Source organism: Streptopelia decaocto (assembly GCF_964273445.1).
Source record: "Streptopelia decaocto genome assembly, chromosome: 1".
NCBI lineage: Eukaryota > Metazoa > Chordata > Aves > Columbiformes > Columbidae > Streptopelia > Streptopelia decaocto.
Window position 1 is genome coordinate 103,723,561 of NC_138663.1, and position 61,258 is coordinate 103,784,818.

Genomic DNA, 61,258 nt, shown 5'->3' on the forward strand with positions numbered 1-61,258 from the left:
AGGACTGAGCTGTTCCCACACCCAGTGTCCCTTTCCCGTAGATAAGGGGAAACACCAGAGCTGTGGAGCAGTGAGAGGCTTGTGCTTAACCAGCACACATAAGAGAACCCATGCAAAACTGAAAGGCATCTATTATAAATACAATGTTAGTAGCACATATAGAAATGTTTTTTTCAATATGCATTCATCCTCTTTTTCTTCTATAAATGTTATTCTTAATAAAGATAATAAAACCACAGAGCCATATATCTCTGCAAAGCAGATAAACATACTTAAAAATGAAGGAGTTACATATGACTGCCTTACGTCATGCAGCAAGGGTGCTCAGAATGAGCTTGTATCAGAGGTAATGTAATGTTCAATCTTAGGGAGTTATTAACTGGTGATGATTAGTTAATAAACATTAATTCTGTCATTCCACTGAGACAGCAGTCTAAACTGCAATGGCCTTATCAACTATGAAAAATGCAAAAGGTCATGTGCGCTTTTATCAACTGAGTCAAAGCAACAATTATATTCTGGCAAAGAAATTCTCACATGACACTTGTATTAAAAAAACTGGCACTATTATCTTGGTAACAAATAATTGACTCTTATCTTGATTAACTGAATTGTTTATAAGCTCCAGGACACATCTCTGTGACCACCAAAATCCTGGCACAGCAGTCAGAAAGAAGTAAGATTTTGTTTTGGATAGATAAAGCAGCATCAGATGTTTGGCTTTAAAAGTAAAATCAAGTAGTCTACACCCTCATGTTAAGTCTACAAGACCTGGCAACACTATCTGCAGAAGGGAAGCAGCTGGAGAAGGCAACATTCTTTTCCTTGGTGATGAGGCTTCCTTAAAACTCATTTTTAGTGATGTCCAACAAATCAAAGAAGAATAGGAGTTCTGAAGTTTCACCTGCTTACATGGCACCCTCATGAGAAATACCTTTAATTATGTCCATAGTGGTGGCAACAGCAGCTCTAGTTCTTTGCTTGGGTCCTGTGAAAATGTGTGGGGCACAGGTTTCCAGCCCTATCTCACACTGGTATTTGAAGGAGGCAGGGGCGGTTGCAGCAGCAGCCCCTACAGATCATCCACCATTCACTAGCACAATAAACAGCATTTAACTGCTGCTCCTTTCTCATATAAAATGTGCTGGGATTAATTGGTTTGAGGAGCACTTTGAAGCAAAGTCTGTCATACCACCAACAGCTTGCCTAATGTGGAAACAGACCTGTGGAAAGGTATGTCTTGGGTATAAGAAATTAGAGCCTTCCCGTCCTCTTTGTTCTGGTGTAGCATGGGGTAAAACAGGCAACTCAAGACCTAATAACATTAGGAAGCAGCTTCATTTGATCAAAAGCAGATGTATAAAATGCAGACATCTGCATCTAAGATACTTCCTGAGGTCAACAAGCCTGATACAGCTTCAGCTAAAGTGGAAATCTAAATTAAAAATAAAATCCTTATCTTCTCCAGTGACAGCTAAGACATTTAAAATCAGGTGAAATAATTCCATGCTTTGCGTTCCCAAAAAACCTGTCATACAGCATCAACCCCAGAGTTCCCCAATTTGACATTCATCTGTGATTTTGAAACTTTAGTTACAGAGTTTTCTACCCTTTCTGGAAATACATACTTGCTCCATCTGCCAGTGGGAACCATAAATCTCCTACTCTACTTACTATTTTGGCATATTTGCAGTACTTCACACAGTGTATTTAGACAAACAGCAGGAGGAAAACACTTCTGCATGCACATAAGTGGAAACCTCGGCTATGAACAGTATTTATGCTGTATTACTCTGCAAGTTCCTGATTTTGCACATCTTGAACTCAGCTGCACCTTCTGTCTTTCAGCACTAAGTCCATTGTTTCTTCATGACTGCTTTCTGTCACAAATACAAGATTAGTGGATGAAAAGAATTCAGCAAATACCACCCTTGAATTATAGCAATCTGCCTTACAAAATTGCACTTGCAAAATTAATGCAAGCCAGCTAGCATGAAAACAGTCATGTGGATTGAAAAACTCCATGAAAATAACCAAAGGGAAATGACAAATAGCTAAGTACAGAGATCAGGGGAGACAGCTAATGGAAGATATAGGGATCAGTGTAAATCTGGTTTTATTTAAAGTATGTATTTAGGATCAGGAAAAGTAAAGGGATATCACATAAACGTCATTTTTAGATGTTACTAAACCGGGAGGAATGTCAACCACCAGTCAGAAGGGAGAAATCATGCAAAGAGTCTTTGATCAAAAGCAGAGGGTGAGAGCTTGATGAAACCATGTCTGGGGGAAATATTTATCTGGAGGAAAGGAAGTAACCTGAAAAACTAATGCATGCAATAAGAAGCAGGAGATGCAGCAACAGTGGCACTGAATGGCAAAAACGGGTAATAGGAGTAGCAAAGTAGAGAGACCTTCATAATGACGGTGTTGTACCCAACATGACCCAAGATGCAATTTGGAGTTTCATGTTCAGAGAGGTGCCCTACTGCAAATGCCACAAATACACACACGCCCCATGCACTGACTGGGACACTGCTGGGGCACCAAGGCGCTGGGAAAGGCCAACAGGCCAAGATTTAGTTTATTTCAGGTTCCTTTCCCTCCACATCCATCAGCACCAACAGTATTATGCATGTTCTGTTTCTGGATAGGGCAGAAGACATGAGGATTCACAGCCCTGTGGTAAGCATATGGCTTCCATTGCCACAGACTCTACTCACGTCTGGGCCTCAGCTTTCTAGTGTTGCAAATCAGAAAAAAAAAAACAAAAACAAAAACAAAACAAAAACAAACAAACAAAAAAAAAAACACAAAAAGTTCTAAAAATATTTGGGGAGAAAAAGTGGACTGTACTGGCAGAAAGAGCTTGGTCCTAAAACTGTTAAGGCTTTGTATATGTAGCACAGGAAGAAATACTAATACAAGTATTTGAAGTATTTGCTAGCAGGAGATGCACCATTGCAGTGTTGTTGAGTCTCACGGTATTTACTATGAATTAATGTCCCAGGTTCTGAAGTAGTTATGCAGCAAGCTCTGATTATTATTTCTTTTTAAGGTAAACTTTAACATTTTTTTTTAATCTGCCTGAAGACCTGGTTCCAAATTTCAGTTGATAATGCTGTTATATAAGCTTTTGAAATAGCCATAGGTACTGGGACTAACAAAACAAGATCACAAAAGAAAAGGTATTTGCATTGTAAGGGTGTTTGGAAGATGCCAAATAAGGTTATGCCCCATTAGGGTCGTCTGATCAAGGACCTTGTCAGTGCCAAAGGGGATAACATATAAAGGGGAAACCAGTAACACAGAGACATAACCCTGGTAGACAAGGAATGACGGAGGCACTACCAAAGACCAGAACTCTCCAGTCACTAATTGATGGGCCATTAAGAAATTACACATCTAGCTTTGGCAAAGGCCAGCCTGGGCTTTGTTACTGATAAGAAGGTGAAATCAAGAGGAACATAAGGATTTGGGATATTCCAAGGGCATCAGTGGGACTATGCCCAACTTAGGGAATGTTTAGGGAAGGGGACTGGGGAGGAAGAGGGAGGGACTAGGCAGAAAAGTTTATAAAAGAGGCCAGTTGCTTTTAATATCCTTTAACAGAAATACAAAAAAAAAAAAAAAAACAACAAAAAAAACCCACACTAGAATTATAGAATATTAGAAATTCCTTGGCACATAAAACATGCAAACAGAAGTGGTATTTCCCGTAACACTTGGGTTCATCAGCCTAATGAAACAAAATACTTCTTAATCTCTGACCTTCTGTTATAGGACACTGGTCATGTAGACACTGATGGGTCTACCATGGCCTTTCAAGACTTGTTCTTGTCAAGAGCCATTATGGTTGATGACTGAAATCATCAGCCAGAGAACACCCCTAAAGCATTACTTCACCCATGTTCCATGCTAGGATCTTAAGTGCATCATGGCTGTGCTTTAAGGGAAGCATGGGACACTCTTCTATTAATTCATTAATTTATCGCTTCCTGTATCTGGCATCCAGGCTCTCTGCCCTGTGTAGGCACTCTGGAGTTGAATCAACAGCTGAGAAGACATATGTCAGTGAACGTGAGCTGAACACACCCTGTGAGAAAGGACAATACGGGAATAGTGGCGAGCTGCGGCGAAGTGTTTCAATGACTTGCAGAGAGACAGAAATTTAGGAACAAGCAACAGTTACGTCTCCACAGTAGGGGAAAGAGAATATTTCCCTGCAGTGACAAGGCTGGGAAAGAAGTCCTGGAGTAAATTCATCACTATTTTCATTAGTGAGAAACTGCTACATATAGCAATTGGGGATCTATGAAATAACTGAATATATACAACAATTATTTCTTGGGAATTTATTAGAAGTGGAGACAGAAGAAATTAGAGGCTAAAGCAATTCAGACAGACATCTGGGATTTGCACTGCTCTAAGCTTTGAGTATGAAACGAGCTCTGTTTGTTGGTTTACTATGATGATGTGGCAGAGAACAATATGCTATCAGGAACATCACATGCTAGGCATTCCATACTTACATATAAATGCCCACAGAAGAAAAAGAACTCAAATATTTTGCCTTGAATTGTTTTGGGGATCATTTTAAATAAATATGTGTGAAAATTATACAATGCTAGAGAAAAAGGGAAAAGGAATTATTAAATCAATAGGTTCAGCATCTATCCAACTGGTCAGCATCTTTTTTTCAAGTAGCAACAAGCATTATGTACTTCAGGGGAAAGTAAGAAATCCTCCATTAAACAAATTAAGTATCTTTCTGTTTTCTGACAGAGACTGTCTCAATCCCAGAGGGTGTGGTTTAATAACATTCTGATTTTTTAATATTTTTAAATCAATTACCACCACAACCCTACATGTTCTTATTAACCCTGTTATTCTGTCAAATGGTTTATGATCTTGTTATATTCTCAGCATCAACAACCTCCTATGGCACAAGTTCCAAAACCTAAATGCATTTTTGGTCAAAAAAGCATTAGCTTTCATCAGTCTCCAATCTGGAAACTTCACATCTGCACTGAATGCCCCCTTCTTGTCTCTTAATGCCATACTCTATTTTTGTAAAACAAAATAATTCTCACTATTAACTCACTTCTTATAGTTCTGTATATATTTTGTTAATCCTTTCTATATAAAAAAATTCCCAGAGTACATTTAATCTTTCACTAATGCTATTCTGTTAAATTGGAATGAGACATTCAGTGTGACATCTGAGAGTTACCAGTGGTACTAAGCAACAACCCAAAGCTCTACCTGCACAATGCCCTTTACAAAAAATAATGTGACAATATATTTTAAAAGCAAAATAAATTAATTCATAATATAAACACAGTGTGGTTTTGTGTCCCAAGCTACTTCCCTAAATATAGATCATCCAGGGGGATGCCCAACAGCTGGATTTTCTCTTCTGTTGGAAGAGAGGTTTTGGCAAGCACTCAATCATCTGTCCGTTCAGCATTCTGGATGTAGCTATAGACCTTGATCCTGTAATTTGTCCTTTCAGTTACCATTTGTCTATCCCCGTGACTAATGAGGTGATCGTTAAATATTCACTGCATCTTTCCTAAAAGACTTTTAGCTATCTAGAATTTTAAGCCGTGCTAGTTGTTTTTGCTTCTTTAAAGGGAGGAGAGGTCATAAAAAAACCTTGGTTATATTTTTGAACACTGTACTTGAAGCTCAGTGCTTATGATCATTAATACTACCAACACGCTGATTCACAAGATAACAGCTACAGACTGCAGGACTTATCGTTTGGTACAATGATCATGCAGTTAAAACAGCCCAGGCTCCAAGCTCTACACAAGCATTCTTCCGTTTTTATGATTTCCCTTTCCTTACTCCATTCTACATTTGTTGCTTAAAACATATGAATGAACCAAAATCTTTAGATTCTCTTTTGTGGTCATTACAATGGTCTCTTTACCTTTTCTACCATGAACCCTGCTTTAGCACTAAAAATGCTTTTTCAGTCTACATCCATTTAATAAAAGGACCACAGGGCTGACCTGTTTTTCTTAGCGCCATCTCCTTGTGTTTTGTGACCTGTCCAGTCTCTGTAATACCTCTTCTCTCTACTGAAATTATTTTTTTGGAAAGGCTGCCATCAAATGTGTGTTTCTAAGCATGAAGCCAGCAACAGAAAAACTTTCTTGCAGAAAAAGTACAGACTCAGATCAGCAGTATTTCTTGGACGACTGTTCATTCCTAAAATCCTGGTCCTTTCTGAATGTTTTCGTGTCCCCGCTGCTGAACTTTTTGTGTTTAAAGGAAATTACCTTTATTTTCTACCAGTAACACAGAAGAAATCTAATGCTTTCTCTAGCCAGCTTTCTAATTTCTAAAGGCATCTTTTTTTGCAAGAGATTCAGTCACAGAATGTGACTTGCATATGTGTTAAAGAACCTTGTAACTCCAACCACCCTACCTATACAATAAAGAAGAGGCACTTCTCAGTGGGATGAAGGCTGCACAGTATCTTGGAGATTCTTATTCCTCTTCATTGAGAAACGCTATGAAGAGTATAGGCATTGCTTAATAGAGGTAGTAAGGAACTAAAGTTGCATTCAGGCCTATCTTTTATTTAATTACATTTTCAGAGAGACTTCCAAACTCTTTCATTTAGAAGTAGTCCAGCATCCACTCCTATACTGCATCTCTTACAGAGCATTTATGGCTTCTGCTGACTTGATAGCATGACCTTACTTCAAATTTATATTTGTTATAGCACCAGATACAAATATCTCCAATTATTGAGCAGGGATAGGTATATTTAATTCTCTATAGTATTTCTAAATATGCTCCAGATGAGTTCATTGAATTGCATGAGCCCTGTGCTGTGAAGAAGTGCTCTATAATTTTGAGTTTCTGTTTTTAGTTATAGCACTTACATGTGGCTGAGTTGGTATGAAACAACTGGACTTTAGGGTAAAGATGCATGTTGGGACAGCAGCCACTAGTAATAGAAAGAGTTCTACAGAACAGATAGAAAAATACAACAACACTTTGTGAAAGATGGCCCAGGAGACCCCTCATTCATAAGATGAATCACTCTGATGGGATTAGTAGCACTTCCCTTCTATCATCCATAACACTCTTGACATCCAGTGGAAAAAAAATGCCTGGGCATCTTTTTTTTTTTTTCTTTTCTTCTTTTTTTCCTGGGTATATTTTTACTATGCTTCATACACTGCTTGGAGAGAGAGAAATTTTCTGTGCCAAGCTACAGTTAGCAACGGAAAAATTGGATCCCTTATGATCCACAGTCCCCAGTACACTGGTTCATATAAGCCTATCAGAAACAAATCAGAAAAGCCAAAAAAAGCTAAAAGTTCCTGAAACTGTTGATGCTTTTTCTTCTCTTCATTTGTCTGTCTTCAATTACAGATGGAACTCATTACCACCCACTTCCTCAGTTAGGAAATGGTTCCTCTGTACACTTTGTACTGCTCCTTAGATGCTCTGGGTGCATTTATCCAGACAGTTACGAGTGAATTTGGTCCCCACTGTAAGTGAGTCAAAGGTAAGCCAACCATGGAGCAAATGTCTTATGGATAAAGTCATGGATACCTGCAAATAAACCCAGTGAAAAATAGCTTACCTGAGCCTGAGGAAGCACCAAGCTGCATAGTGCATCTCCCCTGCCCCAAACTCAATCTGGCTCCCATGGACAGAGAAGCCCACATTTGTCCACAAACACTGTGCAGATGTGCCCCTCTATATAATTGACCTTTAAGTAGAGACTAGCTAGAAAAGAAGGTTGCAATGTCCTGTTACTTACATGTATGCAGTTTATTTCTTTCAACACTGCATTTTTTACATACAGCTTGATGTTAGTGTCCTAAAAACTACATGTCAAGCCTACACTTCTGCATAAAAGTTTTTGCTGCCTAACTTTCTGCAAAAGCCATGAAGAAATAGAAGCACCTGGACAGTTAGTTTATCTGGTCTGAAGAACATGCGTAAAATAGAGGGACTCCTCTTCCCATCAGTTACACATGATCTTCTGATGTTATTTCTGTAGAACCCCACAGGCTTTACAGGAAAAGTACAAAACTGACTGAAAAATGCTACAGCCTGGATATATCATTTACCTGTCTAATATCTCTTATACATCCTCATCGTACCATAGGCAGAACAGTAAGATACAGGCAGTTATTCAGTGCACTAAAAGTTATCTCAAAAGGTTTCATCTTGGTGCAGTGGAAAGGAGGCAAGCAAAAGGATTCCCTAGAGAGTGTAATGCAATGAGTATATTTCCTTACTCACGCTGTTTATTTTGCACTGATCCTCCTTCTAATCTTGCAGACTGTCTCCTCTAGAGACATTCCTTGAATGGGCACCTGGACCAAACTCCCCTTGGGTTGGGGACTGCCAAATAGTTGTATACTTTTGACAGAGACACTTGCATGTTTTTGGATTGCTACAGAGCTGGCTGTCATGTTAAAAGGAAGGAATGGATGTAGAGGCCAAGGTCAGGGTTGAAGCTGGGAACAGGAGAGTGGACTGGCCAGTTCCCTGCATGGGCACCTGGAAGCTGCCCTGCAAGATGTGCTGTTTGCTTTTCCTTCCCAGTCTGCCCAGATGAAAACATCCTACTGGTTCACAGCAAAGACAAAAACTCAGTTTTCCTTGGCAAGACACACTCCTGTAGATCATAGAGGCCTTCTCTCTTACCTAAACCATGTATCTAAAGAAATTGACTCTCATTTCCGTCTGCTTCTAGACCCTAAAAACACATTGCATTCTAATACCAAAAAAATAAGCAGCTTGACTCATACACTTTTAAAACCTCTTACCCCAAAGACAGGAAAGATAGAATTCTTTGTTTTAATCATTCATTAATAGGAAATATAACATTAAAAAACCCACCCACTTTTCATTGTGCTTTCATTCTTTTGACACAAGGCATACTTTGCCACAGAAAATTACTAGGATAGGAAATTATATAGGCAGGTGAACTTAATTTTTTTTCCATTATTTAGCTTTTCCATTTCATATTATACTAGTACTCCATAATTTTTTTTCCCACATAAGTTCCTATTTGACCAGATACTTGGGAAAAAATGTGGGTTTTGTTTTTATTCTTTTTAATGAGAAGCAAATAAGGTCATTTGTACATAATTCTCATTACTGTGAGCTGCGAGTATGTGTTAAGAAAGAAAATGCCTCCTGAGGCTCAGTGAAAAATAATTCATACTTCTGAAATATATTTATACTTCTTAAATACACTGCAGATCTTCTAATCTGGACACTAATATGAATCTTTACATTGTCTATAAACAGCCTTTATACTTTTTAAGGAAAGCAAACCCCTGTAGAGAAACATGAAGGAAGGTTTGACACCATGTGGCTGTGCCATCATCCAGAGGAACATTGACAGGTAGGAGAAATGGGCTGACAGGAACCTCATGAAGTTCAGCAAGGGGAAGTATAAAGTCCTACAACTGGGGAGGAACAACGCCAGGTACCAATATGTGCTGGGGACCCGACCTGCTGAAAAGCACCTTGGCACAAAAAGACCTGGGGTCATTGTGGACAGCAAGCAGGCGATGAGCCGGCAATATACCCCTCTGGCAATGAAGCCAGCGATATCCTGTGCTGTGTTAAAAGGAATGTTGTCCACAGGTTGAGAGAGGTGATCCTTCCCCTCTATGCAGCACTGGTGAGACACATCTGGAGCACTGTCTCCACTTCTGGCACTCCCCAGTACAAGAGAGACACAGACATACTGGAGTGACTCCAGCAAAAATGACAGGGATGATTAAGGGATTGGAGTGTCAGACATAGGAGAAGAGCCTAGAGAACTGGAATCATTTAACCTGGAGAAGCAAAGCCTCAGGAGGAACCACATCAATGTGTGAAAATGCCTGATGAAGAAAAGAGTCAAACTCTTTTCACCAGTACCCAGTGATGGGACAAGAGGCAACTCACACAAATTGAAAACCAAGAAATTTTTTTTAAACGTAAAAAAAAAAATACCCCAAGTTTTACTGTGAGGGTGATAGTGCACTGGAGCAGATCTCTGTTGCTGGAGCCATTCAAAACTCAGCTGGCCACAACCCTAGCAGCCTTCTCTGTATAACCCTGCTTTGAGCAGAGGCTTTGGTCTAAAACACCTCCAGTGGTGCCTTCCAACCTTAACTTTTCTGTCATTCATGGTCTCTGTACGGGGTAGAATACTGCCCTAATATTTATGCCAAAATTAGAAAGTGAAACACATCTGGATTTTGATTAGCGTAAAAACTATAGTCAACAGTTTTATCTTTACAAGCTGCAGGAGTAGCTTCCTTACCAGAGGGAAAAATATGCATGTCATATTGAAGGGATTAAGGGCAACATGTCTTAAAACAGATGAATTGCAATGCATCTCTTTATGCAGCCATAGCCACTAGACCTGAACCTTTGTTGTTGTGATACCAGCAGGAGGTCACCTTCCTCTGGGCTTCCTAATGGTCTGTGCCATCATTTCTCACATGTGGAATAGGATTGAAAGGCTGTCATTTGGCCCCTTTTGCTTGGATTTAAGTGACAGCATGAAGGATAATGTCATAAAGGATAACATCTTTTCTCAGTCTGCTTGCTGCATTCCCCTGGTACCCTGCAACCAGTGGTGTGCTCCTCCATGCCAGAGAAACACAACTGCATCAGGACAGGAAGAGCAGGCAAACATCTAGCTGTGTGGACCTGCTCTGGCACTCAGTCCTTACAACACAGATATCCCAGGATCAAAACTTCTAGGGTGGAGAGTGAGTTTTACATGAACAAGGGCAGCATAAAGCCTTTTTCATGCCACCTATCTTGACTTGGTTGTTCCTACTACTCTTCCTCCAAATTGTTACACCCATCCAATAACAACAGGACTCTTTCTCATCAAGACTTGACCCCTCAACAGGATGAGTTATTTCAAAGAAATACTGTTGTCCTTTTAAAAATAGTATTTCTTAACGATTTGCATTCAGACATTAACTAACTCTTCTCAGACAAGCACTCAGAGTGGATTCAAACTATTTATGCAAGTCAGAGTTGTACAGACAAGACCCATGCAAAGAAACATTGGTGATATTCTTTCCCTTAACACCATGTATACATAAGACTGTTTTTCATTCTGAGTGGAGAAGCATGTCATATGATTTATAGAGTGCCATAGGAAGGAATGATTGTGATACAACGAGGCATTGCAAGAAACATATCTTGTTAATTAGAAATGGCAAGATGGAACATTTTCCACATAACTGCAACCCTCAAAATTTACTTATAAAATCCAGAGAATCTTTAATCTTAAAGTATAAGGAAGCTGAGAAAAAAAGTTATGTTTAAATATGTCTACAGATGTATGATAAATGAAGCTCTACAGCACACAAATCACTTGCATATACCTGCCAGGTGTCTCAGTGTTCTGAAGAATTTACCTTTGCCCCCAGCATCTCTCCTGAAGCGATGGATGGGATTATGCCATTCTTGCAGGGTTCTGGCATTGCTTTGTTTTCATTTCATGATAGTGAGGGCTTACCATTTTCTCTGATCTGCTCAAATAAATGCATATTTGCAGGCCACAGGCTAGTTTCTCTGAATAAAAGATTTCTGCATGAAGACCTGTCTGTCTGATCCAGTAAACAGGAAAAAGCTAATAGATGACATACAAAAAAAAACTCAGGACCATAGGAGTGAAGCAAAGCCACAGAACATTTTGCACTGTAAGAAAGACCCACAGCAAAATACTAAAATACAAAGTACAGTGTGGTGACATCAATAGGAAATGCATAGTGTTAAAGTCATGATAAATATCCTATGCTCCTTCATCAAGAGACACCATGTTAGAGGAAACACAGATGGAGAAAAATAAATACTAGAATTGTATTTTATGGGACAAACTTATATATTTGTGTGTTTCACCTGATTTGAAGGTAAGTTAGGTAAATAATCACTTCATATCTATTATTTCTTGATTTTTCTGCATTGAACTGGTGCATGGAAAAATACCGCTCAAATGTTAATCAGTGTTAACAGATCAAGAAAGCACGGCAATTCACTGCTGGTGGAGATTTAATCAGCTCAAATCTAAAGATTATCAGTAAAGCATGGCATGTTGAGAATTCATCTGGAATGTAAACATGCTACATTTGTGAGGGCAGAGCACAGTACTTTGGCTGACTTCAACAGCTGGTTGCAACATACCAGAGAGATGGGTTAACAAAGACATGCAATATTTTTAGGATGCAAAATCTTCATCAGCTCACATCAGAAGGCAAATGGAGCCTCTTAAATATCAAGTACTTCTTTCTGTCGAGGTTCCCTTACCTGTAAGTAGCTTGGCTTCAGTTTAGTGGTGTGTCCCTAGAAATTTTCATAAACCATAAAATCTGAAATAGTTAACTTGAAGAACAAGGCATATAGATTAATGTAACAACTGCTAGCTACATTCAAAATAATCATAAACCCAAATACTTTACACTAAAAATGAAAATACATGCTGTAATAGAGTAAGCAGTGGTATAATGGAATTTTTTTTTCCACTGGAGCAAACAGCTGAAGTCAATTTATGTGGTTTCTATACCTGATGTGAATAACTACACTTTTTCATGCTGTTCTCTTCATCCCTCTCCTTTCTTCATCTCCTTTTTGTCTAGCCTTTCCACGTTTTCTGCCTTCTCCATTCTTACACCTTTGAACTTCCCTTTTTTGTTCCTGTTGTTTTCTTGTGTTTTTTTGTTTCTTAGACAAGAGAAAGAGCAAAAGAAATAAGCTAGGACTTTAAACCTGCACACCACAGGTTTTGTTATAATAGCATCATGAAAACACCACATTTCACTAAGACTGTCCTCAATAAAGCAAGCAGGAGAAGCACCACAGCACAAGCCATTGTCAATTTTTCCTGCAATTAAATATTGAGGAAAGCTCTGCCAAGACATCTGCAGAAGAGTGTGCAGGTCTGGCTGTTCCTACAAGCACATGATGCTCACTTTGAGGTTTTCAAAGAACTGCAAATTAAATCTGGGTGAACCAGCTGCTGAACTCCCTGGTTTTCTGTGCTGTAATTGCTGAGGCGAGACGGAATATCTTCCACTGACCAAGCATCTCTGTGCCTCAGCTGGCAGGTGTGCATAGGCTCATGCATTTATCCACTTACTTTTGCTCACCTCAGATGAGCCCCAACATCCGAAGTTACAAAATGGTGCTGTGCTATCTCCCCTGTGGTTTAGCTTAAATAGATGGATAGATAGATAGATAGATAGATAGATAGATAGATAGATAGATAGATAAAGTTTGACCAAAACTTAGGTCAGTTACAGATCTGGGATAATAAAGCCGAGAATTGAAAAAGGTCAGAAGTATAATTACATGGCAGAGGAGAGAATTAGAGTCAAATATAAAGCAGCATATGCGGGCAACTAGAATAAACAGCAAATTAAACCAAATACACACCAGAAGGCTGTGCTGCCATCCAGTGAGACCTGGGCAGGCTGGAGAGTCGGGCAGGGAAAAATTTAATGAAATATAACAAGGGAAAGTGTAGAGTATTGCATCTGGGCAGGAACAACCCCAGGTTACAGTATAGCCTGGTGAATGACCTATTAGAGAGCAGTGTAGGGGAAAGGGACCTGAGGGCCGTGGTGGACACCAGGATGACCATGAGCCAGCACTCTGCCCTTGTGGCCAGGAAGGCCAATGGCATCCTGGGGTGTATTACAAGGGTGGTGGTTAGTAGGTCCAGAGAGGTTCTCCTCCCCCTCTACTCTGCCCTGGTGAGACCACATCTGGAATATTGTGTCCAGTTTTGGGCCTCTCAGTTCCAGAAGGACAGGGAACTGCTGAAGAGAGTCCAGCGCAGGGCAACAAAGATGATTAAGGGAGTGGAGCATCTTCCTTATGAGGAAAGGCTGAGGGAGCTGGGTCTCTTTAGTTTGGAGGAGACTGAGGGGTGACCTCATTAATGTTTACAGATATATGAAGGGTGAGTGTCATGAGGATGGAGCCAGGCTCTTCTCAGTGACAATCAATGGTAGGACAAGGGGTAATGGGTTCAAACTGGAACACAAGAGGTTCCACTTAAATTTTAGAAGAAACTTCTCAGTGAGGGTGACAGAGCACTGGAACAGGCTGCCCAGGGAGGTTGTGGAGTCTCCTTCTCTGGAGACATTCAAAACCCGTTGGATACATTCCTGTGTAACCTCATCCAGGTGTTCCTGCTCCGGTGGGGGGATTGGACTAGACGATCTTTTGAGGTCCCTTCTAATCCCTAACATTCTGTGATTCTGTGAAATACAATCTCCGATGCAGGGACTGATGCAGACAGCAATTATCAAAAACAGCCCATCCTAAGCATTTATAAACCACAAGTCAGGCCTCTAGAAATCAAGCTGCTCTAATAAGTATTTTCAGATATTGCCTACTATGTCTGTTTATTTTTCCAAGAAGTGTCCTATCTTCAGTATGTATGTAAACAGTTCTAATTCAATAGTTACTACAAAAGGGAAGCTGCAAATAACCATCCTCTGTTCTCTGTATGAGGGAAGCTCAATCAATATATCATATCAAAAACCGCAGCATCCCCTCCCGTCACCTCTAGTCTCATCTGCACTCTCTCTTTCTTGGGCCTTCTTGTGCCTCCTCCCAGGTCATCTCCTTCATCTCCTCAGCCTGTCTACACACTTTCATTACCCCATCTCTCTCCCACTGCATCCCACCCATCCAGGCTCGTCAATCAGCATGCAGAAGTTTTTGGGTTTTTTTTAAATAAATTACAAGTGTCTTTTAATGACCAGATTAAGAAAATGACAACCATTCTGCTCCACTCCACTGAAAGTGATGAGAATCTATAGCTGTTTTGAATGAGGAAATAAAATCCTAGGAGATGGAAGGCAGGATATGGAAATGACGTGTAAATCAGGGACACATCTCAGTATCAGAAGACTAAACTCACAGCTACATGTTGCAGAGAAGAATAATTATATGCTCGCTTATGCCATGGGTGAATTTGGTCAAGAACATACATATATATATATATATATATGATGATAAAGAAAAGCTTTTTCAAAATATTAAAGAGCAGGTTTTCGAGGATGTCTGCACAAATTGTCACCACCACAACAAAACCATCTGTATCATTCTGCAGCCCTGGACTTCTTTACAACCTACACTGAGGCAATATTTTATACAATTATGACTTTGTTTCAACATTTGCGTAAAAAGCTTGCTGAAAATCAAATTTTAAGGACAGTTAACTCATCTTCAGAATCATACCCACACTAATATTGTCACTCAACTCATGTATGATGTAATGGTTAAACCCCTCCATCTTTCATCAAAGAGCTTCAATATGAATTATTTCTGTCATTTTTCTGGAATATATAAAAAGTGACTACAACATATACTCAATTACAGAGGTATTTTTAACATATATAGCCCTCTAAAGGCAGATTTTTGTGCTTTGTGATGTTTTAGTACACCATGCATCAAGTGGAATGCAATCTTTGCAGGATATGTATTACTTTACATACAATCTGGTAATTTCCATCTAATTCTTCTGTTGTTCTCAATCCACTCTTGAATTTCTGGAACTGTATAGCAAGACCTAACAATGTTTCAAAACAAAAATCTGTGGTTATCATTTCCCAGTTAAAACAACAATTTTTTAATATGAATTTCAATCTGTAATATTGCATCTTTATTCAGTACCATGCTAGTAATCTAACTGCAGCATTTGTCCATGGATTTTCCACCTCTTCATTCACTAAACTTTGAATGCCTTGTCTTCTCCCCTCTGTAAAACTTGTTTGCCTTTAAATTTACTGAGACAATTAGATAATATACACTTTCTGATATGTTTTGATGGTTTAATCATCAGCCATCAACTAAAGCCTGATTTTAGTATTTCCCCTACAGCATGAGAAGAAATAGTCTTTTAAAAGGAAGGGTCAGTTTACTACTACCACACCTAGTTTTATATCACTGAAACTTGACAGTGCAAAAAAGCAGTGCTACACCATTACAAAACTGATATTGTATCAGGCCCTTGAATGGAGACCTGCAAGAGAAAAGTTGTGTGGATAAATCTGTGCCAAGAATTTTGGTACAAATTATGTTTCATCCTTTCATTCTATTATATTATTAAAAGGTCTAGAAAAGCTAAGGCTGCTTTAGACTTTGTTACAACAGCTTTACACAGCTTTTTATTTAAAAGACCTAGCTTCATTTTTTTCTAAGCCTAACTACCAATGTAGAGGTACTGTGCATAAATTCAAAAGACCAGCCAGATGTCTGAGCTATGAGAACAGGTAGTACAGTTACCCTTGGATCACCTCTTTAAGGTGAGTTTCAGAAACCTGCCACTGGCAGAGGGGCTGCTCATCCAAGTACAAATGCTACCGGAAGCCCAGAAACAGAAAAGTCTTATGCCTTTGTACAGGTGACTCTGGATGTCTTGCTGAAGTTAAACATGGCTGAGACAAAACGGTGGAGAAGTAAACCCAGTAAGAGGCATTACCTCTGCTTTATAAAAACCCTCAAAACTTTTTTTCCGAGAAGAAAGACATCAAGCGCCCATTGCTCCTCCACAATTATTAACTCCAGAGCAGGGTTATTGCTGGCTGTGCTCAGGCAATTTAAAATGCAACACACAACTAGAACAATTTACAATGCATTGATCACTACTTACTCTTGTTAGCAAAGGACATGGGAAGCATCTACCAATTTAAGACAAGTGCCATATAAAGTTCATCAGTTAAAGCCAATTCTTCATCCTGAAACAGTATTTTGTTTTAATTGTAACATTTACTTCAATGAACAAGAGTTTAACCTCCAAAGGGAGATTACCATTCATGAAATAGTTGAAGAAAGTTTTACATACAAATTCTGTTTCATTATAGCCCAAACAGACACACATATAGGATAACAGTGTCCCAGCAACTCAGAGTGCTCTGCCCACAACATTCGTAGGTTTAACCAGATCATCATTTTCTGTCCAGGAGATTCTGCCAGACTAAAAAGGGGGAGAAAGAGGAATAAAAACCACTTTAATAGCAGCTATTAATAAAGAATGAAGAGTGTTTTTGCCAGTAGAACATATTTGTTTGGGACAGTGTCAAGAAAAAATGAAACCCTAAGTCTTTTAACATAATTTGAAACCAGATTCTCCTCAGAGGAATAGAAAGAAGGAAAGAAAAAAGGGGGAGAAAAAAAAAAAAAGAAAAGAAAAGCTGTTGTCCTGAGGGTAGGGAGGAAGGCTCACTGCAATATTTCTAACCAAAGTTTGCTGCCCCCATGCCCCTTCTCCTACGAACACATGTAGCTGCATTGAAACAGCACAAGGCTCAAGGTACAAAAGAAGTGAGACTACTTTATTAGATTTATCTTCATGTAGGAGAATCCAGTAAATGTGTCTACACAAATACTCCTTTGACAGTATTTCCTTTTAGAAAGTGTGGCTGGGAGGTGGAAGCAAACAGTATGAGCCAGAAGGATTAGAGAGACTGGTGGGAAAACAGCAGGAAGGCCCCACCACCTGAAGATGGGGTAGGAGGAGGAGAAAGAGGTGAAAATGAACCTCAACTAAAAAAAGATGTACTAGAATAAAAGTTTTCAATGGAACGTTTTAACAAAATGGCTAATTAAAAACAGAAAAGAAAAATCCACTGGGAAGACCGAGTTGAGTCAGCGATTGAATCAAGGCAATGAGTTTGGCGAGCACCTGGAAGAGGTGGTTTTCTATCAGCCAAGCATCTCAGTTCCCATGCTTCCTTTAAGGAACAAGGAAGAGCAGTGCAAACAGCCAGCAGCTAGCTAGAAAGGTGCATCTCAGCTGCCTCCAGAAGTGTTTTTTTTTTTCCCTCTCTAAATGTCTGGTGGGTGTAGTTGCATTATTTGCTTTCTCTAGTGGCAATCCTGGCATATGAAGGCCCCATCTCTTTCTCATCTCCTCCCTTCTCAGTTCCTTATTCCTAACCATGCATCACAATTCCCATCCCTCCCCACTAAAACACACTTCTTTTTTAGTACATAGCAATGAGTTTATGGCACAGGCCACAAACAGTTATGTTAGCACAACTGAGAGGGTTGCAGGAATAGGAAAGAGCAGCCAGGAGATGAGAAAGGGCGAGAACTTCTTGTCTCCAAAGAAAACACACAGCAGAGCACCCTCCTGAGAGCTCAGCTGGCTTCAGCCAGGCTCTTGGCTCTCCAGAACTACTCCCCAGGCCTTGGCCCAGCACATCTGCTCTCTCTCCACATCAGCTGCATTTGCCATAGTAATGTGAATTTCACAATATTAGCTGTTTTCAGGTAGCCTGTCTGCTCTGGAATCAAGAAAAATTCGCTCACATTAAAAAAATAAACCAAAATAGCATTTGATGTTTGAAAGAAAAGTTTGATAATGTGAATGCTGATGACTCAACATATACAGAATGAAAAAAAAAAAAAGGCTGCATGAAATTAGTAATTTGTTAAGGGCTTGATTTCATGTCTGTGTGGCCTGACTCGTGAGCATAAGGCTCAACACCTGCAACACTCCCATCTGCATTTGACTAGGCAGGACACAGATTTGCTTTTCCTCACTTTGTCCATGTTTTTCCCAAAAGAAACCATCTTCCCAAGTCTGTATAATGTGAATGCAACTGAAAACAAGGTGCTTTTCTCTCTATACACACACACATGCCCACAATAAAGCAGATTACTACAAAATTAAGAGGGAGGGCATTGGCTTTATCCACTTTATCCTCTTCTGAGTTTGAGAAAACTGTTTTTCCTTGCCATACTCTGCCACCAGTGTTACGGCAGAGGCAGTTTCACGAGACATGGTGAACCACCATAAGAGCTTGGTCTTGCCAGCTGCACACTCCCTGTTGCTTCGGTTGTGCCAGCTTTGAAGTTTTTCATCAGAGTTCTCCATGAGCCAGTGTAAGATGCAATGCACAAAAACAACCTGGCGAAAAATGAAGACACTTCTGTTTTAGTGAGTCAAATCAGTTCAGCGGAAGGTTGAGCCACCAACCAACAGCCTCTGCCAAGCAGAAAACAATCTGAGTGACCTTGCACAGATCATTTTCTCCTTTACCTCAGCTTCCTTTTTGTAAATGAGGCTCATGCAGAAAAAGGCTTGCTGTTAGAAATGCTGTTTTTCTTCTGAATGTTCATGAACTTCATTCAGTTGTTTTGGCCAAACTTGTTTCTGTTTTCCCAACTTTTGAGTTTCCTGTAGTTAACAAGAAGCCAGTTACTTGGTAACTGGAGGCTAACCAGAAAGAGATAAGCAGTCTCTTCCTAGCAGCGTGCCCACTGTTTGTGACCAGCAGTGAGCTACTCCAGCATGTGAGGCTCTAGCTTGTATCACACAGCCATGTGCTTTGGAGGCATACCAGCCTCTGCACAGCTGGCTGCAATTCTTCCAACACAGAGCTACTTCTCTGCTGCCTAAACCTGCAAAAGGTTTGAGCACAACACTGATTCCGGAGACAGGAGGCTGAGAACAAACTCAACATTCCTAGCCATCTGAAATTCAACACTTTGATCTGGACTTTGAATGCAAGTAGATCTTGCTTACATGCAGCCAAGGTCTCTGGCAGATGTTGCTGCCAGCACCAGCACTTTTACAAAGACAAATTTAAACCAGAATTCAGATCTTCCCTTGGAGATGGTATAGGTACAGGAGAAGTGTGGTAATCCAGCTACTGGCCTTGCACTTGGCACCTTTCTTGAGGTCCCCTGGCTTAAATTGGAAGCTTTGATACACTAAGAAATTCCCCATTTTAAATCACTGTTTCCTGAAAAAAATATGAAACCTTTCAGATTCTCTGAAGTATTATCAAAATCCTTGGAGCTACAACCAAGGCTATTCTCTTCCTCCACCAATGCTATATGCGTTCTCCGGAAGCACTTGCAACAGGAAGTGCTTAGATCAATCAGTAACAAAGGCTACTCTCTCCATAGACTCTTGTTTTCATCCCCTAAGTGAAAAATTTCCTTTTAAGTGAAATCTGTAAACTTCAGATACAGAGGTATCAGACAGCTAGTATTTTTGTTCTGTAAAAATTGCAATTTGAACACTCAATAAGTTATTCATATAAGAAGAGATAGCAAAAGTCCACTACAGTTTCTGCTAGTTAAGAATAAAACCAAACAACCCTTTCTAAATTTTTTTTCTTGCTATGATCTCTGAATCTTGAGATTCAACATTTAGCCTTACTGCAGCTGTTCACATAAATCAGACATATCTGAATAACAAAGGTTCTCTCAGATACAAAGAATTTATGGCCAGATACATTAGTGATTGGCCCCTTGCTCAGTATATCTGCTCATATTTTCATTATTCTGAGCCATCGAGGCTCAGATTTGACTCAGAATAGGTTGGTATTATCTTATGCACTAACTCCATGTATTTCAGCATTTTGGTTGGAACATCTGCAACACAGAATATGCTGAGAGTCCTTTCAGAGAATGAATTTACAAATGCAAACATTTTGGTTTGACAAAGCCATTATGCAGCTTAGTCTCAACTCACAAACACAATTAAAGTTCAAACAAACCGGCTAGTGGGATGTTGCACTTTCTTTCAAACCTCATCAACAACAATGTGCTGTCCTGTGTAGATTTCATTCGTGCGAGATTCAGCACATTTTCTTGTCTCAGCTTTATATGGGTTTATACCTAATGAACCTCATTTAGAGTTTGAGCCTAACTGCAGAATTGCTTCCTAAATTTGCTGCACGGGTCATGAAAATGGAGCCTCATATATTACACAAATACATAGTGAAGGTCTGGGTGTGAGGAAGACTCATGAAAACATCAACACCAACAAATGGCAACAAATAAACAAGAAGGCAGAATTAAATCTAGTTCTTTTAAAACATTTATAATCCTCTGTGAAATATTTGGCAGCCTTTTAGCGAAAGGACATTGATGTAGTCCAGAAAGGGTCAACAAGAATGATAAAATTTGATTGTTAACATGCACAGAGAGTCTGGAAAAACATGAATGCCATAAAGTGAAATCTAAGCTTTTAAACTCTTCAAATAGTGTTTCATAAAGGAACAGAACAAAACCAGCAGTATCACTCCAGGAACAAGACAGTGCAGTTTGCAGAGCAATAATGGAGTTCTTTGCTTGTGGCTTTAGGAGTAAGAACTCTGTCTACCTACCTCTGTGGTTATACACTGCTTAGCACTGAGGAAGCCAGAGCCCACCTCTGAGGTGTTCAAGCATTTTTACTCAGAAGTCAGCATTCCTGTGTTTATTCTGATGATGCCAGTATTCTAATTGCACTAAACTCAGATCCAAAGTTCAAAGTCCGTAAACAGGGAGCTCACCCAAGCCTTTTCAATTACTTTGTCATTTTGCACATTTTAAAGATTGATAAACCACAGGTAAGTGAAAGGACACATTAAGTTTTCTTCTTCTTCTAGGAAGTGCTGCTGTTGTGCCCATGCACTGCCATCCTTACAGGAGGGTGGAAGGACAGACACACGTACCAGAGGATGAGGGTATGTGGATACTGAGGGGATACTGAGGGGAGACCTCATGGCAACTACAGCTTCCTCACAAGGGGAGGAGGAGACGCAGGCGCTGAGCTCTTCTCTCTAGTGACCAATGACAGAACCCGAGGCAATGGCAGGAAGATGTGCCAGGGGAGGTTTAGGTTGGACATTAGGAGAAGCTTCTTCCCCCAGAGGGTGGTGGAGCCCTGGAACAGGCTCCCCAGGGAGGTGTCACGGCCCCAAGCCCAACAGTGTTCAAGAAGAGACTGGACAACACCCTCAGACACATGGTGTGAACTGTGGGGTTGTCATATGCAGGGACAGGAGTTGGACTCCATGATCCTTGTGGGTCCCTTCCAACTCAGGACATTCTGTGATTCTGTGATTCTCTGAGTGTGTTTCCTGTGCACTGCATCACATTTCTGAGAATGTATCCTATTTCCCCTCCTCCTTCTTGTCTGTCCTCACTCTGGGCCTTATTTGATGCTATCATTTTTACATTAAATGGAATTTAGACTGAAAATAACCATATGTTACTCTGCATGACCCTTTGCTATGGCTGGATTCTGGTGTCAGAGCTCTGACATTATCAGGCTGATGACAAACAAGCCTCCTGAAATTCCAACACTCCCAGGGCAAAGACCTCCTTACTTCAGCACATGGTTGTAAGTGACCCGACAGACTCTACCCGCCTGATGAAGATAGACTGAAATGTTCTGTCCTTCTCCTTTTGGCTTTCATTTCTGGCCACTAGACAACCTCTGCCACTGTAAATTTCCACCAACTCATTTAACTGACTCAATTTTGAAGCCCCACCTTGTCTGCTAAATTCAGCAAGTGCTAAACATTAAAAGGAACGGGGCAGTATTTTTTTTTTCTCAAAGTGAAAGCATGAGCGAGACATAAGGAAGTTATTAAGATGACTGAGGGCACCATTACACTGTTCAGTAGAGTATGGCACAGAAATCCCCAAACTACCATGCAATAAATGAGTTTCAGAACAAGCAACAATGTCATTAGATTAGAACCTCACTGTTTGTGGGCTAATTCGCCTGGCGGAGAAGCACCACATGAACACAGTTCCAGTGTTTCCAAGACTCAAGATCCCTGGTTTTGCTGCTAAATCAAAACAAAAACCATTTTTGTTCATGTAAAACTTTAGAAAAAAGGTTATTTTGGCAAAAATAACATTAAAACCAACAACAAAAAAATATGTTTAAGCGGGTCATTGTGGGCATTTTTATCATATACAAGGTTAAACTCATAAGAGCAGACAAATAGCCCCCAAATCCTTCTAATGTCCTCCATAATACAGTCTTGGCACCTTTGCAGAAGAGTACAGTTCACTCTTCTGCTTCACTGTGAGTAAAAGTCTGAACTAAAGCTTTGTCTCCTGCTCTAAGAAAAGGTGGAGACCCATTATACTGATCTTTTTCCACCAGTTCCAGTACCCAGGCAACTACTGGCCACAGAGAAAGAGACTGATACTGTGATGGTGATTAACAAATTCCTCAGAGAGGTTTTTGGTTTCAGCTCTTAATCCAGTACATATTTCAGAGGAGCAGTTTCAAAGACCAGAAGAAACCACCCTGAATCCCCTGAGGCTACGGCAAAACAAGTTCCACAGAAAACAAAAGACCACGTTTCAAATTCCTCTCCAAAATCTGGCGAAGAAATGACGTAAGGAAAGGTGCTCTTTTTCCTCCCACTCTTCAAAACAGAGTCTGACCACTGTGTCACAAGGGTGGACTTCCAGGGCTAGCACTAAGTCTTTCAAATATTTTTTCAAAATTTATTTTAAGAAAGTTTCATAAAATTCACCTCACTACCACTATTAATCAATCAAACGCTACTTCTGACCACTCAGTTTTTCCCCCTCAAACATTGGTACAAATATATTGTTACTTCATCATATTAAGCACCTGCAAACTACTCCATCCAGCCCTGCATCTTCGTCCTGTAATTAGGAGTAACAGAATTTCTATACTAAAAAATCCAATACTAAAAATATAAGTCAGCTTTTACTCCAAGCACTCAGCTAGAATTTCCAAATTGACTGTAATCACAAAGCCTTCAGGTGCAAGCAGTCATCAGCTTATAAAAACTGTTTATATTACACCTCTGCTGATTTCTGTGAGCTCTTTCCCAAGATTAAGGTGATACATACGTACAAGCTGACAAGAGCTAGGGAAAGCCTTCCACCTGCAACATTCACTTGTGCTGGATGTACCTAAACATGGTAGATTGTAATTAGTCACTTTCTCATCCACGTCTGTTTACCAAGGCAAATATTGCTTAACCAGAGGTCTTTTTCATCAACAGAAATAGTTTGCCTTGTTACATTTGCTTTGATACATTCATGCTTTGTATCACAGTACAGTAACACCAGCAAAACCATAAATCAACAATAAAATTAAATTAAGCTTCATCATCTCTAACAACCATTTGTGTTCACATGAAGACAAGCACACACACAGTGCCGCCTGTTACCCTGCTTTGGCATACAGACACTTGACTCATCCTTAAAACAAAACTGACCTCAGAATAAAAAAATTAAACTATGCTGAATACTTCTCATTAACCCCTTTTTCCATAATCAGCATGGGGTTTTTTAGTATTTAGAATCATAGAACAGTTTGGGTTGGAAGGGACCTTCAAAGCTCATCCAATCCAACCCTCTCCAATGAGCAGGGACACTTATCCCAGTAGGAAACACACCTTACTGCTGCTTGTGGATTTTTACAGCTGTTGCACCATGCCATCTGCTGGCTTTCCTGAGAAAGGCAGACTGGTGATAGCCCAAAAACCACAAGGTGGCTTCCCGGGCTGACAGGGAACTCCAGAGAGCCTTCTGCCCAAATTCCTGTGGGGAAGGGCAGCCCTGTATATGTCAGGCTGAGTCTCGACTATTTCCAGCAAAGGACATTCCACCATGACTCTGTGCAACTTATTTCAACATTTAATTGTTCTCACAGTGAAGTTTTTTTTCCTTACATCCAGACAAAGTTTCCCAAAGCAACTTAGCTGTTGCCTCTTTCCCAGTCATTGTGCATCTTTGTGAAGAGTGCCTCCAACTTCTCCAAAAACACCTTTTAATAATTGCTATTTAATAATTTATCAATTTAATATTTGAATAATTTAACTATTTCCCCTCAAGACTTCTGTACTTCAGGCTTAGCAAACCCAACTCCTTCAGTCCTTCTTTGTACATCCATTTCTTCAGCATGCTAACCATCCTGATGGCCCTCTCCCAATTATTCAATGTCTCTCTAATAATGTGGAAACCACAACTGGGCAGGGTATACCAAGTGCAGCCTAACAAGTGCTGTGCAGAGCAGCAAAACCACACTCCTTGATCTGCTGGCTTTCCTCTTGCTGACACAGCCCAGTATACCATAGGCTCCCTTTGCGGCCAGGACCCACTGCTGGTTCTGCTTGTTAATGCCCAAAAGGAGCCCCAGGGCCCTGGCCACAGATCTGTGTCGTCACCAGCCATCTCTCAGGCTGGAGGGCTGCTTAGGCTTATTCCAACACACATGCAGCACTCTACAGTACTTGATGGCCCTGGGGTCTGTTAATGTCTCTGTGTGGTGGTTCTTCCTTCCTGCACACCTACCCCTCTTCCTGGTTTGGTGTGCTCCACAAGCTCAGTGATGGCACATTCAGTCTGACCACTCAAGACAGTGAGTGACGAGATGTGACTGTTGCATGTGTAAATACAACATTAATAATATCAGACCCTGCATTGATCCTTGTGAAATCCACATGTGACTGCGTTGTGAAAAAGGTAGTAGGAGGCGCTGGACAGAGACTCGAACTCTTGTGGGTTACTCTGAGCAGTATTTATTGTAGAAGATTCACAGGAACAGCAGCGTTGGGTCACCTCTTCAGAGAGTGACAATCATACAGCAATACAGCTAGTCATTATATAGGGTTCTAATAGCTATTGTGCAACTAAGTTAAATTTATCACCGTCTAGTGGAAATTCTCTAAATATTCACGATGTCCTCAGGTTCCTTCCGTCCCAGTGGTCTGCGGGTTCCACTTCTTCCTTCATGTTCCACTACGGCAAGTACCGAACGGAAGATCATCGGGTCGCAGGGCTAGCTTTGTCTGAAGTTCTACCTGTCTCATTTGTTATCTATAGTTCATCAGTCTAGCACGGAAATCAGCGGTCCTAAGAATAGCATTTATCAATGTCTTAACTAAAGGTACAAAGCAAGCATAAGGTAACCACGCTTGTGGTTCTGGGTAAGGGCTATACAGGGGACAAGCTGAGACTTTCAGCCTTAGCAGCACAGCTTATAACACTGATATAGGCCTAAAATCCTAATTTCCTATTTCCCTACAACAGGTTGCTTAGTTCAATTTTGAGCCATTAACCATCACTGTTTCAGCTCTGTTTAGCCAGTTTGCCACAAAATTTGTGGGCCACCTGCCCAATCCATATCTCAATAGTTTGTCAACAATACTGTCAGATTAGGCTGCCTCAAACACCTTGTGAAATATGAAGGTCCAGCACCCACAGCTCTCCTGCACCCACTAAGCAAGTTGCTCCTTCTCAGGAGACAATGAGTTTGGTTATGCACTGTTTACTCTCTTGGTAAATCCCAACCACCTTCACATGTAGGCAAACAGTTTCCATGGGGACACATGATATACTGTTCCCAGGGTGCACTCACTGTTTTGCAGTTTCCTGGTTCTTTCTTTTCAGAGATATTAATATTACTTGTCCTCTTCCTGTCATCTAGGACCTTCCTCTGAACTCTGTGACCTTTCAAAAATGACAGAGCAGCTTCATAGTGACTTCAGCAAGCTTTCTTAGCACCCTCAAATACATCCCAGCAGATGCCACAGACTTTTAAAAAATATATTTATCTCCAATTTGTACAGATTCTCTCCCATCAACTTGATACTACTATTGGTGGTGTGCTGTTTTAACCTTGCTCTTTGGCACAGAGCCAATGCTGGTGGCTACATGCATAGATAGATCAGTCATGAACACCTTATTTAAAACTTGGGTAGAAAAATGTCAAGGCATTTCATGGTTTGCTTAAATTTTTGGCTACTGATATCAAGTATAGGTTTGAAAATAATCAGGTCTTATTAACAATAAAGCTAGCTTGCAAGTTTGTGTAAAAACAAAATTGAAGTGATCTGAAGGTGATAAAAAGTGCCTTAAAAATTAGTTTTGCTTTTAATCTCACAGTCATTTGATACCTGACTGACATTCTGATTGCTTGGCAATAATATGAAAACATTATCAATATTATATCATACCTGATGCATACATTACAAATGTATATGGTTTAGATTGTTTGCTTTATTTGTTCAGGCAAGCAATTGCTGCTTAAGAACTAGTGCAAAACCTCAGCAACCTAAAAACACGTTATCAGGATGACAGACTGTGCATTTTGCATATACTAACTCCATACTGCTTTCAGAGCAAGCTCAGTTCACAAAAACAGTACAGTAGCACTCATGCAATATGAGATTACTAGATTATTTCCTTTAAGATATGTGGTCCTTCTTACTAAAGGTCTGTAAGGTAGCTTTGTCCCTAGATTGCAGCTTTGTGCTACCGTATTTAAACAAGAAAGTAGGTTTTCATTGATTCCTGCAAGTGGTGCTTTTTGTGTAATGTTAGCAACAATCAAAAGAAGACATAGAACAGTCCGGTTTGAAAGAGACCTTCAGAGTGTCATTGAATTCAACCTCCCGCTCAAAGCATAGGTCTAGCTATGGGCAAATAAGAATGCAATTTATCACTCTATGGAATAACATCCCATTTTAAATAGAAGTCATCTGGTATCTTATAAATGAATTACTAATCCTAAACCAGACTAAATGAAATGCATGTTTAAACACACGTCAATAATAGCATTTTAAGGGACATGAGGCTAGACCCTACTAATATCCCCCTTATAAACAAAGAATTATTGTGGCATGACCCCCTAAAGTAGTTTTAATTTTATGTGCTGCATACAAAAAGTTCTGACCTTCAGTAATTTTCACTTGCATGGAGAAAAGATTGCTGGAACAAGAGAGCTTCTGAGGGGGAAAGATAAGCATAGTGAAACTAGACTGCCATTTAACATCCAAAACTGTAAGTATAATAGTGCAAAGATTTCACATGTGAGGAAAAATACACAATACCAAACAGATTATTTTCACAGAAAAGTGACAGCTGAAACACAGGATAATTTAAACCATTTTTTAAAAATTAAGTTTAAAAATAGAAAGGGAGAAAAGATTGACTAGAAGGACCATTTTCCATGTGTATTTGAATTGTGTCCACTGGTTTCCATTACAGCAGGATCAGGAAACAGTTTCATCCCTCAGCCTAAATATGACTTGCTAAAGTAAACACCAAGAGTATGCATCATAAATATCTGTATTTAAATACCATAGTTCAATGTTTGTGTTACGGTCACCTTAATCATAAATTGTAAACACCAAGGTAGTGATTTGCAACTTGTTTGATTAATTAAAATGCATTTCGAGTGTAGTGGATTGGAAAAAGCTCAGATTATCAAAACATTCAAACTTAAAAATGTTATGGTTCATTAGCAAGACTAATATAATTTGTAAGTAACTAGAGATTATTGTTTTTGCATGTCTACCCTCACCTTGGAAGTTCTCAAATTATAATAATAGCTCTCAGCCTCTACATCTACTTTATTTGGAAGAGGAAAGAAAATTCGTATTATTTCAAATCCTGGGTTGGTTCAGAGCTATGAATGAACAGCCTACTGAGCTGAAATAGTTAACCTGAAATGAAGGAAAGGGTTCAGTATTTCTAGAAAATGAAGTGGTGTTTAGTCATCTTGTGTACAGTGAACACCAACAAAGCCTACTGTAGTGTCCTCACACCAACAGGTGTGACCCTGGGGAAGGGTTGGGGGGAGATGATGGGCTCTTTCAAAGATGGTCCATGCATCAGAATGGGGGTGATTTCGGTCACCTTGATGGACATGTGCCCAACACCCTGAGGCCTTTGCCTGACACCTCTCCTGCCTACCTCGACCCCATTTTCTACCCTGCTAGCTGCCTAGCCCATTACCTTATTACTTTTCCCACCAACCACCCAAACCCTCACACGTGGCCATACAAAGCAGCCTTCCTCCTGCTGCCCCACTAGCTGCCCCTGCTTTGCCATCTAATCACCCATCCCACCAGCTGCCCAGGATTATGTCTGCTGCCCCACCACCTCACCAACTCCACCAGCTGACAAGACCCCTGCCTGCTGTCCTCAACCAGCTGCTGGGGCACCCTCCCCTACTTGACACCATATCATGGCTCTGCTCATACCCTCACCAAACCCCTGTCTGCTACCACACCAGATGCCCCAGACCTTTCTTTCTACCCCAATAAATACACAGGCCCCTACCAACTACCTCACCCACTGCCCAGGACCATGTTTTTTTCCCCTCCAGCTGCCCAAGCCTCTGCTTAGGGCTGCACAAGGTCCTGCCTTTGTCCCTGCAGAGCCCCTGCCAGCTGCAGGAAGCTATTCCTGTTGTTACCTGTTCTTCTGTCCCATCTCCCAAACCTTACTTTGCTCCCTGCTGCCCTGTCTTCCCCACCAGACCTGCCTCTATCCATTCTCTCTCGTGGCCCACCCCATACCTCATTTTCCCGCCTTGGTCCCTCTACAACCACCCCCACCACCTCATGCCTACCCCTGCTGGGTCATGTTCTTGAAGGTACGGAGCCAAGCCACAGTGGGAACCACTTGCCAATAAGTTTCCTTCCTTCATCTAGGGGAGGGACGTATTTCTATTTGGCTGAGGGTCCAGAGCTCCCTCTTGCCAACATATCTGCGCCAGAAGCCATGCTCCCAATCTGGCTCTTCCCCCAGCCACCATAGCTTAGGTTCTCCAAGCTTGTCCTGTCACAACTGCTGTCCCTTTCTCTCTCAGGTCTCCAGCTGTTCACTCTTCTGAAGATAAAGGTTACCAAGAGGGGAAGGAGACAGAGTATCCTGCAGCTTGCGTCTTGCGTTGCAGCCTACCATTAGAAAACGCTTGTCGGTGACTGCCACATCCAAACCACTTTGCCGGAGGAGGAAACCAGAAACAGCAGCTGATGCCAGAGAAAGTCCCTCAAGCCGCCAGGATGTTCCAGCCACATTTGCTTGTTCCTTACTGAATGCATTTCTGATAACCTAACAACAGCCCTCTTTCTGAGGAACAGGGTGGTTTCTAAGACTTTTAAGGATTTGTCAGGGGAACAAATCTTTTATATTTGTCACTGTGTTACAGAAAGCAAAGAAAGTGCAAATATCCTCAGTACAAGCACAACTGTTTGGAACACAAGACACAGATTTCAAGCATGGTAAAGTAATCAAAGATTCCAAGATCTTTCATGTCTCTTCAAATCAGATGGAACAAAATTTTACAGTTAATTCCATACAGTTGTTTTGGTTTTTTTTTTCTTTTCTTCCAGGGAACGATTAGATGTTACAGCTGAAGGATTTGAGCTCTGTCCAGCGAAGAGGGAGGACACCTTGAAATTTGTACATGAAACAGGCCACCCTGCACTTTCTGCACCGAACCGTCATCCCTGTAGCACAACAGAGTGAGTAGTGCAGGCATGTTCTGACTCAGAACAGAAGTCTGCTCACAAAGGAAGGGCAGCCTGGGCAGTGAAAAAGCAGCAAAACAAAACCACATTTTATTCCTGGAACTTTAATTTCATTTGAAAAAATGACAAAAAAAAAAAAAAAAAAAAAAAAAAAAGGGAACATTTCATTTGGCATAATTTCTGCTGCTTTAATTTCTTTTCCAGAAGCGGAAAAAGAAAAGCATTGTACAGTGGATCTGGACAGGAAGTAGTTTCAAAGTTTTTGGAGTTTGAAATTGTTTTCTATCTCAAATTAATGAGAAGTCAAAATCTGGAAAACATTTTTTTAAACATAAGCCAGAGCACTCCAGTAATGAAGTGGTTTCATGCTGCAATGTAAGCAGCTGCTCCCTCAAAGACTGAATACATAGCATTCTGCTTCAGAGAAACCAAGGGATGTAATAATTTTATAGGGGGTTTTTTTGAGTCTAATAGGAGTTTCTCTTAACCTACACCTAACCTCCTATTGCACCCTTAGAACTAGGTCATGTTCTTACCACAGGTCCATATACAACAAGGCAGAATGCATGGTATTAGATCACAAGGTGATCCAGTATGTTATTTACTGTGCAAGGACATATCCAGAGACAATGAGCTCCTAAATTTAACAGAATACTGTTTTCAGCTAGTTACTTTAGAAAGAAGAGTGTGTTTTTTTACCATATCTAGAAAACAAAATTTTAATGATAATAAATATATATAATTTTGTTTAATAAATGTATTTAACAAATCTTGTAGGAGTTTATTGTTTATTTCATAATCTGTATTTGATATATTTAATATATCTTCCTGTATTTTCAATACTGTTTATTTACAAATAGATGTTTCCAGTAACGTTTATAGAACATAAGTTTCTAATATGTAAAGGAAATTACATATTGTGATAAATACTTTTGTCTCTAGCCATTTCTTGGTGTGTACTCATGGCACAACCTTGTCAAACCCAGAGGTTGTTTTGTTAGTGCTTCTACAAGTAGTAATGGAGGTACTTGGCCTTTTTTTCTAAGCCACACTAAGTGTAGACTGCAGTCACTCCATGTGCCTTCAGTTGATATTCTCTGGGCTCTCAGTGTTCACAGAGTTAGAGCTGATGTGGATTAGAAACCTGGTCTCACAGGAGCAATGTTATCAGCCCCAGCAACTCAGGTAATTTCTCAAATTAATTCAAGCAGCAGTTCATTAACAAATTTTGTAAAGATCACACAGGACCTGTGAATAATGATTTGAAATAAAGTAGCTGAAATTCCATCTCACCCATCCTTTTTTTTTTTTGGCCTGCAGTACCCCTGTGAGCTCCATGAACTTCAGGATGCTGGAGCTGAAAATTGGATGTTTCCCAGTGCAGGGTGACAAAAGCACAGGCTGTCACAGAAAGTAGGAGTTCTTACTGCTCTGCTCTGGGAATGACGAGTTTTTGATATTTGCTATCATATCTCATATTTTAATTGCCAAGACAGCTTCCCTAAGCTATGTTGCACTAACTCCTGACTTCATGCTAGTTACTCCTACAGTCAGTCAGGGAGTAATGCTGCCCTGTAATGCCTGCAAAGCTTCCTAAATCAGGTTGGATACTTCTCCTTTTCCCCCACATCAGAGCAGACATCTCAATAGAAAGATTTCAGCCCCAACTCTTCCTTTATCTACCCCAAGCTCATATCTCCTTCAGATGTGGTGTGTCATGGCAAGATTCCCTTTAAGCTGACTCAGCAGTGGCACTTACACAGACTAGTCTGTCCAAAAGGGAGGTGATGGAAGCTGTAAGCAGACACCTGGTACATGGGGAGGGTAGACAGATGCTCACGGTGAAGCAATGCCTAGTAAAGCCCCCTTTTCCCCTTCAGACTATTCCTACTAGATATTTGTTGTTTCTGGGTTTGGGTAGGATTCAGTGGATAGAGCAAGTGGGTGTGATGAGCGTCATGCAAATTGGCTCTTTCTGCTAAGCTCTCTGTAGCGAACAGGGACATCATGAAGTGGGTAGCTGAGCACAGCACTTCCCTGCAGAGCTCCAGAACGTACAGGGCAAAGGGCATGACTTTTTTCCCATGTGGGTAAGATAACTTGAAACTGTACTAAACTTGTAGAAATAAGATGGATCTCATAATTCTTGCCATTTTCTACTGTATGATTATCAAGGCTAAGAAAAAATACATAGATATAAGTGTGTATATATATATATATATATATGGTGCAAGAACACTTTTGCTTTTTGAACTTTTCTACGTGTTACTGTTCCATAAATGTACATTCGTCTCAGTTGAAAGAAAGAAACAAGAAATTTCTAGTTCAGAGAACACACTTGACAGAACTAGGTATGTTTTTCCAATCTGCAAATAGAAGGATTACCTTTTTTGATGTCATTGCTACTGTAATGGCTTTGGTGTTATGCTACAGATGTAATACATTTGTGCATAAAGCAGACTGTGCTCTTTGTCAGAAAGGGTGCATGGCTTTAGCAGGAGAGATACTCAGATGATAAAGTAACAGAGATGCCTTGTTTAGAACTACAATGTGTCTGTAGCTCTTTTTTTTATACTACAATTGTTTTTACTGAGTGAATAAGCTAGACAACCTCATTTCTTTAAGCAGGATTAAATACGTGCTTTGTAACCATATATTACTATAAAACTTTACTAAACATATAGAGGACAATGAGTCTCAATATCTTTATTATCACAATTTCTATGGTTGGAGTTATGTTGTTTAATAGTAGTAATAACACTAACTGTTATGTTCTTTTAGAGGAATATAATGGAGAAGAAAACAATTTTAGAATAAATCGTTTTAAAGAAGTCACAACAAAAGAAAAAAATATCGCCAGTTAATTACAAGAAAAGGTTGTTTGTTTTAACGAAAGCAAATCTTTCTTATTATTATGGGGTAAGATTTTTTTTTAAGTAAATAGTTCTAAGACTTTCTAGTGTTACCTTATTCCTCTAGTTTTCTTTTGTGAAACTTGATCAGACATTAAGTTTAGAACAACAGGTTTACTTTGCTTTGAGTAGAATTATAGGGTATCAAATCCTAGTTTCATTTCAGGAAAACACTTAGCTGCAGGCTTAAGAGCATCAGAACAACTCTTACAGTTGTGCTTGCCATTGAGCATCTGTTTGTGTCCTACCAAAGAGAACTCAAGCACGTAATTAACATTGGCATATGTTTACACATTGTCTTGAATAGGGATGTTTTTCCTTGTTCAGCTTTCCCTCTGAACTGATGTAAATAACTGGATTCAGAAGTTACTTGTATAAGGCATTATTAGTTCAGAACCTCATCCCTCAGTTGCACAAAGCAGATGGTTAAACTATTCTTGTTTCCTGAGGAGTGACTGTGTACCACAAAATGTCGGCTTTTCATTCAGAAGATCTCCCATCAGGAATGCAAGTATATGTGCCAGGCAACTTATTTTAAAGTTTTTACTCCTTTTCACACATTTAGATGCCTCCTGTGAGTTGCATGACATTACAAAACCGCAGGGAAGCTCAGTGAGAGTAAGATCCATTACCTTAACAAAATTATTAACAACATAGCTAGGCATCTGAGTTGCTCGTAAGGTTTTTTCCTCTTAATTCTTCCTTCTTCATTCCCTTTTACTCACCCCTTCTTCCCTGTACTTCTGCAGTTGCAGCAGATGCTTTTTCAGATGTAGGGCTGTGTCCTGTAATTTCTGTAACTGACTTAAAAAGGAATTTGATCAATGTATTAGATGCAGGCAGAGTACTGAGGAGGTTTTTTACTGCTTTTCTTTTAAAGTTTAGCAAACCTGAAGCAAACCTATAGCTTATACAGCTTGAAACACAAAATTGCACAAAATCATCCAACTAGAATACTTTCTGTTGTCTCAACATTTGTTTACACTCTGCTATGTTTTTTGTCTCTTAGAAAAAAGGAAGCAAAAAGCTGTCAACTGAAATTAAGAGACAGTAAATCTTGAGGAATCAGCACCTCCTGCAAGACAATATCCTTTTCAGGTTAGCCATGAAATCTGTTTCATTTACACTTCATGTGAAATATGCTGGTCATCCTAATGTTTCTTATTGTTCCTGTTCTAAGTGGTGATACCTGAAATTACTGAGTGCTACTGATATTTAGAGCAAAAAGAAGATCAGTCCCTACTACTGAAGTTGTGACTTTGCTGATATATTATTAATTGACTGTGACAGAATTTAGATCAAGTCCTGTTTCTTTTGTGTTCAAAGGTCTATCAGACATGCAATTAGTATGATCTGGAATATATAGATCACTATCCTGTGTGATTATCACTTATTTTAAGGCAGAATTAAGCACTTAAAAATTCTTATTTTAATTCTCATTCTCTCTTTCCGCTTATTTTTTTTGGCTTAAATACCAAGTGCAGGATTTGACCCCTAACTGCTTGATTACCATTCAAATGTGCCACAGTCGGGAAATCCAAGGTTACACCTTGTATCGGAAGATGCAGCTATACTAAGCACTACACGTGTTCAAGAATTAAATGTGATGCAAAAACCATAACTTCAAATTCGCTGCCTTTCATCTGCTTCAGTTGTCCAGCTCAAGTTCTTCCTAAGGCCTCCATCAATCTCAGTTCTATGGGCGGCAGGACATGTAGATGTGAGAAGTGGCCACAGATCCACACCTGGAGTGGCACTGCCAAACAGTGCAACTGCAAGCAGCAGAATGCTAGAGTGAATAACAGGGTTGCTGAACACTGCATTAATTCATGATCCTGCAATAATTGCCATGCTGAAGGGCAATCTCATGAGGGATACTTAATATTTCCCTGCCTAGTTGATCCCAGGTGTCATTCCAGCCTTCCTTTCCCTTCTCCCTCCCCCAGTTTTGCAGCACTGATTGATGCTTTTATGTTAAATTAGTGTATTTATGTCAGGAGAGCACAGTTCAGCTGAGTGGGGTAAAGTATGTAGGGATGACTCTTCTGGGAAACAGTGTCCCTAAAAAGGACTTTAGGATGATGATAGCTGAACATAAATTTCCAGTGTGATGCTGTGGCCAAATGAGCTAATGGCATCCTTGGACATGGAAGCAGGCACATATTGAATAAAAGCACTCAGTATGTTTTGACACTACTGTGATCACCAGGAGGATATTATGTCTAGTTGTGGTGATTATAATTGAGGAAAGATGTTGTAAACTGAAGGGAGGTCAAAGGAGAGACTTCACAATGACTAATAGATTGGATGGATAACATGTTAAAGAGTAGAGCTCACAGGGCTCCACTATTTAACTAAATAAAGAGACAGGAAGCTAATTAATCAGTCATGCATATTTACCAGTGGGAGTACACGTTTAATGATGAGGGCTCTTCAGTCTAACAAAAAAACCAATATAGTAGGCATTTGAAATTCAGTGCAAATGACTGAAAAGCAATGTACAGGAGGGAAATGAAACCCTGACCTAACACAGACACATACACACAGTCAGTCCAGCACCAAAAAGCAAAGCAGATGTTAGTAATTATTAGGTAGGCTTCAAGCAAAGTGAGCAGAAGATAGGCTGAAAATAAGAAAAAGAAGCTGACTGTTCATATTGCGTGGCTAAGCTGTAGGACTACTTACTGCAGGATGTTGTAGGTACTAGTTATTTCCTTAAAAAGGCAGCTGAATGTACTCCCAGAGGAAAAATACCTCTCAGAGGTTATGAATTATAAATGCATCACCTTTGGATCGGGATTCTCTGATCACTGTACAGCTGCACTGAGCATGTACTCTGCCTCAGTATTCCTGGACATTGTCAGAGATGGGTTCCAGGACTCAGTGAGCATTCGGTCTGGCCTTGTGTAACATGAGCCAAAAGCTGGAAGATGAATATGGAAAAACTGAAGTGGAAAGAAAGAGTTTACATGTGGGTTATAAGGTCTTTTGTACATAGAAGATGGGACTATCCAAAAATATTCGATGTTGTCCTTTGTTTCTACAACTGTGCTTTAGGACATAAATCACTTTGGTTAAGGCAGTATTATGTTATTTATATTTAAACTTATATTTATATTCATATTTAAAATAATTAATATGAAAAATGAAGTATTTCTATGAAATGGCAGTGATATAAGTGACCACTGAGAAATGTCAGTAAGTTGCGGGAGCTGGATGTGAGTCCACAAAGCCTATGCTTTTGGTTCCCAGCCTATTTTCCTTTCCCCTCCTGCACAGTAAGATACTTTCAGGCACTACACTCTCACCATTGTGGCTTTCCCAACCTCTTCCAGATCGTGTACAAGGGCGGCCTGCTCTGTGTCTATGCAGCTGATGAAGAAAGCCGGGAGTGCTGGCTTACAACTTTGCATAGAGGTAATACTATTCCTTTGTGTACCTAAATATTCAAACAACATGAGGAGAGAGAGGAAAATGCTCCTGCCTCATCATTTTGTGCCATTCTTTGTCACCTGTTTCTAGTCTCATTCATACATCAGCACTGCCTGGTTGAAACACACAGTATTTTCAAGAATGGATTAAAAATTTTAAAGGCTGAAGGTTTCATTGACAAATAAGTCAAAATAAAACTTTTTTTGTTATTATTTTTATGGGCATTTTCAATCTTCATTATATATTCAGCCTTTACCAATGCAAGTTAATAGACAACCATACCTGACATGGTTAGTATGGCACTTATCTGCATAAATGTCATTTTGATTTTGTAGTGCTTTTGTATTTTCCTCTTTTTTTTCAAGGAAACAAAATCAGAGTCATGCAAAGCATAAATTATGGGCAGAAAGCTGTGTCTCTGCATAACTCCAGTGAAGGCAAAAACCTCATATCGAATGGGGCAGCCCTTACACATGCCGGCCATCATAAGAACAAAAATAGGCATTCTATAGTGAGCTGTGAGCAGTATCCTCTGGCAATTTTACTCGTAAGCCCTTGTATGAGCTGCCTCTCTGTGACTCCCTTTGCATGCACAGAAGTGAGAGTATGTCAATTAATTTGCCAGTGCTATGGAGAATGTGGACCAGCATTCAGCAAACTAACTACATTGAGTCTTCTAGAAACCAAGATTTTCATTAAGATGAACTTTTTGAAGAACCAAGTTTTGTAAGTGATACATTTTGTAATGCAAACGAGACAAACAGTAGCACAAATACTTTGTTGGCTACACTTGTCACCAAGAAGAGCCCTGATCCTTTTGCTGTTCTGTCTCACGTGTTCAGGAATCTTGGATTTACATCTCCACAGCAGGACTAAAAGCCTGTCTTGACACAACCAGTTTTTAAAGTCTCATTCTACGTGTTCTACTTTTCTTTTAGATACCTTTTGAAACCAGAACTGCTGTTTTGGCTTACAGAACTCATGTATCACTAGCACAATGATAGTATTGGGGAGTAAGGCAGTAAGCGTAAGCATAAGCGTAAGCGTAAGCGTAAACGTAAGAGTAAGAGTAAGAGTAAGAGTAAGAGTAAGAGTAAGAGTAAGAGTAAGAGTAAGAGTAAGAGTAAGAGTAAGAGTAAGAGTAAGGCAGTGCTTTGAATATAAAATAAGTATTTATTTGTTGGTGTTCCCTTCTGATGCACTCAAATATGGAATGTGTTCTAACAAATATATGGTAGTTTGGATCTACCATATGGGTTATCGAGTATCTATTCTGATACTGAGTATCAGTGAATATAATTTTGTTACAACAGATAGGTCTAAGAAAATATTCAGTATATTTTGATATATAAACATGGTTTATTTTAATTAGGTGTTTTTTATTGGTAGTGAAATCTTTATAAGATCTCTGATTTTGAATCATAGCTGTTGGATCCTGTTGTTTGACTGGGTTGTACGGTACCTCCATCTTCACACATAGATTTTTTTTCTCAAAGGAATAGGTAGCTGGAAAACAGGAATTTCAGATTTGGGTTTGTATAGAAGAATATGGTATAGAGATAAAAATGTGACCAGGATGTGTGCCTAGAGCTATGAGTCAGTAAGCATGCTGGAGTCCCATGGTTTAATGCAGCAGACACTATTGATCATAATGAACATTCACATTTTGCAGCTTGTCATTTTCTCTTTGGTTTCTTTGCACTTTCCAGAAATTAAAGATAATTCTGAATTACTAAACAAGTACCACAAAAGATTCTTCATCAACGGCAAGTTTCTCTGTTGCAAGCAGACCTGTAAAGCAGCTCCTGGATGTATGATCTGGGAGAAATGTAATGTGTTCTTTAATTTGTTTGATTAGTCTCATTGATGTTTTTCACAATATTACCAAATCACATGGATATTTAAGGCACTATAATCAATACAAAAGCTAATCTACTCAAACCTTTTCATGCACATGCTAAGTTCCTTTTAACATCATAGCTGTTATACATTGTAGCTTATAGTATAACTAGGGGAAATAATACACTAAATTATATCTGCTGTGTTTGATCAAATGGTAGTGACATTTTTACCTACAAAATAAACCAGATGGAATTATTTTTCTTTTTAAGATCTCTAGCTAAATTGTAGATTTATGCTGTAAAATCCTTCTTGTGATGACATCCTATAAGATGAATGGGTAGGAACAATAGAAATTCAGCACAAGAATGTAGATGAATAAGTGTACAACAATAGTTTCATAACTAAATAGAAGTAAAACTCTTATATGAATATATAATTATTTTTTTTTCTAAAATATGTTATTTAAATGAAGATTTTTTTTTATTATTTTAACATGGTTTTCTGAAGTATTTTCTTGTAGAACTTAGTTGCAGTTATTTAGGTGTTCTAGTTTTTCTCTATAAAAACTGATAGAGGAAACTCTGTAGAGCAGCACCCTCCTAGGTTTCACTTTTTCAGAAGGGAATTGCCTCATGTCTGTCTACATGCTTAAGAGTGAAAGGCCACATTTGGGAGATGGAACAGCAGTTCATGAGTATTTGGGCTTCAGCCCTTTAAAGCTTGATTATTTGGAATTGTAGAGTACTGGTAGATCCACTGATTTCAATCACAATTGAACCTTGATCTTAAACATTTATGGTCACAATCAAAAAAGAATGAACCCAAAATTAAAAGTTAAATCCAGAAATGTGGGTGTGAGTGATTAGGAACCTGACCTAGATCTGTGAGACTACCTGGAACAAGCATTTGCTTTTGAAAACTGTTAATAAAATTATATAGGCTTATCTACTATTAGTACACGTCTCATCATTATGGAACACTAAACAATGTAAAGAGTTGTCAGCTGATTTGTAACAGTAATTTGAATAGCTTCATCTACCTTCAAAATCACTTGTTATGGAAGCAAATAAGGCCATGAGACCCCCACTCAGTTGCCAGGACAAGGAAATACCTCATTACCAGTCATGGAGGACTTAGCCAAGAGTGGAGTTAAAAAGATAATTGTGGCATGCTGAATACTTCATTTTTGTCTGAGATAATAATACATGCAGGGTAAGTGCTATATCTGCTCTAAATTTGTTCCTAAATAAGTTCCTGAGGTTGCTAACAGAAACGTGCAGAGCACAGAGAGACTGACTACATAGGGATGACTACAGACAGCTTCAGCCTTGTAACCACTGGGTTATGGAAAGCAGTATTTCTTAATTACTGCTTCATGAACTAAAAGTGCTAATGAAATTAATTTAAAAAAAAAAAAGTTTTTAAAAAAATGACATACGTGTTTCCCTCTGTATGCAACCAAATAAGCTAACAGAGCTTTGAAAACCACAGAGCTAAATGCAACCGCAAATTTCCCCAAATTTGTTTTTTTGGCATAGATGTAAACAATGGTTGGTGGGGTTTTTAAAGATTCTGAGATGAATTAAGTGAAGTTTGAAAAATACAGAACTAAAGCAAGTTAGTACCTCAGGGAGGTGAAATGTCAGCTGTTATGATGCTGTTGCTGCCACTGTATAGATCTCCAAGTGAGAAAACCTCCAGAGATAAAGCCTTACTTAAATTAATGTTTTTTTCTTTAATTCTCCCTCTCATCTAGATGTGACTCTGTGTTGCACAACTAGGACTGTGAAACCTCTGCCTCCAGTCCCTCAAATGTTGGTAGGTGAAAACATTTCATTATCTGGCTAAGGGGGAAGACTGGCATCCAGGTGGTCAGGAGCGCTGCAGGATGGGATAGAGAATTGCAAACAGCTGCTAACTGGAAGCTGATGTGGACCTTTAACCTGCAGTGCAGCTTCAGTATCCTTGTGTTCACCAGCATGTCGGAGGGAAGGACTCATCTTCCTCTTCCATGTGGCAAACTGGGAAAGTCGCAGTTCACTTTAATATGCTGGTGGCAGTACTGGCTACAGCCCTCGTAGGGAAGCCTTTTACTTTATACACTTATTTCCAGTAGGATCAGGGAATGCCATCAAAATTAGCTCTCTAGTGTGTAGGAGGTCACAGTTCCTAGCAAAGCAAAACCCCTCCTCCACCACCCTCCCCAGTGAAAATGGTGCTCATAGTACTTGGAGAAAACATTGTAATTGAAGATGTGAACAAATTTACCCGCTTTGCGTGGGTGAGAAATGATGAGTGAACTGCCTTTATCTCAGGCAAGTCCCAGGCTGTGTTGCTCTGGGGTTGGGTCAAGAGTACACATGCCTGTTTAGGAATGTCTGTTTAGCCCAACTCTACACAGGCAGCCTCTGAGTTGATCAATTGCGAAGTGCACCTGAGCTCTTTATGTGATCTTGCCTATATCTTGACTTTATATAAAATAAATCCCAAGACGGTGGTGCCCCACCAGCAGCCACTGGGCTTTACTGTTCATCTGAGAAAGCTAGGCTTTCACAGACCCAAAGAGAATAACAGGACCCCAGGGTGCCGAAAAGCAGTGCTCATGCCTAGTTTAGCCTGAGTCCTCTAGTACAGCAGTTGCTTAATGAAGAAGGGCAACAAGTGACCATGTTAAGACTAAAAGCAAGACTGGAATATCCTCTCTGTGCTTATTTCCTCATTCATCTCCTCCTACAATATAAGGGCAATGGTTGTATCTTTCACCTCAATTTTACTTCCCAGTGTAATTATTGAGGTTTGTAGGTGGGAAGGACGTAACAATGACAAGAGAATAGAAAAGAACAAAGTGGCTTAAGTTATGATGTTTTTACCTCTTTAAAAAAGGACTCATCCACCCATTGTTACCCCAGCTTCTTCCAAATTAAACCAAATTGGCTTTCAAATAATGGAATTTTTAAATCTTTATTTTGTGCTTTGTTTTAATTTGTCTTCTCTTCTATATCTTCAGAATACAGTCTGGATCTGTTTCCTAGGTTCTCTCTGTTAATCACAAAGTAACTTAAAGGAAAAAAAAAAAAAAAGAACAAAGTGGGGATTTTTGTGTATACAGTTGACACTAACAGCCAGGGCTTTAACAAACACATAGATTACCAAGATACAGAAGATAAAACCACCGGAGATTTAACATGGAGCTTTAAGGGAAAATAAATAAATAAATAAATAAATAAATAAATAAATAAATAAATAAAGCCTTGGAAAGAAGCTATGAACAAAGAAGCTTTTGACATTTTTTTTCTGATAATGAGATTTGAAAGTAATAGCATTTTGAACATGCAGCAGCGTAACTTGTTTTGAATACCGTGGTCTGTTTTGCCTGGCTTCCGTCAGGAGATGCTCTGCCTATCTGGAAAAATCATCAGTCATGCAAATCTGCTGCTGAACATATTGGTTTCTGCTAGACCTATATGATTTATTTTTATTATCTGCCTGAGTTCAGAGAAGATATTTTGAAAGGGAAATTTAAAAAGCAGGAACATGACAGTTTTTAGATGGATCCTTCTAAAACAGGTTCAGTAATGCAGATACTATAACTCACACATCTGTTCAGAACAACTTGACTTCATTTTCCCAAGCCATATGATATAATCAGGTTAAGAAGGCTAATACTGACTTTTCCTGGTGAGGAACAGCCTATATTTAGTCACAAAGCTATTTCTATAAGCCCTCAGTGCATTTTTACTTTGCCCTTTCATCTACTCAGTCTGATCATCAGAAGTACCACCATACCCACAGCCTTCTTCCCAGCTGCCTCTCAGCTCATGTCTCTCACCCCTCCACACCTCTCCTCTTCAAGCCTTCCTCTCTTGTTTTCTTCCCAGCTGACCGGAGACACTACTTTTGCATGCTCACATCCTGCACCTTTGATGCCTTTGTTCCTTCTACCAGTTCAGTGTTACACCTCTAGTCTCCTACAGAGGAGCTGGTTCCTAAAGAGTGATGCCATCACAAAGGACAGTGGGCACAAAGGTCCCTTCAAGGGAACCAGTGGACACTTACCCTGTACATTGATAACTGCAGGAAGCAGGACCTTCCTGCCTGAGAAACACTTTCACCTCTGCTGGCACCTGACATCCACTGTCTTTGCAATGGCAAATGGTTCATGTAGGTCCGACCAATAATGCAGGAGATCAGACGACAGAAGTCCACTGAGTGCACACATGTATCTTCTCTTGCTTACGTGTTGGACAAAGTGTACAGAAGCTGAAGTGATCCAGCACATGCTTCCAGCTGTATGCAGCTGGGTGCAGTGTGCAGATAGTAACTGTTCCCCATATGCACATTGCAGCTGAATCTCAGACTGTCACCTACGGTTCTCTAGATGACAGCAATACAGTCGTCAATATGAAAACCACAATAGTATCACTGCCAGCATAAAGGAAATAATAAGATCCACTCAGTTACTCTTAGGAAATGCTCTGGGGCTTTCAGCCAGTGGTGGAAATGGAAAGCTGTATATCAAGAGATTAATCTGTACCAGGTTACAGATGAAGTCCATCCAGAATATTGCAACAGGCAAATACACATCTAGCAGAGACAAATATGATGTGCTCATCTTTGGCTGGTTCTTTTCCCTGGCAGGCTGGACAAAGAAAAATTCATTACATAATTCGTCCTGCCATTTGCTTTGGCCAATGCTTTGCACTTTCGTCTGCTCACACAAAAAGATGAAAGCTCCAACAGAGGATGATACCTTGATTGTTCTGTAAGCAAAACACTGGAAATTAAGAAAGAACAATTTAATGTCCAAAAATTACCAAGGCCAAAACTCAGAGGTGCACATCAGCTCATAAATATGTTTACTGAATATCAGCTTGCTCTAACATCACTAGAGACTTTAAAGAGAAATCCGTTTCATCTCTGTATTATAATTTTCTCTTTCTGGAGGTTGTAGGCAACTCTAGTTCTGTCATTATTCCACAAAGCAGTCTAAGACTTGAACCCTGGCTAACACAGACCCTCAAGCTATAAGTTCCTTTCCACCGAAGTCAGACAGATCAACAGGAATCACCCTTATTGGGGTCAAGTAGTACTACTTGATGAGTAACAAACCTAATTCTAGTCAAATGAGGACGACTCTGCTGTGAGTGACACCTCTTTAAAGAATGAGTATTTCCACTGGAACTTAGTGAAATCAGATTAAGACTTTGTGTATTTGCAGGAAGAGATCATGTGTGTCTTCTGGCTCAGTGCACTCAATTAGGCATTCCCTTGGCTCTTTGGTTTCTCCTTATTTAAAGAAATGTCAATAAAGAGAAAACAAGGAAACATACAATGCCATGGTCACTTGGACTTGATTTAAAGGAACCACAGCCTGCTTCAGAATACTTGGCATTCTTCCCTGGCATTGCAGTCATGTTCAATAGTAAACAGGTACTATTTGGAGACTTTTTTCCTAAGCCTTTGTTATTTTCCCACATCCTTTGTTGTCAGTGTTTCAAGTGTAGTTTTCTCTGCTCTTAAAGAACTGTGATGTCTGGATTTTCTCAGTTATGACATTTCCCTGATTTCTAAATGTATGTCAGTGCCTTAATTTTAGATGCTCTTTTGTCTATGACTTGATTGATGTCACTAACTTTAATGTCAGATTTCTCATCCTAGTCATTTGTGTAGACCTCCTCAACAATGTGGTGAGAGGTAGACACTTTTGTAGGATAACACATTTCACATGAAGACAAGGGTCAAAGCGAGGTAAGATGAATTCCATAGTTACATACCTACACATGTTTCACTCTGGGCAGGAAAAGTTAGGTGCCAAAGAGTGGGATTCCTTATATCCAACATGTGTAGCAGAGAAACATCAATAAAACATGGTAAGGAAAGGGAATGATTTAGAATTAGCATAGCTTTTTTTTTTCAGTGATTAGTAGCAACACTCGACTAATGCTTGTTTTGCTTCATGGTAACATTACCATAGATCAAAAGCCATTAAAAAAAAAAAAGTTATTTTATAATACTATGGTGGAGTCTTTTGATAGAACAGGACATCATTGTACTTAATGATAGTAAAGCACAATTTGGTCATATGGTGTCCAAAGCACATGAAATGCAAGAGTTCATTAAGTAGTATGAGCTTGAGATAGGTGGGATGCTTTTGATGAAGTCAAGTCTATCATGTGATTTTGGTAATGAGAGCTTCCTATTACAGTAGTGTCAGCCTCCACTCAAAGTTAATTGCTTCTAGTGTCATTAATGTGGTAGCTGACTCTGTTATCACCTGTCTCACAAATGTGGACAGCAGTATCTAAGCTGTGCTAGATACTAAATGGATGAGGAGAAAGCTGCTCATGCCCTTCTTCTTAGCTTTGATTAATTTGTCTAATATCACTATATATGGTGACGATATAAGTGCCCATGTATACATCATGTGTTATTTCTTACTGTACCCTGTGCTGCATCTCCTTATCATTTTATTTCCTCTGTCTTCAGAAGCAGAAGCGTATAATCCTGCCTCAGGTGCTATCACCAGACAAGTCAGTCCTGAACATGGCTGTGGCCCAATACAGCTATGAACCTAAAGGAAATTCAGCTATCCAGCTTGTCAGAAGCAATAAATACTATGTATTGCAAGAGGGAGATTCTGACTGGTGGAAAGTAAGGGATTTGCAAGGGTAAGTATGCCCTGCAGAATACTTTCATTCCATGATCGTGGTCTTCCACTTATCTTCATAGAAAATAGTGCAAGCAGTCCTGGTACCTTTCAGGATCCATGCTACAGTCACCTCAGTAGTTTTTAAACATTGCTCTGGAAGCCTCATTGTATTCTGTACAACTCCATTTTCATTACCATCCTTGGCTGGTTTGCAACAGAATGAAATTACTTGATCCATTCATAATTCAGTGATTAAGTTTACGACTGTGAGGAAACAAAAAAATAAAACAACTTTAACTTAAGGTAAAGTGTCTGCACTTGATAACTCACAGGATTTGTGTACTGTTGTGGAAGAAGAACGCCACACACACAACCCTGACAACTCAAAGATTAGTAAACTGATATATGCTCCTAAATACCTTCACTGGACTGCTTATGGCTATGTAAAGGCAGACAATACAGACAGCTCTGCTTATAGACCCTGAGTAGAGGGCTTTGAGATGAATGAAGGAGCAGTAAGAGATCCAGAGAAAGGGATCTACAGTGGGATTTACAGTGTTTTTCTTTGGGTTGAGAAACTGAGGCTTTTGCTGTATTGATTCTTTAAGAACACGTCAAATATACATCATAACCAAACCATTAAATTCTGACTGAAAAAAAAAAAAAAATCAAGATATTGTTTTCTTGAATGTGGCAGGAACAAACATAAGGAGTTACCTGTTTCACCTGTTTTCATGCACTCTCAGTTTTCTTCTCACTCTGTTCTGCTGAAGAAACCCTTCCTTTCTGTGTCCATCCATATTCAAATACAAAGTTTATTCCCCCTATTTATTTTTCTGATGGGTACACCATACAACCCACAGTCTTATAACCACAGATGTTCATTGGCCCCATAACTTAGGTCCAACATCCCATGCCGTCAACTGCTTTAAGTGGTAGCTCATCTGTCCATATGCACTTAGCTTAGCTTCTCAATTGCATCTGGCATTGTGTCAAGAAGAGTGCTGAGCCTACCCATGGATTTTCTGTGTTTGACCTTGGATACTCTGCTGGCACCCATTAGTCACAGGCATCCTTCATCACAGCAACTGAGATGGCACGTAATGATATTGCTGAGCAGCTGTTCCAGTCTTGCTTATGATGAAACTAATCACAGAGGAAGAAGTCATTTCAATGACTGGCAAAAAGAGTACTTCATTGAAATGTAATTTTCTAAAAGAAATTACTTCTGTATTTTTCTACATGGTAAGTAAAAGCAGAAATGTTTTAACCATGAGCATTTCTTTCAGTGACATTCTAAAAAGTGACTCTGCGATGAATCCCTTTTCCTCTTTTAAGGGACAAAATTTAAGATGGAGTCATGTACGATAGCTAAACTTTGAACTGTTTATTTTACAGGAGTGAAGGTTTTGTACCAAGCACTTACTTGAGAAAGTTGTCTGTGAATGATGAGGAACCAAGGTGAATAAATACACAGCCATTCACTGCTTGAATGTTTTCCTCACCACTCTAGTAAAGATCAGGCATATTTTTTGAATATATTTATTTTTAAATAACTTTTTGAGTACTGAGAATAAAGTTTACTGAAAGGTATAGAATCAGATACAATTTGTCTTTTTGACTCATACATTAATGCAAAAAACATCAGTTGAAAATTCTGATTTCATTTAAATCAATACGGTTTTGCCACTGACTTCAATGATGCTGGGATTTCAATCTTTGTACTCTTATTTCAGCATTAAATCATCCTTGCTAGCACTCTTGTGCATTTGTGTGTATGTGAGTAGTCCAGTACAGGGTAGAGTCCAAGTCTGTCTAAGTGAAACATCAGATCCATCTTTCCCTTCTTATTAAGATGACACAACATTGCAAGCATATTTATTCCTTAAGTATATGAATCTCACCAAAAATCTCACAGAAACAAAACAGATTGTCTCATAGTAAACAACACTAGGCAAGATTCAGAAATTTCCTTTAAAAATCCCTGCTCTTATAGTATCCTGTAAAAGGCAGCAAAATTAAAAATATATGTTATTTCTGTACAAGAGGTTATTTTAGAGGCCACTTTTTTGGCCACATGAACTCTTTTTTTTCTGTCACACTAAGAACATTTATTTGGAAAGTCTAGGTTTGTGCAGTTTTGGAAATCCTGACATTTTGAAAAGGTAGATGCAATCTCTTCATAAGGTCACTAAAGGGATATGGAGTTCCTTTGCCTGTTACAGCATGCACAGAGAATATTTGGCTTTCTAACACATTGCACAGTGAAGGAAAAAGGCCATATAAGTGTTTACCAAGTCAGAAAATCCAGACAATTAAATATATCTCAACTTTTTTGAAATATTCACCTTAGACCATAACTACTCAAAAATATATGTAGTATGATTTTTAATACAAATAAGGTACTTTCCATGAACTTTTTTTATACAATATCAGCATGTTGTTTGTCTTTGCAGGGAAAATTCCAGTGTCAGTGAACAGATATTGGCAGAAGAGCAAAGTATTGCTAAGCGTGAGTGAGTATATAGAATACATCTCTGTGAGAACCAAAAGATTCTTTGGGCAGAAATTGTCTTTCCCCTTTACATGTCCTCTATACCTAAAGCAAAGGTATCCCACGTATGGCTGTCATAACAATGACAATAATTATAGATATTGTCATCAGCTTGCAAAGCTATGATTGTATTTTTTTTCAGACAAAAAAAAAAAAAAAAAGTCATTTAGATAAAACAGTCTTGTAAACTAAAGCGATACTTCATAGAAGGTAACTTCTATTAAAAAGGTTTCGTTGGAGCTCCCTGAACTGATCTGACATATAATAGCATGTTTGGCTTTTTTTCCTCCATTTGGGATCTCTCCATTTCCTTAATTACAATGACAACCAGAAGGTTCAAGGTTAGAGGAGAATTATGTACCTCCCAGCTTTCAGGGATGCAGCTGTATCATGGTCTGCAGGAGACAGAGCAAACTACTGCTGGTAAAGCTTGTGGAAGAACTTTAGGGCAGCGGGATCCTCTTCTAAGGAGTTACTGTAAAAAGTCAGAGTCACGGAGTGGGACCAGATATTTCAGAGTGCATGAGATGGGAACTAGTGGTTTCCATTTGATCTCGTGGCCGAAATTCACATATGCAGGACAAGTCACAAGTCTACCTTACAGCTTTAAAAGTAGTTTTGAAAGCATTTGCAATGTCTGGCATTTTTCATGTGTTGGCTGTGCCTTATTCAGAAATCAGCCTGTGAATAATAAGCCAAATATTTCTCTTTGCAGTTGGTATGCTGGTCTGAGCAACTGCTCCATCAGAAGGTCCTACACATATTTTATTGCTTGTATATGAACTACAATGGAAATGTTTCTGTGTCTGCTGTCTTTGCTATACTGTGTAGCTAGAGGATGCTGATGCTCTTCAAACAGCTGTAGTATTACATAGTTCTAGAAATTCTTGTGCTAACTTGGTATTGATAAACAGATTTCCAGACATGCCTGGATGTGTTAATAGCTATTCTACATAAATGAACAAATGACACACCTCTAAAAATATACTTGGAACAAAGACACACTGAGTTCATTTCCCCTCAAAACCCTGTTTTTTGGTTTTACCGCCGGGCCTGTGTTGTTTCCTCCAGTGTGGCTTTCTGCAGGTCAGTCTAGAGGAATCCTCTGTGATGGTTGTACGATATAAAAATATGGAGTAAAATAAGTTCATCCAGGTTGCCCTGAGGAAACTCAGTGCTATGTCTACTGAGTGTTGGCTGGACGCAGCTGACTAGTAGCAAGGATAGATAGCACCATAGGACTAGACAGGGGTATAAGTCTCTACAGCAGATGACTGCAGAAAGATTTGTTCATGTAGCTTCCTGAAGGAGCCCCAGCCTCAGCTGTGCTTCGTGTTTGAGTGTGCTGTGTGAACAAGTTTTCCATTTGTGACTTGCTGCTTTCTCATGGTCTGATTCGTACTCAGCCACTAACAATTTTGACACAACCCAACTCTTTGGGAGCCTTGGCTCAGTGTCCTTCTCCGTAGACCTACACCCTAGGTTCATGAAATTCAAATGTGGCAAATCACTGGAGAAAGGCAGTTCTGTCCCAGTCCAAAAAAGGTGCTGGAAACTCCTGACTCCAGTTAACTTTAAGGGGACATGGAGTTTCTTTTGAGCATCCCAGCATTGAACCTTGGCCTGTACGTGAGATTCTAGATGTCTTCTTTCCTCCCTGCAACAGCCATTCCTAGCACATTAGAGGTGTAACTGTTAAATGAACTCTGAAAACCAGAATTTCCAGCCCAGCATGGTAAACCATTAACAGAAGTAAAAGTGGATAGTGAAAGTTAGAACTGGAGTACCACATGAAGACTAAAAATAATCCAAATATAATAGAGTGCAGTGAAAATCTTTCTATTTATTTGGTAATTCAGAATTACTTTGGCAATAGAAAATTCACCAGTCTTATGCACTATGTAAAGAAACTGAGTGTGGTGGATAAAGCTCTTATTCAGATGGGATGTATGTGGCAGTGTTTGGGTCTTGAAACATGTACCACCTCTGGAGGGGACATGAGGAAGGAGGTGGGGTTAACAGTTCTCTGTCTCTCTGGTTATAAATCTGTATCTGTGCATCAAAACAGGTTTCATGTCTGGGCTGGGGTACAGCTACCTAATTTTAAACATTCACAGTGGGATACCACAACCAGTTACCTAGACCCTCTTTTTAGTGGAGAGAAATAAATATTTCTAAGACATAATTCCTCTTGTCCTAATGTAGTCCTAATGTAGTCCTAATGTAGTAAAGGAGGTCAGATGAGTCACATCTCCTTCTTTGCTTTGTGGACATTACAGTGTAAAAGCCTAAAATTCACTGAAATGAATTCCAACCTCATTGTTCCCCATAACATTATTTATTTATTTGTTTGTTTGCTTATTTATTTATTAGGGGAAAGAAGGTGCTTTTATGGTTTGGAAATCCAGCCAAGCAGGAATGTACACTGTGTCTGTATATAGCAAGGTTCCTGAGTGAGTATCCAAAGAATGTGTACCATTTCTGTGAGCACGCTATGGGTATGCTGCTTGTTATGACTTGTCTACACTGTGTTAAAGGTGGACCTCGGGCACATTCAGGTCATATTAGTTATTTGAATTAATACACGACAGTGGCTCCTTGAACAGGGGAATGGAGGTCAAGAATTGTCTGACCTAAACATAGGCAGGTAACAGGCACATAACCTAGGGGAAGAGGGATGTCTCAAGAGTGAGAGACAAGGAAAGGAAAGGGAATGGGCATGGGCATGGGCATGGGCATGGGCGTGGGAAGGAGGCAAAGAAGGGGAAGAGAAGGTGTTCAAAATTAGATGCAGAACTGCAAGGGCAGTACAGGGAAGTCTTTTGCTCTACATGTAAATATTGGGAGACAAGCACTAACCACCAGACTACATTAGAGTATGCAGCAGAAGTTTGCAGTGTTATAGGAGCCTGTACTACAGAGCCAGCAGGTGATAAGGAGGGAAAAGCAGACTGGGGCAAATGTGACAGTCTTCCTGGTGACATCTAGTACATAGTTTATTATTTGACCAGATGCAGTGTTGCAGTTCATTCAGCAACTAATCAATTAACACAGGGTTTGAAAGGCACTTTGCAAGGCTTTGACGTGTACAGCACTTTGTGATGTTTTTCAGAAGTAAAAAAGGAACAGTCAGACATTACCATGTGCACAAACCCCCTGACAACAAGTATTACCTCACTGAAAATCACTGTTTTGAATCAATTCCCAAGTTATACACTACCATCAGCATAACTCAGACGGTAACCCTATATCCTCTTTCTACTTGAATGGCTTTGGCTCAGGTTTCTGGACTTCTTAGCATTATGGTGGATCTTTTCCAGTACTGAATATTCTAAATATTGAAACATCCTTTGGGTCAGTTTGAGTGGAACTAAAGTGATCTAACATATTCACAATCAATACAATTGCTTTCTTTTGCTATGCAGTGCTTTTTGGTATTGTACTACCTCTTCTTGCAATACCTCTGCTAGACTAGCCCTTAAGCACAGAAAATTTTCAGTCTTGTAAAGTGATGCAGCAGCTGTTGAATACTGAGTATCTGTTATTACCTGGGTGGTTGTAATATGGCAGGGAGAGGGTTGTATTAGTTTCCCTGTGTTTTCTTTTATTTCAGAAGACATTAGTCTTCTCATATAATATATTGTGAACTTTAACAGGTTTTCTTTGTAGACATGGTGACAAGGCTCTGGTATGCAGTGTCTACACAAGTAAATAAAGTCCCAACCACAGCTTCATTGGGAAATGGTATGAAGATAACTTTCCTTTTTGAAGCTGTTGTCGGCCTTGGACACCAAGAAAAGAATAACCAGAAAATCATAACTGCTTTCAGACTTGCAGGAGGTTACAGAATCTTTGTTTGGTGTCCATTTCCACCTGTCCATGCAAGAGGCAATGTGAAAATATGGAAAGAATGGTCTTTCAGTCAATAGCCCATTCTGCAGCTTCCTCTTTTCCCATGTAGCATTAAGACTTTATGGTTCTATAAAATGGGGTATCCCTTCCTACAAGAGCATCTCTACTACATCCAGGGCAATGTGAATGTGAAGGCATTTTATAACAAACTTTATGTTGTGCCCTTTTTAAGGTATTTTATGTCAGGTCTTATATCAACTGTGCAAGACCTGGCATGCTTCCTTCCCCAGCACAGCTGAGTAATGGCTATTCTTTCCCTTTTCCACATTACCTGGCACTGTAATACTTGGTCTCCAATCTCCTACATGAAAATATACCACCGTTTGATGCATTAATCTTTCTCAAATCTATTTATATAGCTTAAGCCTAAGCAGCAGCAAACAGCACTTGTATAAAGTGTAGTCTCCTTCCATAACTCAAAAACAAAGGTGAGAGGCAGGTGTGTCACCTCAGTGCTACGTGGTCCTGCAGCCCTCTAGAGCAGGGGTGTCAAACTCATTTTCACCAGGGGCCACATCAGCCTTGCAGTAACTACTCCTACATTTATACAGTCCTAAAATTACATTCGGCCCTTTCAAGGCAACCGCAAGGCTGATGTGGCCCCTGGTGAAAATGAGTTTGACACCCCTGTTCTAGAGAAAACTACAGCATTGCATGTGGGGGATATCATGCTTGCATCTGTCCATTTTTTTTTACTGAATAAATTCCTTTGTCCCACTAGGAATTTGGGAGCTTAAACGAGAAGAAATTGTCCTGTTGAGAGAGCTAGGGAGTGGTCAGTTTGGAGTGGTGCATCTGGGAAAGTGGAAGGGACAACATGATGTGGCCATAAAGATGATTAAGGAGGGAGCAATGTCAGAAGATGAATTCATAGAAGAAGCTCAGACCATGATGTAAGTTATGGCATTGCTTAATTATTTGGAAATAATGATCTCACTAAACATTAGCCAGTAACATATGGCACACAGAGAAAAGATAATTTCCTCTTAAAAATAAAATTAAGTACCACCAAGTACATTAGGCACAAGCTAAATAGGTAGCCACATAGGATATTTGGCGTTTACCAAAAGAACTTAAAAGAGACTGATACAGTCATCTACAAAGTTTTCAGTTAACATCTCTTCCACAAAGTCAGAGTTTCAATATACGTCACTTAAGACTTTGCTTCATAAGCATTTATGCAGAGACAGTGTAGAAAGCTTTTCCTGCCCTCCTGCAAGCAGGAATGAGAGACAAATGAATAACTGGGAAATGCCAAAAATATGAATGTGAAACTTGAAGTTTTAGTCTGTGACTCCAAAGAGGTAAAGAATTTCAAATGAAATACCATGAGATTATAATTGAAGCATACAAATTCAGGAATATTTTTAAGATCTTGTGTCCTGAAGGAATGTACCACATTCCTGTCAGTTAACTATCTAATACGATCAGGATTCTCAATGTGAAAATTTTGCAACATAGATTTAGTAGAAAATCTTAAGGTCTAAGGTTCACCCCACCAACTCATATCTATTTTCTCCTACTGACAAGGTTGCACTTTTACTCTGCTAAATCCTATTTCAGATTTTGACTATAAAGCTGTCATTTCATCAATACTGCATCTTCTTTTGATTGCCATCAATACTGAGTTTCAAAGTAACTAACAGAAGGACACTCAGTTCTTCTTAAAAAGGAATATTTGAAGTCTGAGAAGGGACTGTTTCCAGCCTCAATAATTTATTTCAGTATGTTGTATTAATATTTGAAGAACAGAAATGCACAAGAATCTTCATTTATTCTTTGATTATTTTATTTTTATTTACTTCAGGACACTTAATCATCCCAAACTTGTTAGACTGTATGGTGTATGCTCTAAATAATATCCTGTCTACCTAGTGACGGAATACATGCCTAATGGCTGTTTGCTTAGCTACTTGAGGAGTCATGGGAAAGAACTGCAACCGCTTCAGCTTCTGGAAATATGTTATGACATTTGTGATGCTATGACATTTCTGGAGAGCTGTCAGTTCATACACAGAGATTTGGTAAGCTACCCTACAGGACAAGGGGAATGGGGATGGTAGGGGGATGATGTGATGCTGGGCAGCCCTGTCCCTCAGGGCCAGCCACAGCTGCACTGGCTCTGCCAGCACACACCCCAGAAAGTGGTGGTGTCCCCTGAACAGAGACACATAGCTGGGTCAATACAATGCAGCTGTGGATGAGTAGCACTAAAGCCACCTGTAAACATCACTGCCCACATGTTCAGGGCTGAGCTGACAGGTCTACACAGCACATACTGTGCTGCCTGCATTTGTGGGCTTGAGCCTCGAGGATCTATGCACCATGTAGCTGCACAGATGTCCAAATGTAAAATCAGTCCACTGAAGCAAAGGGTTCTGTCCAGTGATGCCGCACTCCTCCAGGAGCAAGTGGTGCAACATTAAATATTTGAGTCACTTTGGTTGGTTTTTGATGAGTTGGGGGTTTTTCTAATTGAGAACTATTCATTTTATAAAACAGGTATGAACACTGCTGGGATAAACTGGAATTTACTCTTGTGCATTGCGAGCAGCAGGACTTGAAAGTCTGCAGCTGCCTAGGTCTTTTAAAGACATTTTTCTATCAGTTTCCAAGAGAGTATTTCAAGTTGCTTTTGATGAAGGGACCAGGCCTTCCAAGGACTTGGACCAAAAGTTTATTCAAAACTTAGCTTTCAAGAATGCTGGCTTGGAGGAAAGCAGCTGTTATTTTACTAGTCTGTTGAAAGTGAACCTAGCCAAATTCCTGGTGCATTGTGCTTCAGAGTCAGTAGCAGTATTTTGCCTTCGAAATCTTGTAGGAAGATTTGTGACAATTTGTGTTACACACTTGCTTAATTTTCCAATAGGGGTGCAGTCTCCTCAGGACGCATTTCAAATGTCTTGTTAATGCTTTCTAAGAATTGTCTTTATGCGTAAAAAAAGTTGTTAAACCCATACCTCACCAATTTTTACACCCTGATTCAGAAATCAGGAATATTGGGCAATTTAAGTAGCAGAATGCAATTTGTAAAATAAAGTCAGTTTCCTAAAAACTGTCTGTGCACTGTGGGAAAATGGAAATAAAACTTGAGCTTGATTTCAAGTTGAAAACTGTAGATGCAAACAGTATCACAGAAATTAATAAGCACGCCAGCAGACAATACAGCCTTAGATAACTGTTCTCAAGGGATCATTTGCAGAACTAGGTTTATATTGAACTTTTCATAAATCAAGCTGTTCAAATCATCTTTCATTGCTCCACTCTGTTTATAGCACATTATAAATAACCCAATCAACGTTTTTCACTTTTTGATGCCTTGGTAAATTCTTAGACTACTGAAAAGGACCCTGGAGTAGGTTACAATTTGAAAGATGGGGTTTACTTTCTGGCTCTGTTGCTGTTCTAGGTAAATGTGGGTTTCTCACCCCTGTTGCCTCATCCCTCAGTGTCCTTATTTGTAAAGTTGGGATAATGGTAAAGAATGTTTTTCAATGAATCAATAGTTGAAAAATAAAATAAGAGAGCTACTTACTCTTCACTTACAGTTGCAAACTTACTTGCTTTGATCAAAGAATGTCATTATTCATTTAAATACTAGAGAGTATAAATTATTATTAGCAAATCACCAAGACATGACATTATTTGCTCCTCTTTGTATTTTTTATGCTCATCTCTTTTCTAATTTCTGTACTAAAGGCTGCTAGGAACTGTTTGGTTGACAGCAATCTGACTGTGAAAGTATCTGACTTTGGGATGACCAGGTAAGTAAAAGAACTGGGATCCTTGTGAAGTTATAACGTTAGTGTGTATGTCATTTACTGGTATTGATTAGGTAGCAAGTGGCTGTTGGGAAAGTTAAGTCTCCTTTTCCTTTCCATTAATGACCATAAGCTGCTATGGGATTAGAATAAAGTTGTTCTTTTGCCTCAAAAAGTTAAGGCTTAAAGGTCAGCTGCATCTAAGGGATTTCATTAGCCATGTTTGTTAAAGACTTCTCAGAGTTTACCTTGTGTACAAGATTTTCACCTAATTTGGAGGCCAAACATCTTAATCAGCAGCCTCTATGGATGATCGGTCTAGAGAACATGTCCTCTGAGAAGAGGCTGAGGGAGCAGGCTGCTTAGTCTCATGAGGAGGAGGCCAAGAGGGGATCTAAAAGCTGCCTATAGCGACTTATAATACAAAGCTGATAGAGCCAAATAAATCTTATCAGTGTCGGGTGATAAAACAGCAGACATCAGCTGCTTGCTGTAGCTCTGGAAGTTCAAGATAGCTGAACACTAAAATAAGTTGTTTCCTCAGGAGGGAATAAAGAAACATGACACTCAGAGAGACTATGCGATTGCAATCTTTGGAGGCTTTTAAGATTTGACTACACAGAGCCATGGCTTATCTGACCTTATTGTGGCCTTTCAGTACTTAAAAGGAGCCTATAAGAAAGAGGGGGACAGACTTCTGAGCAGGGCCTCTTACGATAGGAGAAGGGGTGGTGGTTTTAAACTAAAAAGAAGGGACATTCAGGTTAGATATTAGGAAGACATTTTTTACAAGGAGGGTGGTGAGACACTGGCCCAGGTTGCCCACAGAGGTGGAGGATGCTCCATCCCTGGAGACATTCCAGGCCAGGCTGGAAGGGGCTCTGAGCAACCTGATCTAGTTGAAGATGTCCCTGCTCATTGCAGGGGGTTGGACTAGATGACCTTTGAAGGTCCCTTCCAACCCAAACTATTCTATGGTTCTGTGATGATGGGAGCAAACCTATTTGAGAAGGAGGCCAGGCTAGGTGGCCTTACAACAGATATTTCTATGATCCTGCATTATTTCTCTAATAAGTTGTTAGCAATTATCTGTTCTATACATTGTAGCTAATGCCTTCATCAGGTATCCTTTGGATATTGGGGATTCTGCTCAGGCTTTACTTAGGAGCCTTGTGATGTACAAGGAAGAAGCAGTAAATAGAATTTCACTGTAACTCAGTCACAACCGGGTTTGTTTCTTGCCTTGTAGGTATGTTCTGGATGACCTGTATGTAAGCTCACTAGGAACCAAGTTTCCAGTGAAGTGGTCAGCACCAGAAGTTTTTCATTACACCAAATTTAGCAGCAAGTCGGATGTATAGGCCTTTGGTGTGTATGGAATTTGACATATAAATACGTATGCATGTATACCATTACAATTGAATTTCCTCAGCTTTTTAAGCAGAAACACTGGACATTTACACACTGAAGTAACATAAAAAGCAGTTATAGCTTATGTCCTTGTTTAATGTTTTTATGCATCCAAGTCCTATCTTCTTTGGATTTTTTTAGCCCTACTGTTTTTCTTCTAAGCACATGGAAACTCTGCCAGTTCCCCATTTGCTATATATGTGTTTAATATTGTAAACAGTTGGCGGTGGAGACCAGACAGTACCTTTGGCATATCTAGATCATAAATCAGTGCTGCCCAAGAGCTTTTCTGTTAGTCACAGAGATCAGAGTAGACTCTGTACGTAACCCATCTGTGCAAGATAATCTGTGGGACCTGGGACTCTGTATCTCCACAAAAATAATATGTATTTGCAGATCACTTTCTACTCAGGAATGTCAAATATTTGAACTTCTACTTCAGTGGTTTTCAAGCTATGAATTACAAATCCCTGGAGTCTGTTCATTGTTTCTAAAAGTCTGCAAAATGTGTCAAAGGAAAGGGAGTCTTTTGTGAATGGGCTTAAATTCCACTTACACGGGTTTGCTCCTCCAGTAGGAAAATTTTGGCAGCTATCAGGTTGATGAAAAATTGGCAATCCCATGTTCTTGACATTGAACAATGATGAATAAAGCAGATGAAAGTGTTTCCAAATGCTGAGCTGCTTCTTTAACCTCATCTAGTCCCAATGTATTAATGACTCCTGCAGATAAACAGCTCAGTCATGCCCTTTACAAGTTGTTTATAATACATATGATTAAATCAGAAGTTGGATTTTTCTGGTGATATCTTTTCTTTTTGCTCTTATTGATGAAATCCTGGCTCCAGGCTTTATTATAATTAACTTCAATATTGGCATTAACTTCAGTGAGAAACATTATTTTTCCTCAGAAGGTCTTTTCTTATTTTAACACTATCCATTGATGCAGTGGAAGCAAGGGGAGAGTGGGATTCATTAATTCTTGTTTGGTTGTTTTAAACTAATGAATGCTTAACGGGTGAAGGAAATAATTGACTGATTTATTCATATCCCAAAAGCAGGTGTCAGAAAACAAATAATCTTGTATTTTAAATGTTCTCATGAGGGAAAAGTGGGATTCAGGTACCATTTTACTCTGATCCCACTGCGACACTACAATGATCCAGCTTTCAATCTGGAGGGAAAATAAAGGTCTAATAAATTTATTTTTTTAAAAAAATCTTTACCGTCAGTATTATATACCATCATGAAAAAAATATTTCACTTTTTTATTATTATTTTACAGTTGGCATGATTATCACGCATGTTCCATTACAACAAAACTTGTTTCTTGCAAAGCTTTCATTATGAATTAATGATTATGATATTATCCAGTCTTTCTGTTGCTTCAGTGTAATCTAGTTCTTATAGGCATGTGCAGCTGACACTATAAAGCATTCAGAAATCTTTCTGACACCAAAGGAGTGTATATCTCACTCACTTCACAAAATTGGTACAAATTTTCTTATGATTTATTCTTTAAAAACATAGATACCTATACTTATCGTTTTCTTTTTCCTTCTCTCTCTCCCTCTCTGTTTAAAACAAACAAATATACTCACACCTATATAAGGGGATGCTTGTATGTATTTTGTAAAAACTATAATCCACAGATTGCTATGTCTTGGACTTTGTCCCTTATTGTCCACATCAAATACTAACTGTATAATGTAACTTCACCTTCTACTAGAAGTTGGTTTACATTTGAGTACGGAATCACAGCTGTCAGTCACCTCCACACTTTTCTTTGGACAATATTCTCTTTAAAGAGTCAGATCAGTTACATGTTGCATCTGTGTCTTGTTCCAGGAAAAAGGGGTTATCTTGTATTTCTTTACTTTCACTTCTTGTCTTCCACTACCATGAATATTTTTGCAGGTATATTAATGTGGGAAGTGTTCACTTTGGGAAAGCAGCCCTACAAGCTTTATGATAACATGCAGGTGATTGAGAAAGTTTCTCAAGGATACAGACTTTACAGACCGCAACTGGTTTCAGACATCATCTACCAGATAATGTACAACTGCTGGCATGAGGTACGTATATCTGCACATGCAAACTGGAAAAAATAAAACAATAGGAGTCACAAGGAGCCACAGCTCATAGCTGAATTGATGTTCACAGTGGAAAATATCCCTTATAAAAGACATTGCTTGTGTGTAGTAGAGTTGATATAAAAGTCTAGTTCAGGGTGTTGTTAGTACAGGAAACGGGACATGAAGGAAGGTTGGGTCTCTTCCTCTCAGAACCATGTGTTTAAGTAAGTAACAGTAAAATACCTTTCAATGTCAACATAATGTACAAGGTTTCTTCTCACCTAATTTTAATGGTTTAAAATTTGGGTGCTAAGACAACTATCTAAATTTGTTTCACAGTTACAGGACCATTATTGGTACCTCTGCATGGTTATTTATTCTTTTTATCTTAGTCACTTTGGAATAGCAAATAACTGCTTTCATACACAGAGATTTTAAAACAATTAATTTAGATGAGACATCTAACTCTTTAGATTTCTAATGTTGGTTGAAATGACCCCACCCTTAGAATGAGAAGGATGTGTTACACCATCTGTGAGTTGCTGAGGAGCTTTAAGTCAAATGCTCATCATGCTCATTTTATTTTGAGACATCTGTGTCTGCTATGCCAAGAATTATGCTGATTTATTGTTCTTCTTCATCTAAATTTTAGTCAGCTGTCTGTGGATTATGATTTGTTTCTCACTAGCAACAAAGAACTGTTCACAGTATCACAGTATCACAGTATCACAGTATCACAGTATCACAGTATCACAGTATCACAGTATGTTTGGGATTGGAAGGGACCTCAGAAGATCATCTAGTCCAATCCCCCTGCTGGAGCAGGAACGCCTAGGTGAGGTCGCACAGGAACATGTCCAGGCGGGTTTTGAATGTCTCCAGAGGAGGAGACTCCACAACCTCCCTGGGCAGCCTGTTCCAGTGCTCTGTCACCCTCACTGAGAAGAAGTTTCTTCTCAAATTTAAGTGGAACCTCTTGTGTTCCAACTTGATCCCATTACCCCTTGTCCTATCATTGTTTGCTACCGAGAAGAGCCTGGCTCCACCCTCATGGCACTCACCCTTTATATATTTATAAACATTAATAAGGTCCCCCCTCAGTCTCCTCTTCTTCAAACTAAAGAGACCCAGCTCCCTCAGCCTTTCTTCATAAGGGAGATGCTCCACTCCCTTAATCATCTTAGTTGCCCTACGCTGGACCCTCTCCAGGAGTTCCCTGTCCTTCTTGAACTGGGGTGCCCAGAACTGGACACAATATTCCAGATGTGGTCTCACCAGGGCGGAGTAGAGGGGAAGGAGAACCTCTCTCGACCTACTAACCACCCCCTTGTAATACACCCCAGGATGCCATTGGCCTTCCTGGCCACAAGGGCACAGTGCTGGCTCATGGTCATCCTGTTGTCCACCAGGACCCCCAGGTCCCTTTCCCCTACACTGCTCTCTAATATGTAATTTCCCAACCTATACTGGAACCTGGGGTTGTTCCTGCCCAGATGCAGGACTCTACACTTGCCCTTGTTAAATTTCATTAGGTTATTCCCCGCCCAACTCTCCAGCCTGTCCAGGTCCTGCTGGATGGCAGCACAGCCTTCTGGCGTGTCAGCCACTCCTCCCAGCTTAGTGTCATCTACAAACTTGCTGATGGTACACTCTATTCCCTCGTCTAAATTGTTAATGAATATATTGAATTATATTGGCCCCAGTACTGACCCCTGATGCACTCCACTAGATAATGTTCAGTACATTACTGGTGATACCATGAAATGACAGTGATATTGGGGGTTTTTTAGATATAATTGTCAGAAAAAAATTAGACATATAACTTATATTTGAGGACATGTTGGTGCAAAGAAAAAAGATAAAGCTATCAGAACATAAGAAAGTTACAAAAAGTAACTTGAATTTTCTTTACCTCATAAGCATCACTGTCTCTATGAATTACTGTGTGCTAAAATCAAGAAAAACTAATGCAAATTACAGTTCTTGAATTATTTCAAAATTAAATAACCATACCCATCATCTTTGCTTCATTCAGCTACCAGAAAAGCGCCCTGCCTTTTATCAGCTCTTATCATTTTTTGAGTCACTAAGAGAAGACAACAGAGCTTGAAAACAAAGATTCATAGACAGCTGACTGTGCACACTGGTTCCATATCACCTGTCTCCTGCATAAGAGCTAAATCTGAAATCCGCCTGACATTAGCCACCGCTATTATTCTGCACATTAGTATTCTTCTCATTTAATTAGGGAGCTGACCAAGAAGCATGTGACATTCTGCTGGTGACAGAATTTGGAAGGATATTGGGAAAGAATTTTGTTAGCACTGTCTCAGACACTGAGATATATATACGAATTCTGTACACTCCATCAGTACTTCCAAGCTATCATTAGTTGGCCTTAACTGGAAATGCAAACAGGGAAACATATGCTTGTTAGGTTTTCTGACTATCATAACTCATCTCAATATGTTTTGCCTTCATAATCACTTGAAGCTGATACCTGAAGTCAAATTTAGAACTTCTGCAAGTGACAGCAACATAAATAGTTATAGTCTCACTTTCTATTATTTAGAAATTACTACCGGTAAAATATTATATCAGTTTTCTCACAGGTACTATTGGCTTTTGTTTTGGCTCTAAGAGTGTA

General features: G+C 39.5%; 1 protein-coding gene across 1 annotated transcript; it reads left to right on the forward strand.

Annotated features, from left to right (window-relative positions):
• Positions 1-32,855: 32,855 nt before the first annotated feature.
• Positions 32,856-60,721, forward strand: BMX (BMX non-receptor tyrosine kinase; the record flags this gene model as incomplete). Its single annotated transcript, XM_082076271.1, is given in 24 exon segments — positions 32,856-32,879; positions 32,883-32,984; positions 33,987-34,017; positions 34,020-34,075; positions 36,313-36,394; positions 38,119-38,238; positions 40,008-40,069; positions 44,741-44,919; positions 46,299-46,361; positions 47,357-47,412; positions 47,506-47,510; positions 48,170-48,205; positions 49,828-49,907; positions 50,567-50,661; positions 50,664-50,693; positions 51,124-51,198; positions 52,088-52,259; positions 53,174-53,222; positions 53,226-53,390; positions 55,066-55,130; positions 56,377-56,485; positions 56,489-56,495; positions 58,454-58,611; positions 60,647-60,721. Coding segments are annotated over 24 exon segments (1,896 nt in total).
• Between the last annotated feature and the right edge of the window lie 537 nt (positions 60,722-61,258).